This window comes from Phaenicophaeus curvirostris (assembly GCF_032191515.1).
Source record: "Phaenicophaeus curvirostris isolate KB17595 chromosome W unlocalized genomic scaffold, BPBGC_Pcur_1.0 scaffold_34, whole genome shotgun sequence".
Classification (NCBI taxonomy): domain Eukaryota; kingdom Metazoa; phylum Chordata; class Aves; order Cuculiformes; family Cuculidae; genus Phaenicophaeus; species Phaenicophaeus curvirostris.
The window spans coordinates 695,008-767,096 of NW_027206663.1; the positions used below are offsets into that span (position 1 = coordinate 695,008).

Sequence of the window (72,089 nt, forward strand, 5' to 3'; positions counted from 1 at the left end):
TTATGCACTTAGCCTTTCCTGTAATTCAAGAAAACGGATAAGGAAAGAGGGAGATAACAGCATCTCTCATGACCTCACATTCAATTAGAATTTTCCAACTGTATTAATATGTTGTAATATATTTTGTTTTCACATGTCCTTTTCCATAAATGTTGCAATCGGTGCCTTAAAGATCATCTTAAATTTGGTATATGCTGAAAAATGATTTGTTTTCATGTCCCAAAGGGATAGGCTCCAGAAGAATCTGGGAGTGGTCTCTCTTTTTTAGAAATTATTTTTGTTTAATTCTCTAGTTTAAAAGAGACAACCAACCCTTTAGCGACATGGCGTTAAAAACCTTAATAGACATGTTGGCAGCAAGAGGGCTTGTTATTGCACCTGACAAGGTACAAAGATCACGCCCCTGGAAATATTTGGGTTGGCATATCACCGATGCTCAAATTCGGCCTCAAAAGATAGAGCTCAAGACTTGTTTAAAAACAGTGAAAGATGTACAGACATTGCTAGGTGACATTCAGTGGGTACGTAACTGTGTGGGGATTTCAAACACTGAAATTGCCCCGCTGACTGCGTTATTACGCAGTGCGGATCCAGCTCATGAGATCGAACTTACTGCAGAACACCATAGCCTGTTGCAAAAAATTGTTTGCAAATAGCAAACTTCTTGGTCATCTCGGCGAATCGTAGATATACCTATTTCACTTATAGTGTGTAATGGTTTAGAGTCACCGTATGCCGTCATTTGTCAGTGGCAAAACAAAAAGGGGGAGACAGTCTCTACCTTACTGGATAGTGATGCCACTGACAAAGATGGGTTTGATGAATTTATCATCTTGGAATGGGTATTTCTAAGAGTGCAGCCAAAAACAAGCATCCAAACTCGACCTGATGCTGTAGCAGAATTGGTACGAAAGGGTAGATCTCGAATCATTGAGCTCACTGGACAAGAGCCTGCAGATATTAGCATCCCAGTTAATGCTGTAGACCTGGAGTGGTGGTTACGAAATGTAACGCCAATTCAGGAAGCCCTATTAGGATTTGTAGGGAAGATACATTCACAGCATCCACAAGGGAAAAGGTTTCAAATATTGTGCCGAAATCAGTGGTTGGAAAAAACAAAGGTCAGCACACAGCCACTGACAGACGGTCTTACTGTTTATACTGATGCCGGAAAACGATTGCATCGTGCTGTCTGTGTATGGCATGATGGCAACGCATGGCATAAACACGTTATAGAGGGACAACCTCAAGATTCTCTTCAGACTTTGGAGTTAACTGCCGTAGCTTGGGCCTTGTTAAATTGGTTGAATGTTCCTCTCAATGTTGTCACAGATTCGCTATATGTAGCAGGAGTAGTACCCAGGTTAGAAGATGCTCTTATAAGAGAAACAAACAATCCCAGACTAGGGACATTATTTATGCAGTTGCAGTCTACACTTCAACAACGTATTGAGCCTTGTTGTATTATTCATGTGCGTAGTCACCAACTTGACGTGGGGCTGGGAGAAGGAAATCAAATAGCTGATAGCTTGGTTAGTCCAGCTCAACATATGCCGCCCATGGATAAGTTTTGTCAAGCAAGGCAGAGCCATGAACACTTTCACCAGAATGCCAAAGGTTTAAAACGACAATATGATTTAACAGAAAATGAAGCCCGCAGTATTGTACAGGCTTGCCCAAAATGTGGGAATCACGGCCCGGGAATAGGGATAGGAGTTAACCCTAAGGGTTTAAAATCTTTAGAACTTTGGCAAACAGATGTTACACATATTGCAGAATTTGGAAGGTTGAAATATGTTCATGTAACAATTGATACCTTCTCAAAATTTGTCTGGGCGACTGCATTACCTGGGGAAAAGGCACAACATGTTTGTAAACATTTGTTATCTTGTTTTGCAGTTATGGGGGTGCCTGAGACTATAAAAACAGATAATGGACCTGCTTATGGTAGCCAAAAAACGAGGATCTTCTTGTCTAAATGGGGAGTTCGACACCTTACAGGGATTCCGCATTCCCCTACTGGACAAGCTTTAGTAGAGCGAACGCATCTAGTTTTGAAAGATTATTTGCGAAAGCAAAAAGGGGAAAACATGGATGCGCAAATGAGGTTAAGTAAAGCATTGTTTACGTTGAATTATTTGTGTTTAATGGGTAACAGAGAAGAGCCATCAGTGGTGATACACCATCAGAGCATAAAGTTAAGTGAAAAAACAACTATTCCTCGCTTTCAAGTGCTATATAGGGATCCGATAACTGGGGTATGGAAAGGACCTGTTACTGTTATATTCAATGGTCGAGGGTATATGTGTGTTTCCACAGAGGGTGGTCCAAAATGGATACCAGCTAGAAGCATTCGACCCTATCGAGAGTCATCTATGGCACACGACCAGTTGCCAACGCAAGAAGACAACGCGAGTGAATAAGCGATGAGATGAGAAGTTTGTTACCCTGATGTTTTGTGTACTTGTTATAGTTGGATTAATGTTGTTGATAATGGTTATTTAAGGGACAGCACTTTTAGCTGTGTAATGTTATATGTAAGAAAAATAATGTTGCACGTAATGTTGAAGCCTGGCTTGTTCAAAAACAAAAAGGGGGATTTGTGGAAGGGTGATTATATGATTTAATAGCAGTGAACAATCCAGGGCTCAACATTAAGGATTAAACCTGGCGTTCCCCTTTAAGCCTTCCTCGGTACGCTCACCGAGAGAAGCGCGTACCAAAAGCCTGGGACTCAGCGCAGGAAAGTCCCTGAACCGGTCGGACCGGCCCGGCCCGGTACCTTTCGCGCGCTCAAACCTTGTGAACCAATCCTGTAACTTTTAAGGCGTGGACAGTTTGAATGAACCAATTGTAAGTTGTTTCTTGGCGCATGCTCTGCTGGAAAGGTATATAAGGAGTGTTGTGTTTACGAATAAATGAGAACGACCATACTCATATTGAGAGTCATCGTTACTCGGGGTCCGGCTCCCACGCCCACACTGGGGAACCCCACTTGTCACTGGCCTCCAGCTGGAGTTAACGCCATTTCCTACCACTCTCTGGGCCCGGCCATCCAACCGGTTTTCCACCCAGGAGAGTGTGCGCCTGTCCAGCCCAGAGGCTGACAGTTTCTCAAGCAGAATGCTGTGAGAAACTGTGTCAAAGGCTTTACTGAAGTCCAGGAAGACCACATCCACAGCCTTTCCCTCATCCAATAGCCGAGTCACTTTATCATAGAAGGCAATCAGGTTAGTTTGGCAAGTTCTTGCCCAAGTTAGTTTGGTTAGTTCTTGCCCACTCCCAGCCTACTGGCCATCAGGGCAGTGTGAGATACAGAAAAGGCATTGATGTTGTGCAAGCAATGTTTAGCAATATCCAAAATCCTGGTGTGTTATCAGCACTTTTCTAGTTACAAATGTAAACCACAGCACATATAAACTGCTATGAAGAAATTTATCTCCATTACAGTCAGATCTAATAAAATGACATAAATACAGCTCTTGGGTAATTTACTACAAACTATATGTAACATGAGTAATATTACATAGGCATATCATGTAAAGACTGTAGAACCTAAAACATAGTAAAAGATAAATAAATAAAATTTATACCTCCTACACTTTCCAGAGCAGCAAAGCAGCTGTGATTCATAAGTGTCTCTTGAGCTCAGTGTATGTAAGTGAAAAATGGAAATATACATTCTCAGTATTTGGTTATTCATGCAGAATAACGTGTCCATGCAACCCCACTGTTCACTCTTGTTAGTCTTTTTTTGTCTTTGTTTTTTATTCTATCTCCTGAATTTGTCATTCTTTGCTAATACATTGCATGAATGAGCTGAAGTAATCTATGCCTGGTAAAAGTAATGCCCAGCAGAAAGGGGCTATTTGCTGCTGAATGATCTGTGTGTTATTACTAGTGTTTGCTGTTCCTTCCAATTTATTATCTGCAAATATCTTTATAATGCTTTCCTCCCTCCAGTAAACTTCTAACAAAATAGGCTAAATTAGTCCTGTACTACCATTAAAACCTCGGTTGGAAAAACAAGTTACTTTCTGCAAACATAGAATCATAGAATGGTTTGGGTTGGAAGGAACCTTAAAGATTATCTAGATCCAACCCCTGCCACGGGCAGGTACTAATAGATCAAGTTGCTCAAAGCCTCATGCAACCTGGCCTTGAATACCTCCAGGGATGGGGCATCCATGACTTCTCTGAGCAACTTGTTCCAGTGCCTCAAAACCCTCGTGGTGAAGTTTCTTCCTAGTCACAGGAACCATCTTACTGAAGGCAAGTTCCTTCATTATTTATGTTAAACAATAGCCATGTAATGACCTTACTTACCAGGGTGCAGGATGGGCTAGTGGCTACTTGGAGACTAAGAGCTACAAAGCCTGCCTGAGGCAGCAGCGCAGGGGCACATCTTGAAGCGAGGGCCCATCCCACCACTTCAGGCACAGAGCAGGGCAGACCAGGGGCATTTCCAGCCTTGGACATTGGGCGCCTTCCTGGAAATCATCGAATCACCAGGTTGGAAAGATCATTGAGATCTATGAGATCATTGAGTCCAACCATACCGATCTGCTACTAAACGATATCCTTAAGTACCTCATCTACCCGTCTTTTAAATACCTCCAGGGATGGTGACTCAACCACCTTCCTGGGCAGTCTCTGCCAGTGCCTCATGACCCTTTCAGTGAAAAATTTTTTCCTAACGTCCAACTGAACCTGCCCTGGTGCAACTTGGGGCCATTCCCTCTCATCCTATCCCCTGTCCCTTGGGAGAAGAGGCCAACACCCACCTCACTACAGCCTCCTTTCAGGTAGTTGTAGGCAGTGATAAGGTCTCCCTTTGGCCTCCTCTTCTGTAGGCTAAACAACCCCAGTGCCCTCAGCCGCTCTTCGTAAGACTTGTTCTCCAGGCCCTTCACCAGCTTTGGTGCCCTTCTCTGGAAACGCTCCAGCTTTCTGTAAATTTTTTATGGAAAGGGTCATTGGGCACTGGAACGGGCTGCCCAGGGAGGTGGTTGAATCACCTTCCCTGGAGGTGTTTAAAGGATGGGTGGATGAGGTGCTGAGGTACGTGGTTTAGTGCTTGGAATGGTTGGACTTGATGATCCTGTGGGTCTTTTCCAACCTTGTGATTCTGTGATTCTCAATGTCCTTCTTGTAGTGAGGGGCCCAAAACTGAACACAGGATTCAAGGCAGCTACAGGCCACGGCTGAACAGAGACATCGGAGCCTAGATGAGGGACAGGATCAACAGAGACTGGGCAGGCACAGCCGTGACTGTGGTGGAACCGCAGGCAGCTGCTCAGTGGGATTGCTCAGGCAGGTACTGATAGACTAATCCCACCCTGAAATCCATCCCCTGAGCCCACAGAGAGTGGCCCCAGGTGTGGCTGATCAGTGCAGTTTAGGCTGGTTAGTGCCCTCAGGAACTGGATGGACCTAATATAAACGTCCCCAGGTGGTTTGTTTTCCACACTGAATCCTTACAGCATTTCATTCTTGTATTAAGTTAGTGCTATGCAAGGTTCTCGTAACAATTTTTGTGCAATGTTTTGGAGTAACTCCATTTCCTAAACAGACCTCTGGATGGAACTTCAATTGCAGCTCTTGCTTGCTTTTTTTTTTTTTTTTAGTTTTTTTTTTTTCTTCTTCCTGAAGATCAAATGGGGTAATGGTAACATAATAACAGCTTGGCTTTAAAAAGAGCTAAAAGAGACAAGGTTTCTAGACTTTCTTCTTTGTGAATAGCTAGAGGTGTTACAAACTGGATTCAAAAGCTTATTGGCACAATGTTGCACTTCTGCTTGGATTAGTTCCTTTTGTAGCAGACTTCATGCAGGAAGAATTGAAAAAACTAATAACAAATAAAATAACTTCTACTAGTTGTAATGCTGGAAACATGTTGTGCTTCCTTCAGTTAGGAATAAGAGTGTTCTCTTTCTTTCAGAGCCCAGGAATGGGCTCTTGTTATTCTAGCGATTAGAAGAATGTGTTTTGCTTGATACACAGCAAGATGCCAAGCTTTCTGTATTGCTAGTAGGCACCATACGGTGACATACTTAAATGTGATTAGTTCTTTTTTTCCATGTTCAAGCACCAACAGCTTGTTAATAATCATCAGTAATGCTTCAGTGGAATTTCCTATATGGTTGAGAGGGTTTTTTGGCTCCTAATGAGATCATTGTGGAAGATTTCCTTGTGACGTGTCTGAGACTTAAATGAAATTCATGGAAGAGTATTAAGACAGTTTCTATCATAAGAATAATAATAATAGAAAATAATAATGGACAGACCTTTTCATAGTAAACCGAGTCTTAGCTGAATCAGTCTAGACATAGAGCTATAGTTATTTCTCAAAGTCTAGTTTGCAATATACTAACAAGGACCAAGTGCTGGTGGAGGATTGCCATGGAAGGGTGGACACTCTGGAAGTCATTTTCCTCAAATTTCCTTATCTCCTCTTTGTACCAGTCACTTCCATAAATGCAGGAGATCAGGCTTTGGCCCAGCAAGTTTGTGAAGTAAAAACATGCCTTTTCAGAATGGAGGCAGTCACAGACAAAGATGAAAAGTAAGGTTTTTCCAAAATGCCAGGTATATCTTTGGTACTTCAATCCAATATTCCAAAAAAAGAATGACCAAATTTTTAAGGAATGTGTTCATTCCTCTTGCCAGTACTGAAAATTGAGCAAGTGGAGGATCTAGATTATGTGAAAGCTAATGGAAGTTACATAGATAAGTTCTGAGATTCAGATATTTGAAGACTTACAGTATTTAAATACTTATAAATGGTATGATCTAGACTCTCTATTTTAGCATGGTGCCAAAGAGCTGTAGTGCCATACACCTGAGAGTACAATTTTAAAATGTTTCAAGTTTTGTAACCCTATTTGATGTCCCTGGAAATTATGTCTAAGTATTTTTTTTTTTGAATGCTTTCAGATATTTTGAGGAGTTTGACTATTTTAGGAAATCTAGATGTTCTTTGGAAAATAACTTGTAAAATAATTTATTTCTGAAATTAATTATCTAGGTTTGCTAAGTGTGCCAAAGGGATTGTGATGGTTTCACATTTAAATTTGTGCTTTACAAAAGTAAGGCTACTGCCTAGAACCACTTTGTCTTTTATTTTTTTCCCCCTGATTTTATTTCCTCAGTTGTAAAGAGCTAAGACAGTGCGGAATTTCAAGTTTAGGAAGTTTAGGTTAAGTATGTACTGTTACAAAGAGTCAAATGCTGTGATACATTTTTGTTTTCCTCCAAACCATGGAGAAGTGAAAGAGAACACGCAGCAAACCTTCTTGCACTCATACAAAGAAGGCTCATTCCATCCACTTGGAGAGGATAAATCTCTTTCCAAACAGAATATTGATATGATAATCCTTAGAAATTAATTTACATAAAGAATACAGTAATATAAATGTTGGGCTGATTAATTGAAAAGTGCTGGCTTCCTTTCTCTGTAGGATTTTTTTGACCAGCTGAAACATCTTCAAAGGCAGATTGCTATAGAATATATCGGCAGAATAATAATTTCACAGCAAGTTGTTATTGATGCTATGGCAATTTTTTAATGTTTAATTTCAAGAGAGCAACTGATCAAAAGCCAACTTATTTGTTGTTTATCATTTTAGCTAGAACATGTGGCTCTAATTTATGTGGACCAAGTGGGATTATTACATCACCAAACTATCCAGTTCAATATGAAGACAACACACTAAGTTTCTAAGTTATAAATAATTTTTTTTAATGAAATACAGAAAATCATATTCGGAGTCCCACACTGCTAAATGAACTGATAGTGTATATTTCAATTTGTATCTTAATACTTACTGCATCTTTGCATAAAAACCACACATTTAAGTACTTTGTCTGATCTTGTTAGGTGTTTTCTACCTACCTATCTTTTCTTATCAATCCACTATTTTACGATAATGATTCTAAATACATAACTATAAATAATTATGCATAAAATAGGAAGCGCGATCAAGTATTCTTATTAGAATGCAGTGTACTGAGATGCATTTTTACTTGTGTTTCTGTAAAATCAATTTACTCACTAAAGGACAGAGACAACCCCTACCTGTAGGAAAAAAAGATGAAATAAGAAAAATCTTTCAATTATTTTACTTTTCTGCAGGGAAATGCTGAATAAATTAGTTAGGGTAAGTTGAGGAACATACAATCTATATGTACTTTCGCAACTACATAATGTATTTCCTATGCAAGTTTTTGGAAGGCTGAATTCTTGACTTTTTTATTAAAGTTGAGGGAAAATATCTAACTTTATCTCACCATAAATTAATACAAATGCTTAGCAGCAGAAAAGATTGTTTTACTGCGTGCTTTCATAGCTTATTGTTGACATGTAAACATTTTCTTTGCAAAATCAAGTCCTCTTTGTTTTAAAGAGGATTCAGTGCCTCAGAAAATATATGTATTCAAGAAAAAAAAAAACCAGCAAAAGCACAAGGTTACTGCGTTCTCAAAGATTTCACTGAACAGAAAGGTCTTTATTTGGTTCCAAACTTGACTGTTATAATTTATTTAGTATAGAAATTAGAAGTGGCTATTTGTCAGTGAATGATCTTTGACTTAAAAGACATTAAATTTTATAGGAAGTATTAAATCACTTTGAATTTTTATGTTGAGATCTGCAGCTGGAACCTGTTGTGGGGTCATCGTGTGGGTATGAAGTTCTCCAGCATGGAGGCCGTGTGCTGGGACCACCCATCTACTTGCTAAGCCAGAGGGACCAGCTCTAGGGGTGAAAAGGTGACGCGGCGTCGGGCGTCCTCACCCCACAAGAGCTGGTAGCACCAGGAGCTTCTGTAGCGTGAGAGTATCTGCAGCTGAGGTGGCTTCTTTTGCCTCTCTCTGCCCAAATTGGGCAGATCTCATCCTTCAAGCAAATGCAGAAGGCTCCATACGCTCCCAGATCCCATAGAAAGTGAAGTTTGAGGATTCCCCAACTGCAGTAACCCCTGCTGCTGCCTGTGGGTTGTTGCGCTAAAGATACCCTTCGCGTAGGGAGGAGCCCTGTGGGAGATGGGTGATGCGCTGACGTAAACAGTGTCCCGTGGGTGGTGTGTCTCCTCGGAACCATGCAAAAGCCAACCTCCGCTTTCTCTTCCCCTCTAGAGCGGGCAGAGGATGGGCTGCAAGGCCGAGAAAACCGGAGTGAGGCAAGCAGCCAGCTAGACTCAGAGTAGGGAGAAACGCTGATGCCTGGTTAACAGGGGAGTTTCCACTGCTGAAACGGATGAGAACAGACGTCACAAGCGTCCTTCTGTTTGGAGCCAGCAAGGGGGCTAGAACCGTTTCTCTGGGGAAAATTTGCACACAGCTGAGAAGGTTCCCTCGTGGGAGGTGACTGAAACCCAATTTCCAATCCTGATTTCGTGAAGGAGAAGAAAGGGCTGTGAGACCTGAAGGCAGGGCTTTGCTTCGAGGCAGAGGTGAGTAAAATAAGCTTGAGTTTCTCATGCTTCTTCCTGCGTCCTCGGAGTCTGTCCTCTACTTCAAGTGTGGCTGAACCGGTGCCTTAGGAGGTCATCGGGCAGTCATCGGGTGAGAAAGAGCGGCTGCTAAAATATTTCTCCTGTTAGCTTAAGGGCTAAGATATCCCACGGCGGTGAACTCGGGGTCAGGAGATGGAAGCGCGGCCTTTCAGAGGCTGCGGTACCTGAGTGAACCACAGTACGCCCGCCTCTCTCAAGAAAAGCCTCCGTTCGGAAAAGTCGGTCGCTTGTCCTCCCTCTGATGGTCTCGGAGTGGCAAGAAGAGCTAGAGGAGCTCTGCCCAGTCCCATGGCAGACTCGGGCCAGTCTGGCACAGCTTAGAGCTCACCAGGTGCTGGTGTGTCACACGCAGGGGCAAGAGCTGTGGGGGCAGGGAGCGTTGGTTCATTTAAAGCACGGTTACTTGGAGTATTTTGCCATAACAACTCCTTCCTTTTGCTCTGTCAGCAGAGAGAATCTGTCAGAAGTATTGGTGATGAGAAAGCCCCTGCAGGATCCCGACCCCTCCCCCGGGAGAGGGGGAGAAGTGACGTGGCGGTGCCCTCCAGGCCAGCAGCGTTGGGGTACATGGCTTTCTTGGGACTCATCTTTGCTAATCACCGTCAATCGAGTTGACGGCGCAACCTGGAGCGTTCTCCACTTTGAGTTAGCGCATGATGGCATCGCATTTAGGGAATGCCAGATCGAGATGACAATACTAGGGTGCGATGTGCTTCGCCAGCCGAACCTGTGCGAAGGGAAGCATTGCTTTCAACGCGGGGAACAAAATCATTCCTTGTGCCAGCAACAAAAAGGGAGCTTCGAGGTAACACCAAGGGGTTATGCGAGAGCATACTAAATGAGGCAGTGTCACTGTTGAGCCGCCTTGAGACTGTGTTTTCGAGTTTCTCTGTTGCAAACTGACTGCTCATTAACATTACAACTGGTCTGAAAAAAGCCCCTAAACCCAACAAGCAAAACCACCCCTGCAAATGACAGAGGCAGCTCTGCCGAGATGGCGGGGTTTCAGAGCCGTACAAGCGTGGTCGTGGGAGCGGAACAATCTCTGTAAAATCCACAACCTCAAAGCATGCCTCGTGTCTTCCTGGTGGCTCACTCCGGTGCCCGAGGCAGCGAGCGGTCTTACAGACAGACGCCTGCCTGCTGCCTTTGCACCGATGATCCCCCACTGTGAGTTTCACCTTCGTCAAAACTGCAAGCGTTTGCTTCATTTTGGCTTTGATTGCTGTTTTCACAGGTTCACGAGGCAAACCCGGTGTGTAAATAAATACCGCAGCGTAGGAGTGAAGCCCGGCAACCGGCCACTGACTGTGCCGAAGTCTCCTGATGTCTTAGGTAGATGCCAGTGCGGATGGGCGTGCGTGTGATCATAGGAGGGAGGTCTCGTCCCTCTCCACTCTCTTGACAGGTGGAGAAGAGAGGGAGCGGTTGCTTTTGTGCAGCTGCTCAGTCTCCATCCTACGCTTGGTTCCGTTCTTGTTATGCTTGACATGCGGGCGGGGGTGAACTCTGTCTGTGGCATGGCACATGGGCAGTGCTGTGTGGGCTCTGTGGCCTCGCTTTGTGTCCAGGCATCTTGTCCTCTGGAGGCTAAACCAGGCTTTGTTCCTTCATACAAATAACGTGTCCCTGAACTAAGCCAAAATTCCTCTCCCGATTGCTGCCGGGCTGAATCCCTTTCCTGCAGAGGCTTTGGTGACAGGTGCTTGCTGAACGGGCGATGATGCGCGTGTCTGGAAGAGCTGCCTCGCTGTCGCACCTCTTGCTTTCACGTGCGTGTTCCTCAGGCCTGTAGTCTGCGCGAAGCTCGAGTTGCATGCAGTAATGTGGCTTCTTGGGCACTTAACACTGCTTCTTTGGCAGCACCCGGCAGCAGGACGGTGAGTTCTGTGGTGGGGTGGACTTCTTGAGGTGGTGGGAGCTTCCCGGAGCCGGGGAAAAACCAGGTGGGGGTGGGGGTCCTGACAGCCCCCACACGCTGGTCCCGCGTGGTGCCTGATGGGAGGGGGCGGTCCCGGCGGACACTGCGGGAGATTTAAACAGTCCCCCTGGGAGCACCGTGAAGAGGAGCGTGGCAAAGAGGTGTGGGGCAGTTCGAGCGGGCAGGGCGAGAAGGCAGGGTGCAGAGAGGACCTAGAGACTAGACAGAAGACACCAAGGACCATGGTGGCCACCCGGCAGAAGATTAAAGCTGCTCCGTGTGCTGCAGCAGGCAGGATGGATGCTGCCACTCAGACAGAGCCACAGTGGGTGCATGCAGCTACCCAGACCCTGGGCTGCAGGCAGTGCCCCCCTCCCACACCAGCTCGTGCCTCTGTTACTGGCTCCACTTGTGAAAGTTGCGCTCGAGTGGGCGAACTCCTTCACATGGTGGAGGAGTTAAGGGAGGAGGTAAAGAGGCTGAGGACCATCAGGGAGTGTGAGAGGGAGATAGACCAGTGGAGCAGGGCCCTCTCACTAACTCAGCAGCCTGCTGGAGCTGGTGTGTCCAAACACCATCCACCTGCCAGCTGCAAGGTTGGGGTTACAAGAGATGGGGAATGGCAGCAAGTTCCTGCCAGAGGAAGGAAACCTGCTCCCCTCACCCAGACACCAAAACCCCAGATCCCCTTGGTGAACAAGTACCAGGTGCTGCAGGTGGAATCCAGCCCTGAGGATGATGGCTCCCACAGCCTAGAATCCTTCCCTAGGCCGCACCATCCTCAGAAAAAGATAAAACCATCCTCCATCAAGAAGAAGAGGAGGGTGATTGTTGTAGGGGACTCCCTCCTAAAAGGAACGTAGGGACCCATTTGCAGACCGGACCCGCTCCACAGACAGGTCTGCTGCTTACTGGGCGCATCAGTGAAGGAGGTAGCTAGAAAACTTCCTTCCCTGGTCCACGAGACAGACTACTATCCTCTGATAGTAGTCCAAACTGGTAACGATGGCCTAGCAAACAAAAAGGCCAAAACCATCAAGAATGGCTTCAGGGCCATTGGGAAAATGATGGAGGGCTCTGTGGCACAAGTAGTATTCTGCTCCATCCCAATGCTAAATAGAGAGGAGTGGGAAGCCAGGAAGAAGGATTCAATTAATGCCTGGATCCGAGCCTGGTGTGAGGAGAGGGGCTTTGGCTTCTTTGATCATGGGGTGGCTCACGCACCCCCAGGCTTTCTTGCTAAGGATGGGACATGTGGGTCTCCTAGGGGGACTAAAGCCCTTGCTAGAAACCTAGCTAAGCTCATAAATCGAGCTTTAAACTAGATGTGAAGGGGGAGGGGGTTGAGACCAGGCTAGACAGGAACAAGCCTGGATGTGAGGCAATGGTGATTGGGAGAGGGTGTGCTGGTGAGGACCACCAGTACATCACCACACAGAAAGTGGGGGAGAACACACCTCGGGGGGCTAAGGGAGATGCAGGCACTCCGGCGCTAGCTACTCCAGTTACCAGGCAGTTGGGAAGGAACTCTGTTCCCTCTAAGAGGGCTGAAGGCTTGGCAGCACAGCTGAAGTGCATTTACACCAATGCATGCAGCATGGGGAATAAGAAGGAAGAGCTGGAAGCTGTCATAGGGCAAGGAGGCTATGATGTCGTTGCCGTCATGGAAATGTGGTGGGACGACTCGTATAACTGGAGTACGGCTATGGTGGGGTACAAACTCTTCAGGTGGGATAGGAAGGGCAGGAGAGGAGGTGGGGTAGCCCTCTTTGTAAGGGAGGACTTGGACACTGTTGAGATGGATTGTGGCGATGAGGAGGTTGAGTGCCTGTGGGTCAAAATCAGAGGAGCCCACCAGAAGGTAGATTTTGTGATGGGAGTCTGTTACAGACCACACAGCCAAGGAGAAGCAGCTGATGAGCTCTTCTATAAACAGCTGGGGTTAATCTCTACATCAATGCCTCTTGTCCTTGTGGGAGACTTCAATCTTCCAGATATCTGCTGGGAGTACAACAGAGCAGAAAGGAAGCAGTCTAGGAGGTTCCTGGAGTGCGTGGAAGACAACTTCCTTGCACAGCTGGTGAATGAACCAACAAGGGAGGGTGCCCTCCTGGACCTGCTGTTGGTGAACAGAGAAGGCCTTGTGGGGGATGTGGCAGTAGGTGGACGCCTAGGACAAAGTGATCATGAGATGATAGGGTTTTCTGTTCTAGGTGAAGTGAAGAGAGTGGTTAGTAGGACAGTAGCATTAAATTTCCAGAGGGCAGACTGAACTCTTCAGAAGGCTGGTTGGCAAAAGTCCCATGGGAGGCAGTCCTTAAGGGCAAGGGAGCCCACAAGGGCTGGGAGCTCTTCAAAAGGGTGGTCCTAGCAGCTCAGGAGAAAGCCATCCCCATGTTCTGGAAAAAAAGCCGGCAGGGGAGAAAGCCAGCTTGGTTGAACAGGGTGATCTTGAGAGATATAAAGAAGAGGAGAAATGTTTATGGGCTCTGGAAGAAGGGACAGGCCTCTTGGGTGGACTACAGGAGGGAAGTGAGATTGTGTAGAGAAAAAATCAGAAGGGCTAAGGCTCAGCTAAAAATCAGATTGGCAAAGTCTGTGAAAGATAACAAAAAATCCTTCTATAAATATAGTAACAGTAAAAGGAGGACTATGGTGACCATACAGTCCCTATTGGATGCAGAAGGAACAACAGTGACAGGGGATGAGGAAAAGGCTGAGGTACTTAATGCCTTCTTTGCCTCAGTCTTTAGCAGTAAAGAAAGTCGTTCCCTCTGTGTACAAACCCAGGAGCTAGAGGAGCAGAATGAGGCTCCCGTGATCCAAGAGGAGGTGGTCAGAGCCTTGCTAGCCCGACTAGACACCCACAAGTCTATGGGGCCGGATAGGATTCATCCAAGGGTATTGAAGGAGCTGGCGGATGTGCTGGCCAAACCTCCTTTCCGTCATGTTCCAACTGTCCTGGAAGACTGGGGAAGTCCCACTGGACTGGAGGCTGGCTGATGTGGTGCCCATCTACAAGAAGGGCCGCAGGGAGGACCCAGGAAACTACAGGCCTGTCAGTCTGACCTCAGTGCCAGGGAAAGTCATGGAGCAGGTGATCTTGAGTGCTATCATGAAGCACATGCAAGAGAACCAGGTGATCAGGCCCAGTCAACACTGGTTCACAAAAGGCAGGTCTTGCCAAACAAACCTGATGGCCTTCTATGACAAAGTGACTCAGCTGCTGGATGAGGGAAAAGCTGTGGATGTGGTCTTCCTGGACTTCAGTAAAGCCTTTGACACAGTTTCTCACAGCATTCTGCTTAGGAAACTGTCAGCCTCTGGCCTGGAGAGGCGCACACTCTCCTGGGTGGAAAACTGGTTGGAGGGCTGGGCCCAGAGAGTGGTGGGAAATGGAGTTAAATCCAGCTGGAGGCCAGTGACAAGTGGGGTTCCCCAGGGCTCAGTGCTGGGTCCAGCCCTGTTCAATGTCTTTATCAATGACCTGGATGAAGGCATTGAGTGCACCCTTAGCAAGTTTGCGGACGACACTAAGCTGGGTGGAAGTGTCGATCTGCTGGAGGGTCGGGAGGCTCTGCAAAGGGATCTGAACAGGCTGGACTGCTGGGCTGAGTCCAATGGCATGAGGTTTAACAAGGCCAAATGCCGGGTCCTGCACTTGGGGCACAACAACCCTATGCAGTGCTACAGACTAGGAGAAGTCTGGCTGGAAAGCTGCCTGGAGGAGAGGGACCTGGGGGTGTTGGTTGACAGCCGACTGAACATGAGCCAGCAGTGTGCCCTGGTGGCCAAGAAGGCCAATGGCATCTTGGCTTGTATCAGAAACGGCGTGACCAGCAGGTCCAGGGAGGTTATTCTCCCTCTGTACTCAGCACTGGTGAGACCACTCCTTGAATCCTGGGTTCGTTTCTGGGCCCCTCACCACAAGAAGGATGTTGAGGCTCTGGAGTGAGTCCAGAGAAGAGCAACAAAGCTGGTGAGGGGGCTGGAGAGCAGGCCTTATGAGGAGCGGCTGAGAGAGCTGGGGTTGTTTGGCCTGGAGAAGAGGAGGCTGAGGGGAGACCTCATTGCTCTCTACAACTACCTGAAAGGAGGTTGTGGAGAGGAGGGTGCTGGCCTCTTCTCCCAAGTGGCGGGGACAGGACAAGAGGGAATGGCCTCAAGCTCCACCAGGGGAGGTTTAGGCTGGACATTAGGAAATAATTCTTCACAGAAAGGGTCATTGGGAACTGGAACAGGCTGCCCAGGGAGGTGGTTGATTCACCTTCCCTGGAGGTGTTTGATGGACGGGTGGACGAGGTGCTAAGGGGCATGGTTTAGTGTTTGATAGGAATGGTTGGACTCGATGATCCGGTGGGTCTTTTCCAACCTGGTGATTCTATGATTCTGCCAGCTGGCGCATTGCAGGTCTGACCCCGGCAACAGAAGAGGCATTCCGGGGAGCCTTTTGTGCCTCAAAAGGAAGATAAAAAGCAGGGCGCCTGGGCTGCTTTTCTTTGCTGGCCTGTCACGTGGGTGTGATTTAGAACATCTTAGTGTAACGAGTTGACACTGGGTAAGGTTCAGTTTGGTTTCACTTGTCTTTTTTACCAAGTACGTCTGACAGAATAACTGTTAAAATGAATCACATTTTCTCTGGACATCTCCGAACCTTGGTCCGGTGACACTGCTTTCCATCTGGCGAGTCCTCCCGTTCCTTGCAGTTTCCTTTCAGGGGGACGAGTGAAAACTTTGGCCGTTATTTTGAAGGAGATTCTCTCCTCAGCTTTCTTTGGGTGGGCTATAGCATGGGGTCTGCAGGGGTTTGAAGGTCAGAGAAGGAAACATAACTACCTGAAAGGAGGTTGTAGAGAGGAGGGTGATGGTCTCTTCTCCCAAGTGACAGGGGATAGGACAAGAGGGAATGGCCCCAAGCTCTGCTAGGGGAGGTTTAGACTGGACACGAGGAAAAAGTTTTTCACGGAAAGGGTCATTGGGCACTGGAACAGGCTGCCCAGGGAGGTGGTTGATTCACCTTCCCTGGAGGTGTTTAAGGCACGGGTGGACGAGGTGCTGAGGGACATGGTTTAGTGTTTGATAGGAATGGTTGGACTCAATGATCCAGTGGGTCTCTTCCAACCTGGTGATTCTATGAGCAGAGGAGGAAAGCGCTTTTGTCTCAGGGCCGAGGGCCACCTCGTCTCATCACCTGGCTAACGTTCTTTTCTGTGTGTTCCTCTCACAGATCTCTCTCCTTGGCACCACGTGGGAAAGCGGATTCCTCTCCTTCTCCTGCCTGTGCCCAGGCCAAAGGCGCGGCCTCGCCAGGACCCTCTGTCCCAGTCTTTGCTGCGTGACTGGGAAGAGCGTGTCTGTCTCTGAGGACCCTTTGGCCTCTTCTGCCCAGGTGCAGGGAAGCCATAGGAACCGCATGTAAACCAGCGTTGTCTGCATTAAAGCTTTCGATTGGTTGCTGGATGCCATGTGTGGTTTGCTTTTTTGGTGTCTGAAGCAAAGAAAGAAGAAGGTGGCAGAGGCTGTTTGGGGCGTGTGGCGATGGTGTTGCAAGCCAGGGTTCGGCATGTGGAGCGCCGTGCCGTGCAGTGCAGGCTCTGAATTGGCAGCCTACTTTGCTGTACGGGCAGCTGAATGACTCGGATGGGTGTGCCAGGGGCGCGTGCTGGATTGTGATGGCATGCACATGTTTGGCAGGGGAATGTTCCTGCTGTTGATGCATCTGCCGCTTCAGAAGTCCCCTCGTGTCAGATTGGAATTCCATGTGTTTTCCTGCAGCGGGTCAGTTCTTCCTCTCGAGCCTGCCCATATTTCACAGCCAAAGTGCCTCCCGTTGGATCGGCTTCCGTCATCTGGAGATGGTGTGCGGGAGCGGGGGGAAGCTGCGGCCGTTCCTCTGGAAGTGCCACCTCTGTCTTTCAGCTTCTGCTTGGAGGGAGAGTGGTTAAGGTGAGTGAGGTTTCCTGACCACAGAGGGGTCTGAAAGCGTCCCCTCGGTGCAGGAAGAGCGGAGCCTGCGGCTGCAGCTGTAACCATTAGCGCAGCCCTGCTCGCCATGGGGCTGCCCATGCGCCACGGAATGGAGGGATTAAAGCATGGACTTCAATCTGATGGGTCAAAGACACTTTATTGAGTTAGCTGTTTGTTTATATATCCTTTTGGGTTACATAACAGGCTGTCCACGAGGCTATCTACAGCGTATTATTGGCTAAAGGTAGCTGTCCATAATGCTATTATTAACATATTATTGGTTAAACAACTGTGCATGCTAAAAAAACACGTTACACTAAAATTAACTCTGATATCTTTCTGCTTTTGTTTTTCTCTCAGTTGGTGTTTCTTCCCACCAAACTAGCTCTTGTTTTTGTCTCAGCTCTCTCTTTCAAGGTCTTGTCAGAGTTGCTCGATATCAACAAGGCCCACAGCATCGAGTCCTTCTTCCCTGTAAAATGTCTCCACAGCAGAACCGGAGCCAAGCGCCGGTGCCTCGCTGGGGGTCGGCCCGAGGGAAGGCACGCACGGACTGCGATGCTCCGGAGCCCGGCAGCGGGTGAGGGTTGTGCGGGCAGCGCCGTGGGAGCTGCTGCTCCGGCCGATTCGGCGCCTGTCGGGGTCGATCCCACAAGGGGAGAAAACGGTAAAAATGGGAATAGTGGCAAAAATAGCTTTGCCCGACTCGGTGCTGCCGCGTCGTGGCCACATAGCGGCACTGCAGCGAGGGTTTAAAGATCCCCCTGCCCCGTCGGCTTTCAAAAGCCGCGCCTACCCCCTACTTTCTTACCCCATTGGCTGAGCCGCATGTCACTCAGATCCCGGCAGCTAATCAGCGGCGGCAGAGCAGCCGGGGGGGCGGGACTGCAGCGAGTGCTCCCGTTGGCTGGGATCCCTGAGCTCGGGATGAATGGGGCGGGCACTCAGTGCTGCCGTGCCGTGGCCGCGGAGCGGGATTGCAGCCTGGAGCGGGGAGGGGGCGCATTGCGAACAGAAACCGGAAGTGTGTCCGTACATGAACAGGAAAGGTGGCCTGACACAGACACCGGAAGAGGAATGGAAAAAGAGAAAGGAAGGCAAGGCATTTGCAGGAACAGAAAAAGAACGAACGAACTCCAGGGACCAGGAGACTAAAATTGCGGGGGGAAAAAAAGAGACGAATGCAGATTGGGACAGAGTTGGTTTTTTTTTCTGCTGAGGTTGTCTCCTGGCCATCTGAAAGTCAAGTTGAGGGACCAGGGCCGGGGTGGGGCGTGGCAGAGGGGAGATGGCGGCGCCGCCTCCACTAGGTGGCAGCACCTGAGGAGGCACTAACGGGTCTGTGCAGGGGCCGGGAGCTGCCAGCACGTGAGAGGGTGTGCCAGAGCAGGAGCCCTTTCGCCAGGAAAGGGGGAGGTGGAGCAGGGAGCGGGGCATGGTCACAGGGGACTCGGGGCAGCTGGGTCCTAAACTCTGCCCGCCCACATCTCACTCATTCAAGGATGCCGCCGCCGCCCCCCCCCAATCCATTCCCCCCGCATTTGGCCCCATGAGCCCCTCCAAAGACCCCCTTATCTATGTTCCCCCCCCAATCTCTCCTATTTTTATCTATTAACCTCCCCAAAAAATCCTAAATCCTCCTAAATCCATGCCTGCCCTACTAAAAAAACCCCACCCCCTTGGCCCTGTAACCCCCCCCTGCACCCCCACAAACACAACCTGGAACACAGGGAGGGCTGTAATTTTTTTTTTTTGGGGGGGGGGTTGTTGCTGTAAGTGCAATGTCTGCAGAGAGACCCTGGGTACAATGCTGGGGGGGGGGGCCTGGACTCCCCTGTGTGGCGGGGGCAAAAAGGGGAGTGAAGGGGGGTAAAAAGGGTGGGGGTTCACAAAAAGTGAGGTATAAAAGAGGGCTGGGTGTTGAAAAAGTGATGGGGGGGTAAAAAAGAGTAAAAGGAGGGTGGGGATAAAAAAGGGGCAAAAAAGACAGGTGTGGTAAAAAGGGGGGTGATGGGAAAAAAAGGGGGGGTAAAATGGGGCTGGGGGGCAAAGAAAAGGGGGCAAATTGGAGTTGGGGGCCAAGAAAGGGGGGTGGGGGTAAAAACAAAAAGAGATTGGGTGGCTAAAAGGAGAGGGGGTAAGGAGGGGCAGGGGTCAAAAAAGGGGGGTAGGGGTAGAAAAAGGGGAGCGGGCCTTAAAAAAAGGGGGGGGTAAAAAGGTGGCTGGAGGCAAAAAAAATGCCAGGTGGGGGCTAAAAAGGGGAGTAAAAAAGGGGGGTGGCTTAAGTAAAGGGGGAAAAATGGGGAGTAGGGGTTAAAAAAAGGGATGGGGGCAAAAAAAGAGGTGTCAAAAGAGGGGTGGGGGGCAAAAAAAGAGGTGTCAAAAGAGGGGTGGGGGCCAAAAAGGGGGGTGAAAAGGGTATGGGGGTAGAAAAAGGGGGGTGACACTAAGAAATGAGCAGTAAAAAGGAGGATGATGGCAAAAAATGGAGGTAAAAAGGGTGTGGGCCAAAAAAAGGGGGGGAAAGAGATAGGTGGGGGCCAAATAAGGGGTTTAAAAAAAGGCGGGGGGGGAAGGGTTGGCCACCTCAGGGCAAACTTGCCTTTGGAAGGGGGCAGGGGGTTTTGGGGGCTCGGGGGGGGGTGGTCACTTCTTGGCAAAGGAGATCTTCATGGCATTGCTCTGGGTGATCTTGAAGCCCTGGAGGGCCTCGTGGGCTGCCCCTGCCTGCACCTCACCCTCAAACTCCACAAAAGTGATGTCATGGCACCCCAGGATGAGGCGAACCTCCCTGAAACCTGGGAATCTGAGGAAAAAAGGGGTGAAGGGGACCCCAAAATCCAACTAGCCCCCCCAAAACTGCTCAGCACCCCCAAACCATCCCACAGAGCCCCAAAACTCCCCCAAATCCACACAGAGCACCCCAAAAATCTTGTTGAACCCAAGGAATATGGAAACAAGGGGGGGGAAAAGGTGGGAAAAAGAAAAGGGCAGGAAAAAGGGGACCCCAAAATCCACCCTGGCCACCTCAAAACCCCCAGCCCCCCAAAACTCCCCCAAATACATACAGAGCAACCCAAAAACCCTCATTGAACCCTAGGAATGTGGAAAAGAGGGGGTGAAGGGGGCCCCAGAATCCAAACTAGACCCCCCCAAATACCCCCAGCCCCCCAAAAAGACTGCTCAGCCCCCTCTAAAACACCCCACAGAGTCCCAAAACTACTCCAAATCAACACACAGCACCCCACAAACACTCCTTGAACACCAGGAATGGGGGAAAAGGGGTGAAGGGGAACCCAAAAATCCACCTAGCCCCTCCAAACTGCTCACCCCCCCCAAACACCACACAGAGCCCCAAGATTCCCCCAAATCCATGCACCCCCCATAAAGCCCTTTAACCCCAGGAATGTGGAAAAAAGGGGAGGAAAGGGGTCAAGTGGACCCCCAAATCCAACCCAGCCTCCCCCCCAAACCCCTTGACATGCCCCATATCCACACAGAGGCCCCAAAACACCCATGAATCCCCCCAGAATCCTCACAGGTCCCCTCAAAATTGCAGAGGAGCCCTACAAATCTTAGCCAAGTCGCCCCATATTCCCCACAGGGACCCCAAAATCCCCATGAATCCCTGCAGATCTCCCCAAAATCCTTATGGATGTCCCCAAATCCCTCTGGATGCCCCCATAGCTGCTGAGGAGCCCCCCAAAATCCCTTCACAGCCCCCTGAAACCCCCCGAAACAAAGCTATGCCCTTGAAATCCCTACAGGGCCCCCCAAAACCCTCAAAATGCCCATGCATCTTTCCAAACCTCCCTGGATGCCCCCAAAACCCCCTGGACCCCTCTAAGCCAAGCCCTCCCAAATCCCTCCAGGGCCACCCAAAACCCTCAAAATCCCCATGAATCCCTCCAAACCTCACCTGGATGGCCCCAGAACCCACGTGCATCCCCCTAGAATCCTCACAGAGCACCCTTCTCCACTCACTAGTTGAAGAGCATGGAGAGCATCAGCTCGTTGGTCTCCTCCGGGAGGTTGGTGAGGAACAAGGTGTGGTTGGGGGGGTTTTCTGAGAGCTGGGGGGGGAGTGAAAAAGCAGCATCCTCTGAAATCAGCCCCCCCCCCCCCCCCCCCCCCCCGTAACCTCAAAAATTGGGGGCTTGGCTCATTTGGGGTGGGTTTTGGGTGTACTCACGGTCTGCAAAGCGGGGAGCTGGCCTGGCAGGACAGCGGTGGGGCCCATGCTGGGAGGTGGGATCATGCCCATGGGGGGAGGGGGGGGCAGAAAAAGGGGGTGGCCCCCCTATGTGGTGCAGCAACCTCAGTGCCATCACCATCCCCTGCGGGACAGGGATTGGAGGGTTTGGGGGGGGTCCTGTGGGGGGGTGCTGTGTGGGGTAAGGAGGTGTCTGGGGGGGGGCCCTACAGGAGTATAGGGGGTTGGAGGGGTCTTGTGTGGGGTAAGGAGGTGTTTGGGGGGGACCTATGGCAGTATAGGGGTTCTATAGGGGACTGGGGGGAATCTGGTGTGGAGTGTATGGAAGGGGTCCTATGTGGATATAGTGGTTCTATAGAGGCCTGGTGGGGGGTCCTATGTGGGGTAGAGGGTCCTATAGGGGTATAGGGATTCTGTAGGGGGCTGGGGGGTGTTTGGGGGGTCCTGTAGGGTTACAGGGGTTCTATAGGGTTTGGGAGGGTCTTAGGGGGATTGAAAGGGTCCTGGAGGAGGTCTTAGGAGGATTGAGAGGGTCCTGGGGGGGCTTGGGGGGGTCTCCCCAGTAACACTCAAAACAGGGGGGTATATAGGGCAGGTAGTTGCCCCCTTGTGGGAAACCTCAGCTGGTCTGAGGAGTTGGAGTGTGTGAACTTAAACATTGGCCTTGAATAGATGCCCGTGTATCCTTGGAGAAGCTGGAAGGCACCAAGAAGAGCCGAGTAAACAAGATTAGGAAGCTGCCAGGCCGCAGGTGGAATCACCCAATTATGAAGTTACAACTGAGAAGGAGTCGTCCAATTATGAACCGTCGGTCTTTAGCTAAACCAATCGTGCATGGACACGCAGCTTGGGAAGTGGTATAAAAAGTCTTGTAAAATCAATAAAGATGGTCTTTTGGCCCACAACTTCTATGTGTCGTGGATTGCCCTGACTGCAACACTCCCTCCCCATCCTTCCCCCCCGGTCAAAGAAGCAACAGAGCCGAGAGCTGGAAAACATGAACATTTTATGTACGAGAAACATGTTTTTTTCCACATCCTGGAAGGGAGGGAAAAAAAAAAATCTCTTTTTTTTCCTTGTTGGTTGGAGGTTTTGGTGTTGTTTTTGGACTTGATCCAGAAAAAAAAAGCCAAAAAACCCCAAACAAACAGCTGAGAGAAAGCCCTGGGACACCCCCCCATACCTGGTAAGTGCAATAAATAACATGAAGAGAACCAGAAACATCACACACACACCCCCACACACACACCCACACCCGACAGAGCCGATGGGAGACGCTGCCCCTACATTTGAAGCAGGGGGAGAAACTGAGGACTCTCCCCCGAGATGTTTGGAGGGTGGAGGGGCGGGGAGAAAACTGGGGACACTCCCTTGAAGGGTTTTGGGGGTAGAAAACTGGGGACACCCCCCCCGAGGGGGTTGGGAGGGGAAAAGGGGGGCAAAAAGGTTCCAGGGCAGGGAGTGAAGCCTCCAGCCCCCCCCCCCAAAAGTGATGGGAGGGTTAATGACTGGTGTCCCCCCCAAATCCACATTGGGAATGGAAAATGGGGGGGCCCATCACAAAAAAAAGGCACCCCCCTATCCAAGCATGGCTGGTGGGGGGGCTTTACCCCCCTCTCCTCAAAGCAGGAGCCCCCCCTCTATAAAGCCACTCCCCCTCCCCCCCCAAAATATATTGCCGGTGGCACTGCGAAGGGGGGTGTGTGTCATTAAAGAAGGGGGATTTGACCCAATTTGGAGCTGGGGGGGGACACAGGGACACACACACACACCACACCCCCCCTTGGCCAAACCAAGCCACCTTGGCCAAACCCAACCAGCGCTGGATCTGTGGGGTGTGGGAGGGCTCTGGCGAGGCAGGCGGACCTGGGGGGGTGAGAAAAAGAGAGAGAAAAGGGAGGTTTTGGCGGGGTCGAGGTGGCATCTCACTGGGTTCAGCAGGAGCCTGGGGCATCCTGCAGTTGGTGTACCTGCTGCAGCAAGGCAACGTTTTGCTGGACCCCCGAGGCCATGTTGTCCATGTCGAGCTCGCCTGTGGGGAGAAAACGGGACCTTCCATCCTCAGGATCCAAAAAAAAACCCCAGAAGATCCAAAATCTCCAGTCCCGAGATCCAAAACCTTCTCCAGGATCTCAACCTCTCCATCCTCAGGCTCCAACCCCTCTCCCTCATCCCAACAAAACCGATCTGGCGTCGCCGTACCTGACCCAATCTTGTCCAGGATGGCCCAGGCACATATGAGGAACGCCTCTTCCACGTTCTGCACTGTTGTGGCACTGGTTTCCAAGAACAAGAGCCCTGGGAAGCACAACCACCTTATTAATTCCCACCATCGTTAATTCTTAATTAAAGCCGACATTTCTCCCTTCCATCTCACCATTCTCCTATGCGAAGCCTGCAGCTTCCGAGAAGGTCACTTCCCGATGGGCATTTAAATCCTTCTTGTTCCCGCAGAGGGTGATGATGACGTTGGGGCTGGTGAGTGTACGGATGTCCGTCAACCAGTCAGTCAACGTGTTGTACGTCTCCTGGCTGGAATTGGGGAAAAAAAGGAGGGGTCGAGCCCTGATTTTTCCCAATTCCAAAGTTTTTTTGGGATTTATGTACCCACCTGGTGGTGTCATAGAGCAGCAACATGCTGACTGTGCCCCGGTAGTAGCTCCTGGTTACTGACCTGAGGAGGAAGAGGAGGAGGAAGTAATGGGTAGGAGAAGACCACCTGGAGGCTCTGGTTTGGGGACTCGGAGGCTCTGGTTTGGGATGCTGGGAATGATTCCTTCATGGGAAGGCTGGTGAAGCCCTGGCAGAGAGGTTCAAAAGCTGGGGAAATGAGGTGCTCAAAGATGGTTTAGTGGTGGACAGGGGTAGTTGTACTCGATGATCTCAAAGGTTTCTTCCAACCAAATGATTCTATGGAGATGCTGAGCGTAGTTGGAGAAGGTGGGAAGGGTCTGGAGACCAAATTCTAGGAGGAGCAGCTGAGGGAGCTGCACCAGGAGGGGCTCAGATGGGACATCAAGAATGATTCCTTTGTGGAAGGGCAGTGAAACCCTGGAAGAGGCTGCCCAGGGAGGCGATGGAGTCTCCATTCATGGAGGGGTTCAATAGCCGGGGAGATGAGATGCTCAGAGATGGTTTAGAGGTGGACAGGGATGGTTGGATTCAATCATCTCCAGGCTTTTTTCCAACCAAACCATTCCAGGTTTCCATAGGTTCCATTTTGAACAATAAGAGAAGCCCAAATGCCATCGGATGCCGCTGGGAAGGATTTGGTTTTCCCCTACCTGTATTGCTCTTCACCAAGCGTGTCCCAGATCTGGAGCTCCACCATCTTTTCACCAATGTTGACCAACTTAGAGCAAAATCCCATCCTGATCTTGGGGTTGCAATCCTGTTTGACTGCAGAAAAGATGAGATGGAGGAAGAAAGGATTGCAATATGCTTCCAAATTCCCTTAAACACCCCAAAAGTGCCTCAAAAATACCCCAAAACGATAAAAAAATACCACCAAACCACCCCAAATAGCCATCAAACACCTGAAAACACTCTCAAAACACCATAAAATTCCCTCAAACACCAAACATTCCCCCAAATGCCACAAATAACCCAAAAAGCTCCCCCAAAATGCCCCCAAATGCCCCCCAAACCATCAAAATGCCCCAAAATGCCCTGTTTACACTTGTTTCGGATGAATCTGTACAGCAGGCTGGATGTCACGTTGCCCGTGCCCCCCGATAATAATGAATTTGAAGAGGAAACCTGAGGAGAAAAAGGGGAAAAAAGAAGATGATTTGGGGCAATTCCTGCCATTTTCCCTTCCAACCCCACCTGGAAAAGCGCCAAAATCAGCATTTTTAGCCTCATTTTGGTGCCTGCCAGAAGCTAGAGGAGCCCAAAGGGTCTCCAAATCCCATGGGCCCATAGAGTCCCTATAGGACCCATACAGACCCCTCATAGGGTCCCTAGAACCCCTATACAACCACCAGAGACCCTACAGACCCCCTATAGAGTCATAGAATCATAGAATAACCAGGTTGGAAGAGACCCACTGGATCACCGAGTCCAACCATTCCTATCAAACACTAAACCATGCCCCTCAGCACCTCGTCCACCCGTGCCTTAAACACCTCCAGGGAAGGTGACTCAACCACCTCCCTGGGCAGCCTGTTCCAGTGCCCAATGACCCTTTCTGTGAAGAATTTTTTCCTAATGTCCAGCCTAAATCTCCCCTGGCAGAGCTTGAGGCCATTCCCTCTTGTCCTGTCCCCTGTCACTTGGGAGAAGAGGCCAGCACCCTCCTCTCCACAACCTCCTTTCAGGTAGTTGTAGAGAGCAATGAGGTCTCCCCTCAGCCTCCTCTTCTCCAGGCTAAACAACCCCAGCTCTCTCAGCCGCTCCTCATAAGGCCTGCTCTCCAGCCCCTTCCCCAGCTTTGTTGCTCTTCTCTGGACTCGCTCCAGAGCCTCAACATCCTTCTTGTGGTGAGGGGCCCAGAAATGAACACAGGATTCAAGGAGCGGTCTCAGCAGTGCTGAGTACAGAGGGAGAATAACCTCCCTGGACCTGCTGGTCACGCCGTTTCTGATAGAAGCCAAGATGCCATTGGCCTTCTTGGCCACCTGGGCACACTGCAGGCTCATGTTCAGTCGGCTTTCAACCAAGACACCCAGGTCCCTCTCCTCCAGGCAGCTTTCCAGCCAGACTTCTAGTCTATAGCACTGCATAGGGTTGTTGTGCCCCAAGTGCAGGACCCGGCATTTGGCCTTGTTAAACCTCATGCCATTGGACTCTGCCCAGCGGTCCAGCCTGTTCAGATCCCTTTGCAGAGCCTCCCGACCCTCCAGCAGATCGACACTTCCACCCAGCTTAGTGTCGTCCGCAAACTTGCTAAGGGTGCACTCGATGCCTTCTTCCAGGTCATTGATAAAGACATTGAACAGGGCTGGACCCAACACTGAGCCCTGGGGAACCCCACTTGTCACTGGCCTCCAGCTGGATTTCACACCATTTACCACCACTCTCTGGGCCCGGCCATCCAACCAGTTTTCCACCCAGGAGAATGTGCGCCTCTCCAGCCCAGAGGCTGACAGTTTCCGAAGCGGAATGCTGTGAGAAACTGTCAAAGGCTTTACTGAAGTCCAGGAAGACCACATCCACAGCCTTTCCCTCATCCAGCAGCCGAGTCACTTTGTCATAGAAGGTGAACAGGTTAGTTTGGCAAGACCTGCCTTTCACTTACAGGAAACAATAAAGGTGTGCAACACTGATGGAAAGCCGGAAAGTTCTATCAATCTTTTATGGTCTATTTGTAAGATTGACTTTCAAATTATGGTATTCATACTTCGTGTTGGCTTTCCATACAAAGGTGAATTCGCCAATGGAAAATACTAATAAAGAACTGCCACAATAATATTTTTGAGGCTACACGTGAAACAGGATGGTGAAAAGAAACCAGAGGCTAATATTTAGTTTATACCTTTAAATGGGCTACAACAAATAGGTTTGAGAAGTCCCTAATGGGAATGAGAATGAAAATTATACAGCTGGGGTTAAAATTAAGAAGAAAGATTAATCCCAAAGTTAAAAAGCCATATAATATCCCATTCTGAAAAGCACAGAGGAACATCTTGGCTCAAAAGAAAGAGGAAAAAAACCAAAACCTAACCAGAAAATGTCAGTTGGCTTGATAAAGCAAAGAGAAAAAAATACAAGGATTTGACTTTGGAACATCAGCAATAACCAAAGCAAAAATACACTTCACATTAATAGAGCCAGCAATTATAGCACAATGTGAGAAAAATGTATTTCAATACTGACAGCTGATGACTCAGAATTCATTCCTTTAACCAATGTTTCTTTTTGTTTCTTTAAAATTGTCTGAAATGGTCTTTGCTATATGTCCCAGCATCAAAAGCTCTACGGGACTTCAGTGTTCAGACCAATTACATTTCTGGGCTAGGGAATATAGATTACTTTGTAATAAACCTTTCTTTCAGAAATAAAAATAACCATACTAACGCAGTCAAGTGCCAGAATCCATGGTTGACACTCAATTTATTCTTTGATAGCCAAAAGAATATGATTTTGGACTTACCTTTTTCTTCTCCCTCTCCCTCCTCTTTAAAGGAAGAAAAATTTTACATAAAGATTTTTTTGTGGGAAAACAACTAAGATTATTCATATCTCTATCACTAATATCCAATATTAGTAAGCTAAAAGGAGAAATAAAATAAAGAGCACATTATTATTCAAAAGCTTCTTCAATATTTTAATTGTGTATTTTATGAGAACTAAAACTGAGGACAAATGAAACTACCTCTCCTGTTTCCAAAACCTATCTTAAACATTGGAAATTTTCATCCCTCCAAAAAACAGAGGTCATAGAAAAGTGAGTTGGACAAAAGAAAAAAGTGAAAGTTTTGTAAATATTATCATTCACCCTTATTTTTGCTTTTCTTCACTGAACATTTTGAAAAAACTAGGGACTATATAACTCTTGCATGTCTATGTGAAAAAGGTAAGCACTATTAACTTGGAACTTTTAATTGTAAGAATAAATAGAATTTTTTTTTAAGATTTGCATGCAGTCTGCTGGAAACCTAATTCAAAGCTTTTCATGATAGACGCCCAAAATACAATTAAGCTTCATATTGTTGTACTTGTAAAACTATTTTTTCACTACATTTACACGTTTCATAAACCCTCACAAGTCTCAAATTCTCTCAAGCCAGACTTATTTTGAGCTATCAGTACTGATTTGTGTCATTCCTACAAATAGCTCGTAAGATACAGCTAATCCAACCCAAACAAGCACATTAAAAAACTCCTGTTCTCCAGATAACATCGCCTGCATCTAAGAAAAGAGCAAAAAGAAGTTTCCAGTATATTGTTGCTTACGTGAAACCTTCAATGAACTTCAGAGAGTTCATTTAATGACTGAGCTAACTTTAAAACTTGTAACATACAATGTCATATGGAAAACTATTTCTGACATACACTTCACATCTGTAGTCGATATGGATGCAAAAAATTAGAAATTCTGGCAATTAGAAATTTAGAAATTTGGGCAATCTGTAAAGATTTTTAAAGTATTCCAAACAAACCAAAATTAAGACAGGTTTGGAAAACTCAGTTGAGCATGAAATACGAGTTAACTGATTTTGAACATTTATTTCTGTATTTTTCCTGTAAATTTTCCTCAGAGGTGCATTACAATGTCATTGTATAGTAAGCAAAAATTCAGTGTTCACTTGAGGATACTTCAGTGTCACTGCTTAAAAATACAACATACTTTATAACTTGGTGTGGCACTGCATAGTTGCAGTTCCATGAGATGCATGGGGGGGTTTCTTACTGCTTTTATTGTGCTTTACTGTGGAGAGTGTTATAGGTTGTATAATTGGCGATTTCATAGAATCATAGAATAACCAGGTTGGAAGAGACCCACCGGATCATCGAGTCCAACCATTTCTTTCCATATAAATAAAACCAAAGGTTTTACTCAATATATTTTGGGAAAATACTAATTTATAAGTGTTGTCTAAACACATGTTTTCAAGAGGACTATATAAACAAATTCTTAGTCTATTATGCTCAGAAAGCATCATCACATCTGTGCTATCTAGCATACTGATCTGTCTGGACAACAGCAACAGATAATATTCATCTAAGATAGATGAAGTGAAGATCTCCATTTGACAGATCTGTGCCTTCCAGCTTGAGTCTATCATCCTCCCCACACAGAGATATGCTAAGTTATATATTATTGTTTCATGACAGCTAGTGTGAAAATCAGAGCCTTTAATGCAAAACAATACACCAACTTGTCCCTCACCCTAACTCACTGAACTTACCATGCCTGGAAGCAAGACTTTCTCCTCCAGTCTTCAGTCAATCCCCCAAAGCTATGTCAGGATAATGGAACCTGACAGTTTTACAGTAACAAGGCCATTAACCACCCTAAAGGAGCCTTGTATCAACCAACAAGAAGCAATTACCTAGACTCTTGACTCACTACCACCAGTCAGTAGCAGAGTTTGGTCTACCTAGAGACACCAATTCACAGCTGTAAGAATGCAAATCAGTATTTCCCCCTTTAAAAACAAGACCCAGTGACTTATTCAAAACAATGTTCACAGATGACCACTTATTTGTCCAAATCTCTCCAGAGACATTACTTCTGTGTAAAAGTTTTTATTCTACTACAAAATTTTCTCATTTAGGAGTATATACATTGATGTTTCAGATAGTATGAAAAACAGAGAAATGTGAGGGGCTTTGTAAGAAGGTGGATGTTGATCTACATCATAAAACTATGCAAACAGTCTTATGATGTAAAAAGATTTTGAGGTAAGGGAGTTACGTAAAGCGAATAGCTGTTTGGTTCGGGTTTTTTTAATTCCTTATGTTACTGAAGGTAAGCAAGTGGAAAACAGTGAGAAGCAAATATACGTCATTAGATGTCTAAGGATAGTGACAAATGTAAGAGATAAGAATTCTACCTACAAGTATTTATAATCCACCTTTCACATTTTCCTATAACAGAAAAATAGATCAAAATGAAAGTTACTTGTCCCTTTCCTATTGGCAGGAGAGCTTTTCGAGATTTTGGGATGTCACCTAGCACTCGTAAGCATCCCTCAAGTTTCTGTATATCATTTTATGGCTAATTTCAGCTCATGTTATGTTATCCATGAACCCCAAACTACCTGACCTAGACAGCAGAAATTGTGGAAGGGATCCAATTACTTTTTACTTGAAGTGAAAGCTGGTTAAACTCTCTATTCCATTCTATTTGAACTATTCCTCATTACATTAACATATCTTTTACATCATAAGGAAACTGGTAACAAGAAAATTCTTCTTATCTTTGACATTAGGATTTATTTAACATTAGGAACTTTTACAACTTATTAACAGATTTTTTTCCCCTCCTCTGTCAAGAAAAACAGAAGGGGTCACCTAAACATAGCACGTCCTAAGTCGTTTAATCTGTTCTTTAAAGCATTTATCAAATACTTGTTGTGCACACCTAAATCTTCATTGGATGGGCTCAATTCAGGTTTCTTTTATGGGAAGGTGCTGACACAAAAGTTATGCAGGGTAGGTTAGGTTGGTGTACATGTAAGAACAAGCCAGAAATGCAGGGGGAGAGGATTACTGCATAAAATGAGTTTAGAAACAAAGCTATTATTAGGCCTAATTGCAATTATCAGACAAAAGCCTGAGTGAAAGGAAACCCATTAGCTTCTTAAAATATATTTTCTTTTCAATAACTTATTTTTAGAGTAAAGGACAAACTAAAACCGTTGTGTCATCTTGAAACCAACTGACTTCAGGTTTCTTGACCAAAAAGGCTTTTTTTCCCAAACAGAGCTTTACGGAATCGGCATCTGAAACTACACAACAGTATTAAGGACAACATTAACTAAACCACATAATAGGTAAGAAGCGTTACGTATTTGTGAGTAGTTTTAGACTCTGCGAGTTTTAGACTCTTTCAAAAGAAGTGAGCCTTTTTACTAACACCTGAACTTCCCTGTAGCTGAAGAACTTTCTAATCCAGACCTGCTGTGCTGCGCATTACTACTTCATCGTCAGAATAAACCCAACAGAATAAAAAATCCTAAATTGGAAGGTAGGTGTATCAAGATGTAGCAGAAATCTGCAATGGCCCTTCCAACCTCTACAAACGTATATCAAAGGAACTAAGTTTTACAATCAATGTCTATTTGTGAAGTTGGCCATATCTGCAAGAAGTATTTGTACATTTTCAAGGGACTGCTGAAATTCTTGTCACTTCCAATGGTAATTATCCACGTCTCAGTGGAAAAGACTAGGAGAGGTTTCACCCACGTGAAAAAAATGAAGCTATGTTATAACATTAAACAAACACACTGATATTCCAGCAGTAACAGAGAAAGGGAAAGGTGTTTCAGTCCTGACCTACTGCCCACTGCCACTGTAAATTTAGTAAAAAAATTACTCAGCATCATTCAAAAGACAGTCTGTCTGTCCTAGAAAACCTCCATCTTCTGAAGGGCAGCTAAAAGTTACCTTGGAGAGACAACATGTCCAACTCTCCATATTTATTAAATTACAGGCATAAGAGGATGACCTTAGGGCTTGACTGGAGTGCAACTCCTTCCTAAATCCATTTTTGAGCACCCTAAATCTATTACCTTCCCCATCTATGCTTGTACATGAAAGGAGAAAGAAGACATGGTACTGTTATGCAAATATATGAAACATAATCTATATGAGCTATTACAATAAGGATGGAAGGTAACCTGTCCTGCAAAGTTATGATGAATGAAATTCCTAGGCTAATTCACCTATGAAGAAAGAAAAAGAAGCCACCCTCCCATTCAAGCAGAAACTCCAAATCTTATTCTAAAGGAAAAAGGAAGGAAAAAAAATCCAACCCTCAAATGTTTTTTTATCATGCAACTTATTTTCACTTTTCCTATAAGCACTGACAAATCCAGGATTTAACAAAATCATTACTTCTCAGTTTTAGGTGGAATACCCAAGCACTTCTGTTATCTGGGATATCAACATGCATGCAACTGATTATTGCTTTTGTGTCCATTTTGAAATATCACTGACTGATAAGCCTTTCCCCAAAGGCAGGAAAGAAATACTGAGAAGTTATTGTTGTTTTCTTCTCAGGAAGTCAGGAATTTTCCTATCTGAATTATGTATTTTCCTGAGCACATCGAAGAGTATAAAATGAAAATTCCTGGCATCCTGAATAGCAATCTCTTTTATTCAGCCATATGCCTCTTACACAATTAATAGAAAGGATTGCTAATAAGAAAGAAATTACAAAGTGCAAAAGTACTTTGGTGCCAGTGGGTTACAATAAATTTACAAATAATTTTTCATAAGGGGAGAGGAATGAAGTTGGAATTTACCTCACCTCATTAGTGTCTGACTGCAATGTTTAGTAAGACCAGGCAATATTAATAAATGTATGTTTACATGTAGAAAAAGCTCTATCTTGGCATTTTTTTCACAGAAGGCAGATGTTGATAACAACCACCCCAGGCTTTCTGTGACCTATTTAAAGGACCAATATACCACTTCATTGTCCTCTCATGCTGCCGAAGCCTACATAGAAGAATCACCCACATTAATTCCAGTATGATTAGCAGTGAGATGCTCCCTCATTCAAACATGGTTTGAGAGTGCAAGTGAGGGTTGCTGCTTCAGCTTTCACTTAAAGAAATGGAAGCATGAAAAAGGACAGAAATAAGAGGTTTAGGCAGCTGATGCTTGGGACAGTGAAGGTGAGCTAGTAAACACCTGTGGATGTCCAGTGCGTCCTTCCTTTCTTCCCTGTGTACTCAGTACTGGGGTAACACTAAAGCACAAACAAGCTATAGGAAAGTTCTGTTTGTGCTTCCGTACTGATAGTGAATTTGACTACGAAATTTGTATCATTGCTTATGATATGATTATCAATAATGATTTTATTAATATGACTTTCTGGTTATGATTTAACTACAAATCTAGTCTCACTCTGTAATTTTGATTTAACTACCTTTCATTTTACATAAACCATACTTCCTTCCATTCTTGATTTTCACAGTGACATTAGTTACTTGATCCAGAACTACCACGAGGCTCAGAAATAACCCAGTTGCAAGAGCAGGCTTGAAGTCTGATGAAGATTTGTGATCTCCATCTTCCACGGGTCATGGAATTGATAAACTGCATCAGAAAGAAGGGAAACGCTTCTATTGAAAGACATCACAAGAGATGATTTACAGTAGCAAGAGGTAACTCTCCTCATCAGAGGCAAGACTGACGTGTTGTGAGACTGAGTAAGAATCTATTTTGTCAGGTTACAGAGGTATGAATTGACAGTTACAAAAAGATTATTATAGTATTCTAGAAGGAACGCACCAGCTGCTTCTGATGATAAGTAAATACAGGAAATTTGCTGTAATAGGTAAGACTAATCAAACTATAGCAGTAATATCAATTTAATTTCCCCCCAAACTGCAACAGATTAGAGCAACAACTTATTAGCACACAGGATTAGCTCACAGAAAAAAACCCACTCTGCTCTGTTAGAATAGAGTTACACTTTCACTCTGTCGAAGTCCACTGATAACTGGGTATTGTTGCACCTATGGAATATCTACTGTTTATGGTATACCTAGGTGACAAGAAATGCTAAGCAATCAATTAAAGGAATTTAATTTAAAACATGCGCTTATATGAATCCGTTTGGAACTATGCATGTGGCTTTCCGTTACAGTGCTCCAAGCTGGAATTCTATTCAAAACCTGCTCTGAAACAGCCCCCTTTTTTTCAACATCTAAGAGAACACAGAAATGCTTCACACTAAAATCTTCATAATCAAAGCAGAGGCCTGTGACACCTGTAAATGCTAACTGCATTAATCAGGTTATACTAAATATTAGCTTGCCTTGAACTCAAATACAAGCATACTGAAACAGTGTAATCAACAACAGCATGTAAGTATTTTTAACACTGCGGTGGTATTGCCAGACACAATGTACTTTTTACATCAGTATGTAAGCAATGTGAATGCCCTGAGGAGCTGAACAAAGACCTGTAAGCTTAGCTGCCTACCAGGGTTAAACCAGAACATCAGTATATGTAGATTTATCCTTAATCAGAAATCACAGCTTATTAACAATTTATTTCAATTTAAAATTTACTCTTGCATCCTGCTGTTTTAACATAATACTTCTCTTTATGAATGCCCGTCTCTCTTTTTCACTATCACTCTCAATTTATACTTTAAGTAATTACCTCAACTAGGACAAAATGATTCTTCTTTCACCTGACCATTTCCTTCCCTGAACTGCTTCATTATCTGTCTTACCTGCCCCTTTTGTCATCTCCTACTATCAGTGCTATGCTGTTTTTCTGCCCAGTCTGGTCTTGGAGCTATTTCTCATTCCAAATGTTTTTTATTTTTAAATCATATCTCCTTCCTAGCCTTGTTCATAGTAAACACTGTTCACCTCTTGCCATTCAAATCCTTAACGTCATCCTATCCATCGTCAGTTTTGGGCATCTTAGCACAGATACGCAATCTTTTATAATGCTATGCACAGCAATTTCTTTGGGTAACAGCAAGATGCCTTGCGTGACTGTTTCCCTGAAACCCTCTTTTCTATGAGGAAAAGTAAAAAAGAACCTCATGTAATGTTAAAGCATCGGTGCTTTTAAATAATTCAATATTTGCAAACTTTGACCAGAGCAACTCTTGGTCAGTTCCTGGTGCTATCACATTGGCTGGGTGGGAGATAGCTACAAATCGTTGCGACTCCTTTACTAAATAAGGAAACAAGAAGTACAGTTCAGAAGTGTCTTAGAACTTCTTCTCCACACAATTCCTAAGTAAGTCTTAAAAGAAGAAATGCAGAGGCTATTTTTAGAGCTCTTTTTAAGAGTTCCTGCATTCCAGGTGTCTGTGATTCACTGTCTGAAAAGTTTCAAAGTTGCAGTACCATCAGTCAGTTACATATAAAGTTATTTTCTATTGAGGTACATTTTGAGAAAACGCTGGCAGGCAAAAAATACCCAAATGCTAATTTGGGTGGTAGCTAAAGCACTCTCTTACATTAAATATATCAAATCACATGCAACAAAACTTCCAAGTAGTGCTGAACCCAAAACACAAGAACACCTTTTTTATGATGTTGTTTTTTTCTGTTTTAAAAGGATTTTTAGAAACAAGCAGGAGATTAAAATAATGTGAACATCTGTCATACAGTTAAAAGACTTTATTGTTAGTTATCTACTTTGCAAAGGAAATTGAATACAACAACTATATTAAACCTCTTTCCCAGACTTTGACTGGGGCACTAAATTAAGTGTAACAAAGTGGAGAAATGCTGTAACACATGAATGTTACCTTCCCGATGAGAACAAAGGCTGAAAAGAGTTGCTGAAAATGTGTTTTAAACCTACAGTGAGAAGTTCACTCTTTTCTAGAAATTGTTAGGGCAAAAATCTCTTTACCTTCTAGCAAAATAGGCCTGGCTACACACAGACAACAGGCACATTTTAGTTAAACTTTTTTTACGAAGTGCAATTTAACTGTTCTCTTCATTGCACAGCTTGTCAATTTCCTATTACTTAATCTCAAACGTAGAGCAACACATTTCACACTGTTGCCACACACATACTAAAGCGCCATCCTTTGGGCTTCTAGGAAATGACTTGTATATCTTATCATCTCCCACTCCTCTGCCATCCTCCAAGCATGTTGCCCTGCCCGTCATCTTCATATCTGGTGCTTCCAAAAATTCCTCACAACACTGCTAGCCTCGTCCTGTTCAGAAGGCAAAGCAGGTTCACGTGCTGGTGTTTCCCCACTTTTCTGTGTGCTGATTATAAAAGGAAGGAAAAGGTAAACACAGACCAGAAGACAGCAGAGCATAACCCTGAAACAGCACAGGATAACATGCGAGAAGAGTGTTTTGGGAGAAAAGGCAAGCATCACTACCCTTGGGCGCCTATTACCCTCTCACCTAGTATTTAAGTGCTATCCAGGAAAGAATTCTCAGGCACCACCACTGTTCCCTTCCTTTTTAATTTCCCTGTTCTTCTCCGGGGACAGATTGATCTTTGTATCTGCTATGTTCATTACCTGCTCACCAGACTCCTTCATTTCTACTGCTTTTTCATCCCTCTTTTTACATGATCAGTTTTGTTATTAACAGTGTTAAAACTACCAATGGATAACACCTGGACATTACTATTCCAAACACTGTGTGGCTGTCATAAAATTCCTTTTGGTTTTACAGATACTTTACAAGGTATGTGAAATTGCTGGTTTATTTAAAGGCCAAAAAGTACCTGACCAACAGGCATGCAAGAGAAAAATGCGATCAATCCATTTAGAAGATCTGTCTATAGGGCTGCGATTAACAAATAATTTTGGTTGTGGCAAATCTAGCGCAAGAATTCAGAACTTTCAGTCCATACCAGTGTGTGTTCACCCACAGCACCTACCTTTCCCTTATGTGGCAAAAGCCTTTTTTCATTGGCACTTTTCTTCATATTTCCCTTTTTTCCCCCCTAATTCAAAAACCGTTTTTTTGAAAGTTATTTGCACACCTGGCTCTCTGACAGATCACCTCATCTCACATCACATCTTTAGGCAAAACCTTATGCCCTACACTGCTTTCAGGACAGAGCTGTAGCTTGTATTTTAGATGATCTCCCACTAGTGTGATACAAATATGCTATCATTCTGCTGATCTGTTACATTCTGTTTCTGAATACACAGTCCAAAAATAAACTCAGAAAGCAAGACTGCTATTGTGGTTGAGCACTCAGTCCCAGGGACTCCTAATTTTGCTGATTTCCTTTTTTTTTTTTTCTTTTTTCCCTTTTCCTGGAATAACAGCACATTTCTCTCATGTATTAGTTTGCCACATTCTGTCTGTAGCCCTGACTTTTTTATTATTTTCTACTCCTACTGTTATTTATTTAATATGCTGTTATTCATTCCCCAGATACTCATTTAAAATAAAGCAGACTGCATCCTACTGGACACTTCTGGATAGCTGCCTAAAAAAAAAAAAATTACACACGTAGATCTGCCCGCTCTCTGTATAACCTAGGAATTTAAAAGTTTTAAAGAGCTTACTACAAAGACCTCAAACTTTACAGTAAGTTCTTCAAAGGTTTTAAATTCCTAAGCTACACTGAGAGAAGACAGACATATGTGGGTTGTTTGGGTTTTTTTTAGGTAGATAACCAGAACTATCCAGTGGGATGCAATTTTCTTAAAGAGATTTTTATGTCTTTTTATGTCTTTGTCACTAGTTCATATCCACACTGTCACAACTACTTCAGGTTGCAAGCAATTTAAAAGAGCTAAAATAAGGCAGCACCTTGTTTTTATTAAATTGCTACTAAGTACTGATATTGGTGAACGTTAGCTATCAAGTCACTTAGGAAATGCATGGGCTCCTATAGCCTATATTCTTCCAGCCAGTAATGAGGGTGTCAGACTGGCTGCTGAGCAGTTAAACTACCAAACGCTTCCCTGTTCCAAGGAAAGTAGACATTTTCAGCTTCTCACATAACCACCAGTTTTAGGCTAAGTTCCTTTCTTGGTCTGAACTCTCTGCTTAGTAAATTCAAATTAACGTTATCCTTTACTTATCAATCATACACTCTTACACACCATATGTTTGTACGTTATTCTTTTGTTCCCTAATTGAAGTACTCGTGCCGCTTGCTAGAAAGGGTAGAAGAAGCAAGAATATGAAATACCTGCCCTTACAAGGCCACTGGCGCTGCTATCCTTGCATTCATGCCTATCTTGGACTTTCTCCTGCCCAGACATTACGCCCACTCAAATACTGCAAAGCTGCTTTGACAACTGAACTCTTTCTCACTCTGGAACAGCTCATCACTATAGAGACAAGCATCACATCAGTTCCTGGGCTAAGCTCTACTGCTCAAATCCAGCAGTCATGCAAGAAGGAGACAAACAGTGCAAAATACGGTTGGACTTGGCACTGCCATGTTGGTGGCAATAAGAACACATATTTAATGGTCTAAGACAACTGTTAGCCAAAGTGTACAAACACTTCGAGTGCTGGAGGAGAGTTTATGAAGACATGCATGTTTCCTCATACTGTTACACAGACAGACATACGCGTATCAAACAGCTTTCCACAAAGTGAAGATACAATGCACTAGAATGCACTCACGGGTATAGACTAGCACTTCAAACCAGGTATCTGCAGTGTATCCTTGTCGTGGTACACAGCTTCATACTTCCAATGGGTTGATGAGGACTGGCAACAGTCATGGGGAGACAGTAACACAGACAGTAACACAGAAAAAGGGAAGAAACCCACCTTAAGGAGTTCGTAATATTGAATACCGTTCACACCAATGTCTGGATCGATGGCAGATGGGACAGAATAGCGAGAATTAATTGCTGTGTTTTAAGGGATAGAGATGTTAATAACTGCTGAGGGGAAGAGGGGGGCATTATCATTTATATCCTCTATTAGGAATCTGATCTTGACCAGTCTGAAAACTTCATCGGGCAAAACGGCAACCTCCACCTCATAAAAGCAGCGATTCTCACTAAAGATGCCAGAGCAGAGCTTTTCTTGGTCTATGTGGTTTGCAGTTGTGAATATCTCACCAGGGTTCTCCTCCACCTGTACTAATGGTACATCCTCAGTCTTACACACAAGCTTGAACTGTAGCGGTGAGGAAAGGGGCACATCTGGGTCCAGTGTTAGGTTAAGATCCTTGAGCAAATTGCCAATGAGGACATTTTCAGGCAGTTCTTCCCGCACGGTATAATAATTCTCCTGTGCGCCAGACTGAAATACAACACAGGCTAATAAGACTGCCAAGAGGTAGGTTCCAGACAGCAAGTCCATCTCCAGAATCACTAATGAGTATTCATGTAGAACACCAGGAGCAGCTGGAAAAAAGCAAAAGAAAGAGCGAGCATTTCTTAAATACTTGCAGGATATTGTCTTCTTAATAGTGATGGAGCTGTGAAAGGAGTACCTTTCCTACAGCAAATAACCTGAACTGTTTAAAAACCCTATTAGTAAAGTGATATTTGACTAAACGATCCTTCATAAAATGCGCAAAATGTCTTGCCCAATATTTTTCCTTAAAACTGTGTACTAAACACTGAGTTAAGACTCTTAGAAACAGATCGGAGTGAATGAACAAATAAATGTCCATCATGAGATTCTCCTTTGAACACACTGCCACACTGCCCTCAATTTTTTGTTTCCAAAGAAAAAAGTAGGTAAGAAGTTTGCAAGCAACCATCTGCTGAGATCTTTTGCTAAGAGATGGGAAACCAAGAACACTGGTCTTAATTTTACCCCAACTTCTGCACTGACAAAATTACATAATATTCGTTAACAGCAAAGAAATATGACTATTTTTTAACCACAGGAATTTAAATTGGCAAGAAAATGTTCTCTATCTAGAGTCTGGTGAACTTCAGCCAACAACAGGTGGAAATCTGTCTAACACGGGGACATCAATACAGCAGTCCCTCTCCTTAAGGTGACAAGATCTGATCTGATCTGATCTGATCTTTGGAAGTAAGCATAAATACTAGCATTCAGTTCATTGAAATTTGGATTATGTGTCTAAATCCAAAAGAGCAACAAATTCCAACACAGAAGAAGAACGGCAAAACATCAGAAGTTTTTGATGCGAACCCTAAGAAATTTTGTATAATTTCAAATCTGGTGACGTCTGCTTGTATATGAGCTAAGTACTCTGATACACCAAAACCTTTAAAATGAGATACAGAGTTGTTCTGGGCTGAAGAAAAGAAGTTTTTGTACTTTTCAACCTATTTTCTGAATAACAATATACTCTCCTCTTAAGATTATTAACAGCCTCGAGAAAGATAAAGTAGAATTGGATGACTTATACGTACATATAGTTGGGTATCTGTGTACCTAGAGCTGAGAACTAAAACACACTATTGAAGTCCATGTACAGAATATGCTGCTTTCCCTAATCTTCCTTTCCAGAATGTTCCTTTCCAGAATTTAGGATAATCTGGGATAGCATTTCTGTAATGTTGATGTATAAGAGTCCCATCTAAAATGATTCTTTTAGATAATTAAGTTTTAGCTCCTACCAGCTTAGCATCTGTTTCAAATATACTGTACTGACTCATCTACATTCTTTTCATTGTGCAATGTCATTTTTCCTGCCTTCTCTGATTTTACTCTCCCTGTCATAGCATAGATTGATTTACTCCTGCAGATAAGCTGCAGCAGTTGTAGAAATTACTGAAGCCAGTAATGGTCTTCACCTGTTAGTTACTGCCTTTCAGCAGTGCCACTTTTAGGGTAATTTAAATTAAAACACTAGACTTTGGATTGAAACACGTTAGGAATGCTTAATATTGCTATTCCGTTTGAACTCTGCAATCTTCTCTTGACTGGGAGTAAGTAAAAGATAAAGAACGTTCCAACTAGAATGTTGCGAGGTGTATCTTTCCACCTCAGCATGATCTGTAAAGCATTTTCTGGCTTTGTAATTACACAAAAGGAGCAACATGAAATAAAAATCCTATCCTGCAAGTCTTCGCTTATGAAAAAAGGCATTGATCACTGGAGTTATTTAATTAACTTGAATGAGACAGCTGACACAGGTGAGAACTGGATGTGCAGTTCACATGGAATAGTTACTGCATTACCTGTGGTATTTTAATCACTCGCTGACTTATTTGCAGTGCTTTGGTAACTCAATGGAAGGCAGAACACCAAGCAGCCATGAATCAGTCTACCATAAACAGTCATTTAATAAGTCTATTACAATATTAAACTCTAAATATGTAAATATGGAAGTCAACAGCAGATTCTGATTATCATTAATGGTAATACTATGATAGCAGCATGAGTTTAATGAAAGAACTGTGGTGATACTGTACAAGTATATTAGTTTCATTATTATGATTTTATTTATTGTCTTATACTTCTGTAAATAATCTCCAGCAATTGTCACCCCACTGAAATAATAGTCAAAGTGCATTCAACCTGCAGAAAGCTCTTATTTCAGGAAAAGACCTTTTTTTTATCCACTGCTATTAAAATAAATACATTTACATTGTTTTTATGCAAAACACCTATAAAAATGTATGGGTAACAATTTACATTTTACAAATTTAACAATTTACAATTTACATTTAACAATTCACATTTTACAAAGCAATTTAAGGATGAGTACACAAATTGAATTGTCTAAAGACTCCGTGAAAAACTTTCCCAAATCAATTCTGAAAGTTGCGATAGTACCAGTATATAACTTATATTAAAAATAACTGATAAGAATTCCTATAACTCCAGTTATAACTGCAATGTAGTTTCTAGGGATTATAAAATAATAACAGCGGGACTCAGAGAGGTTTTTCAGGAAACCTGGAGGGCAGAACTGCTTATTATTTCATTACTATGCATATTTTCATTTACTTTTTTTAAATGAAATGAAGTTTGAACCATTCTATTAAAAATGTTTCTGTGCCATATTAAAGAAAAGACATTAAAACATGAAAATAATAGAACATAATTGTTATAAACCATGTTAGATAAATGTTAACATGACTTTTTGTAACATCTTTTATTGCTGTAGGTTTTCCTGAACTACGAAAGGGTACACACACACAATAGGTAGCATTATGAGTTTTTACAGAAAATTCTTTGGTCTCGAAGCAGAAAAGCAACCAACAATGAATTACAATTATTGAATGTCTGCAGAATACACTATTTTTAAATGGTCTTCACCTGTCTTTCTAAACAATTCCAGGAGCTGTTTTGAACGTTTAAAAACTGTTCCAGAGCTGTAGACCTTTAAGGGCAAAAAAAACCCCAACACGTCTCAAATTTTCTGCTTAGATATACAGTGGAACATCTTATGCCATGGGGAAAGTGTTGTTCTTAAAGCATCCTATTTATATAGTCATAGTTGTATGTTGCCTGCCATTTACGAGGAGCATTTACGAGGAGCGGCTGAGAGAGCTGGGGTTGTTTAGCCTGGAGAAGAGGAGGCTGAGGGGAGACCTCATTGCTCTCTACAACTACCTGAAAGGAGGTTGTGGAGAGGAGGGTGCTGGCCTCTTCTCCCAAGTGACAGGGGACAGGACAAGAGGGAATGGCCTCAAGCTCCGCCAGGGCAGGTTTAGGCTGGACATTAGGAAAAAATTCTTCACAGAAAGGGTCATTGGGCACTGGAACAGGCTTCCCAGGGAGGTGGTTGAGTCACCTTCCCTGGAGGTGTTTAAGGCACGGGTGGACGAGGTGCTGAGGGGCATGGTTTAGTGTTTGATAGGAATGGTTGGACTCGATGATCCGGTGGGTCTCTTCCAACCTGGTTGTTCTATGATTCTATGATTCTATGATTTCTGCCATAGCACTGATAGGAATGCTATGGCAACAGCAATGCAAAGAAAAAGAGCATGAGGTACTTTCTAGCATCCAAGCATCATCCTGAAAGACATTTAGAAAATTGGAGTATTTCTAATGACATACAATATTTAATGAGTCTCTCATATTTGTCTACATATCATAAATACATACCACAAAATGGGAAACCAGTATAAATACAAATCCAAAAGCGAATGGAAAGGCTAAAGAAACACGAATGGAATCGGCAGTCAGTCAAAACAGGACATCAAGAGAAATCATCAAATGAGAGCATGTCAATGGTAACAGATGGTGGAAGAAGTTAAGATGAACTACAAGACACAGACAAGATAAAAAATAAAAAAGGAAAAAAGAAAGGAACCGGGAAGAAAGGCAGTAACAGTACAGTGTGTGGACACAGGCTTTACAGATGACCAGAGTTTAGAGGCAAAAAAAGAAAAAATCCTACAGAAAGCTAAATAGAGTAGCCCAACCCTAAAGGACCTTTCTTGAGCTCCAACACTAACACTTTTTAAATGGAAGAAAAAGAAGTAACAACAAATACACTTTTTAAAAAGAAAGTAACATCAAGCTTACAAAGTCCATCTTTTTCCATCTTTCAAATGAACGCATCAATGTCTGAATAATGTAAGGCAAATAGCCCAGACAGACAGGATGGAGGGGAGAAGGGGAAAAAGACCAATCTGAGTATCTCTTTCACCTGAGTATCTATGCACTGAAATGCTTTTTGTCCAATATAATAAATAGTAATGGCATAATTTAAATATTACCATTGTTCATTATTCTCTTAATTTCGCAGCTGTCAAATCATACCTTGAAAAGTAGACAGAATATAAAAACTTGTAACTACCTAATGGAGAATGACGTGAAGGTATAATCTAAATCTGTTCTTCATAGACAAGGCTCTACCTGGTCCCACTCGAGTCAGAACTCCTGTAGTTTATTACAGCATTCAACCCCTATTTCTTACTTAAGAGGATGACAGAAGAGGAGTACATGCAGTAAAGGGTACAGGTGTCCACTCCAGCTAAAAAAACAACACTATTTCTTGATACTTGGGTTCAGATTTGATTTACAGCAGCAATAAATAATCAGCGGCAACATTTTTTAACTGCTACATCAAATTTTAAGAAAAAAGTATCATAGACTATTTTAAAAATTTAGGAATATTACATTGAATATCCAAATATTGAAATCATAATAAAAGAAGAAATCCTGAAAATATCACTCCCATTATTAGCTTCATATTCCTAAACCTACTTTAACTACATGGACAGATTGATCTAGTCTACCACACTTTTTCAATATAATATGCCTTTCATTTGCAGCTAATCCACCGTAGACTCCTTAAATAGGAGCATTTAAATCCCTGTGTTAAAACAGTATTTCTCAAAGCAAAAGATCCTCATGACATGGGCTCTATTTGTCAGTCAACAGCATGATTATAATGTTTTTTAGCTAAGAAGTGACCTATTTGCAGCTAATCCAGTTCACAAAGCGTCCCTCTAAATTGGTCATTGATAATTAAGCATTCTATGCTATACGCCAGAGGTTTTGAATTTCTGAATCATGTTGATATGGATTTCAACTTCATCCTGCAGATATTCAGCTGCTGGGCTGTTAGGTAGGTTCTTTTCTGGTAAAGCGCACTTTTAACGTTGGGTGTTTTGGTTGAGTTTTTTTGCTCTAAGTCACTAACAGCTGAATGCAGCCATGTCTACCCTTGCCACCACCTTTACCATGTTTCATTTAAGAACTGGCTGGTTTAGATGGCAGTTAACATTTTTTTTAAGAAGTACAGACTTTACCAGTATTTCTTACCCTTTTTGATTACAATAAGAAATACTACAAAGCTCCTGCCTGACAGAAATCTCCCTTATTCTTTTTAAGGCCAAACACAAATGATAACAAACAACCTGAACTCATTTTCCCACTCTATAAAGTTTCAAACACAAACTATTTTGCAGCCATCAATATTTATGCACAGGATCCACTCCCTACATAGCATATTTCACAATCATATTCAAAGTAAAAGACTTATCTCAAAGAGAAACAGACGATTTGTTATATTATCAAGCTTTTAAATTCACTCCCTTGTATGATTTTACTCTAAATCCACTGAGGGACTGATTTATTCTTTGACCTATTTTTTATTAGCATGATGGTACTGACTTCAATCAGGTTTCTTTAATTTGATTTTTTTCCCAGAGATGAACAAAATGAAAATGGAAATTCTTATCACCAGGAAAAAACATCACCTCACACCCATTTAAGTCAACAAAAGAATTAAGTGTGAGCCGCAACTTGCTTACAGGTACACGCTCTCATGACTCAGTCTACCCTGCTTTAGAAACAAGGTATTTTTTATGGGTTTTTTTTCAGTTTTCCATAACAGGGGTTATGAAATACTCTTCACTAGAAGAACTAAAAAGTTGATGACAAAAAGACAGATTCCTGCAAGCACATGAAGCAGCAGTCAAGGTGTGGAAAACAAGAAATTGATACATTCTAACTGAAACAGAATTCTACATTCCTAATATTAATCTGCCCCTAATAGGAAGTGTGCTCATTAAAACTTCTATCAAGGTACGGGGAACAGAGAACAGAACTATAAATACACAACAGGTAGCGAGCATGCTTAATGGACAAACTGAACTCAATTACATTGATAAATGTTCTAAAGAGTAATTTCTTTTAATTGCTCCAAATTAGGTCCAGCAAAGCTGACGTCTCCTTTTTACAAAACTAGCAATGAAAATAAATTTTTAGGAAAATGCATCTAGCAACCACTCAGCAAATATTTTAAAATGTTCTTTAACTTATTTCAGAAAACTGTAATAATATGCAGCATCAAATTTATTTATATCCCAGTAACACTAGGAAATAGAAAGTCCTGCTATTATAGAATCATAGAATCATAGAATAACCAGGTTGGAAGAGACCCACCGGTTCATCGAGTCCAACCATTCCTATCAAACACTAAACCATGCCCCTTAGCACCTCGTCCACCCGTCCCTCAAACACCTCCAGGGAAGGTGAATCAACCACCTCCCTGGGCAGCCTGTTCCAGTGCCCAATGACCCTTTCTGTGAAAAATTTTTTCCTAATGTCCAGCCTAAACCTGCCCTGGCGGAGCTTGAGGCCATTCCCTCTTGTCCTGTCCCCCGTCACTTGGGAGAAGACGCCAGCACCCTCCTCTCCACAACCTCCTTTCAGGTAGTTGTAGAGAGCAATGAGGTCTCCCCTCAGCCTCCTCTTCTCCAGGCTAAACAACCCCAGCTCTCTCAGCCGCTCCTCATAAGACCTGCTCTCCAGCCCCCTCACCAGCTTTGTTGCTCTTCTCTGGACTCTCTCCAGAGCCTCAACATCCTTCTTGTGGTGAGGGGCCCAGAAACGAACCCAGGATTCAAGGAGTGGTCTCACCAGTGCTGAGTACAGAGGGAGAATAACCTCCCTGGACCTGCTGGTCACACCGTTTCTGATACAAGCCAAGATGCCATTGGCCTTCTTGGCCACCTGGGCACACTGCTGGCTCATGTTCAGTCGGTTGTCAACCAACACGCCCAGGTCCCTCTCCTCCAGGCAGCTTTCTAGACAGACTTCTCCTAGTCTGTAGCACTGCACAGGGTTGTTGTGCCCCAAGTGCAGGACCCGGCATTTGGCCTTGTTAAACCCCATGCCATTGGTCTCAGCCCATCATTCCGGCCTGTTCAGATCCCTTTGCAGAGCCTCCCTACCCTCCAGCAGATCGACACTTCCACCCAGCTTAGTGTTGTCTGCAAACTTGCTAAGGGTGCACTCGATGCCTTCATCCAGGTCATTGATAAAGACATTGAACAGGGCTGGACCCAACACTGAGCCCTGGGGAACCCCACTTGTCACTGGCCTCCAGCTGGATTTTGCACCATTTACCACCACTCTCTGGGCCCGGCCATCCAACCAGTTTTCCACCCAGGAGAGTGTGCGCCTGTCCAGGCCAGAGGGTGACAGTTTCTCAAGCAGAACGCTGTGAGAAACTGTGTCAAAGGCTTTGCTGAAGTCCAGGAAGACCACATCCACAGCCTTTCCCTCATCCAGCAGCCGAGTCACTTTGTCATAGAAAGCGATCAGGTTAGTTTGGCAAGACCTGCCTTTTGTGAACCCATGTTGACTGGGCCTGATCACCCAGTTCTCTTGCATGTGCTTCATGATAGCACTCAAGATCACCTGCTCCATGACTTTCCCTGGCACTGAGGTCAGACTGACAGGCCTGTAGTTCCCTGGATCCTCCCTGCGGCCCTTCTTGTAGATGGGCACAACATCAGCCAGCCTCCAGTCCAGTGGGACTTCCCCAGTCTTCCAGGACTGTTGGAAGATGATGGAAAGGGGTTTGGCCAGCACATCCGCCAGCTCCTTCAATACCCTAGGGTGAATCCCGCCTGGCCCCATAGACTTGTGGGTATCTAGTTGGGCTAGCAAGGCTCTGACCACCTCCTCTTGGATCACGGGAGCCTCATTTTGCTCCTCTAGCTCCTGGGTTAGTACACAGACGGAACGACCCTCCTTACAACTAAAGACTGAGGCAAAGAAGGCATTAAGCACCTCAGCCTTTTCCTCATCCCCTGTCACTGTTGTTCCTTCTGCATCCAATAGGGACTGAATGGTCTCCCTAGTCCTCCTTATATTATTTATATATTTGTAGAAAGATTTTTTGTTATCTTTCACAGACTTTGCCAATCTGATTTCTAGCTGAGCCTTAGCCCTTCTGATTTTTTCTCTACACAATCTCACTTCCCTCCTGTAGTCCACCCAAGAGGCCTGTCCCCTCTTCCAGAGCCCATAAACATTTCTCTTCTTCTTGATATCACTCAAGATCTCTCTGTTCAACCAAGCTGGCTTTCTCCCCTGCCGGCTTTTTTTCCGGAACACGGGGATGGCTTTCTCCTGAGCTGCTAGGATTTCCTTTTTGAAGAGCTCCCAGCCCTCATGGGCTCCCTTGCCCTTGAGTACCGTCTCCCATGAGACTTCGCCAACCAGCCTTCTGAAGAGTTCAAAGTCTGCCCTCTGGAAATTTAATGCCACCGCCCTACTAACAACCCTTTTCACTTGTCCTAGAACAGAAAACCCTATCATCTCATGGTCACTTAGTCCTAGGCGTCCACCTACTGCCACATCCCCTACAAGGCCTTCTCTGTTCACAAACAGCAGGTCCAGGAGGGCACCTTCCCTTGTGGGTTCACTCACCAACTGTGCAAGGAAGTTGTCTTCCACGCACTCCAGGAACCTCCTAGACTGCTTCCTTTCTGCTCTGTTGTACTCCCAGCAGATATCTGGAAGATTGAAGTCTCCCACAAGAACGAGAGGCATTGATCTAGAGATTAACCCCAGCTGTTTATAGAAGAGCTCATTTATAGAAGAGCTATTTATCAAATAAATAGTTTTGCACCAGAGCTACAGAGAAAGTTAAAGGTTGAGAACAGAAATCCTGGAAAAAAAGATGATCTCCCTGATAAGCATGGCTATTTCCATTTTCTTAAAAGGAAACACTGAGACACCTGAACAAATTGAGAGAAAAAAACAAAGTCCCACAACACACAAACCCTCTATAAAGCTGGTGAAGGCTACAACTCCCAAGCTAATGCAAATTCGCTCTGCCAATTCAAATATATAATCACTAAAATTCAGACACTAACTTTCAAAAACAATACAAAAAATCAAGCTATTAATGTTATGATTCATAATTTATTTTTCTTTTAGTATTTTATTTGTGTGTGAAAATTGCTCTAGTTTTGTTCCTTGGAAATCTGTTCATGCCTCAAATTAAATCTCTGCTAAAGAAAACAAAAGAAAAGTCAGCCATGAACCGCTGGCAAAAGAATGCAATATCACAATAAGAAGTTACATGAAACCACATATGTGATCACTGGATGTATTTCAACTTAAACCACATTTTTATTCATTTAAAAATGAAAGTAAATATGATTTTAGTCTCTTATGTCAAATCCTTTGAAATGGCAATTGTCAAGATCACCTGTTTCATACATAATGCATTTTGCTTTACTGCCTCACTGTCAGTTAATAACTTTCAGTACTTAATTATTTGCGAATAAGGATAGGAATATTGCTCATGGCTGAATGCTATATTGTCTATTACTTACTTCTACTAAATACAATTCTGCCTAGAGTCCACTTATATACATAACATTCTAGAGTAGCAGAAATCAGCTGCCTTTGTCCACCCCCTACTTCGGTGTAACTACACTTACACTTCTCATTTAACCAAAAGTTCCATTAGTGAGAACACTGTTCCCAAAAATCACAGGAAAAAAACACCCCTATATATATTGCCATTTTTTCTTTTTAAAACACTCTTGAGGTTGTTTTTTTAAAAAAATAAAAATCTTTTATTTACGTTCTGTAGTTCTTGTTAAAGCCAGGCTATATGGAATGTTGCACTAGTTGCATCAAAGTCCTGAGCGGAAGAGTTCTGGGTCCCAGGATTCATGTATTAGACTTTAAATGATTCCAGTACCTTACTTGTTCTTAATATTTCTTTTTCAATCAGTTAACCTTTTATATTTCCATCACTTTCTCTCTGCCTCAGCATAACATATTCAGAGAACGCCAAACGTCCTGTGAAATTACTCTCACAGATTTTTGTAACAAGTTCTTGCAGTATTCCAAGGCTGAAAGGAAAAAAGCAGCCAAACTTTCATCATAATCCCTGCTCAGCAAATTATCAGTGTGCCTATGCAAAACAGAACCAGGAGATTACAGCAACAAATTATGTATAAAACATATTTTAGTGTTTGTTTATTCTGACCTCCCATCAGGCTGTTTGGAAGTGGACACTGTTCCATTTCTGCTGCAGAAAGGCTTGTGGAGGATCGTGTTACAACACTTATGTGTTCCTTAGCTAATGTATTTCATTACTTATTATTGTAATTCATAACTAGCTAAGAATCAAATAACTTATTTTCTCCTTCCTCAGTAAAACAGTAAGAAAATAGTTCAGATAATTTTACATTCATCCTGGTGAACACTTCACAGAAGCAAAATGCTTCCTAGTCAATCTATTTCCTTCAAGCAAAAGTTTATACAGCACAGTAAAAAAGTCCCCATGGAAGCCTTTAGATAAGACAGTCTGTTTTTCTTCCACTGGAAGCGTAGCTCCTCATTTTCATATGGATTTTTTTTTGTTCTTCTTAAAGATAGCTTAAAAGTAAATGAGATTCAAACTCAAAGGTACTGGTCGAGAGTTTAATCTACAAAATACATCATAAATAAAAGAAGTTTGCTGTACCTTAGCACATATCTTGCCAATTAACAGACTAATCACCACAGAATCATAGAATGGTTTGGGTTGGAAGCTCATCCAGTTCCACCCCCTGCCATGGGCAGGGACACCTCCCACGGGATCAGGTTGCTCAAAGCCCCATCCAACCTAACCTTGAACAACACCTCCAGGGATGGGGCAGCCACCGCTGCCCTGGGCAACCTGGCCCCACCCTCACAGTAAAAAATTTCTTCCTAGTATCTAATCTAAATCTCCCTTCTTTCAACTCAAAACCATTCCACCTCATCCTATCCCTGCACTGCCTGCTAAAGAGCCCTTCCCCAGCTTTCCTGCAGGACTCCTTTAAGTACTGGAAGGCTGCTATAAGGACCACATTTGTCCAAAGTTGACACATGTAAGATATGGATACAATATGTAAGAATACGTATTTATAAATTTTAAACTCAACTCCTTAATGGCATCATGAACATGGAACTAATGGCACATGTTGAAAGGAATTTTCTTGTAATTTATGTATGGCTCAAACAGCAGGGAAGCAATCGCATTTCTGAGCTAACTGACCCTACCTAAACACACTGTATGAATAAAACATTGCAGTATGTAATACAAGAGTCTCCTGATACAACATGATTTGATAGCATGGCTTTTCCAAGGGCAAAACAAAACCACCTGAAGATCAGTTATATTAGAATGCAAACCAAAAAATACAGTCCTTCTATGGGGGGGAAAAAAACCACACTCAACACCCCCCCCCCCCCCAGAAACCCAAACAACAGACTGAGGGAAAAAACCAGAAAACCAAGGTTATCCATAAATGCCTCCCCACTTGCTGTCCTGGCAAGCCGGTTCCTCCCAGACAGACTTGCCCTTGAGGACATGACCCTCCCGCTGCCTCCTCATCCTTCCCCAGAGCAGGAGCTGCTGCCGGCTTCCTCTCAGTCGGTGGCTGACGGAGACCAGCTCACAGGGACGTCTTAGAGAGACTAGACGGACTACTGCTCTGGTGGCAAGTAGCAATTCTTTATTCCTCAACCAGAGTTTTTATACTCTCCTGGGAGAGCTTGTCAGTTTCTACCAAGCCTGAGTGCACTGTTTACATTACTGCTATTCTTACCGTGAGAATACAAGTTCTGCAAGTTCTACAAGTGAGGGACTACGTGTCTGTTCAAGGATTCACACATTATTCTGTTTGTGCTGGTCTTATCTTAGACCTGCAGGTGTTCTTGAAATATATTTAACTTGGGCCCTGGAATGATGAGAAACTAAGCGTGTTGCCAAGAGCCCTGATAGTCCACATCCTCCCTGTCAGGAGGAGCAGCTTTTGTTGCTGGCATGATATTCTGTTCCTGACCCTTTCAGGCCAGACAGAATATTGCTCTCCAGGCTTTTGGCTTTCACAATTCTGTTTTTGACCCTTTCAGGCCCTCAGAATGTTTAATAGTTCTCCTCATTCCACCCTTTCTTATTTGTTAAATTGAAAGTGGTATTGGCTTGTCCTTAATATGTTCCAATTTAATTTTTCTCAAATCTACTATTACTTGTCGGAATTGTTTTATGATAAGTCTTAGTACATATGGACAGACAAGTAGTCCCAACAAGATTACAACAGCAATTATTATCAGGCCGAAAATTCCTTGTTTGAAAGATTCAAAAGACGGAAAAGCAGATTTTAAAGCATTGACAAAAGTTTCTGTCTGTTCAGCTACAGATAGATCTATCTTATGAGAATTTAACATATCTTGAATATGTTGCCTCAATTCGTCCAGGTTCAAAGAAGTATTGGCATTATCCCAAATGCCTTGTAAGTGACTTTGGATTTTCTGCCATGAGAATACAGTGCAATTATATTTCACTGGAGTTACACAAATAGTACGATACTCTGCATGGCACAAAAGGGATTCTCGAGTTGCTAAGATCTGCAATTGTCTCCCCATAATATCAACAGTATCTTTAAGCGAATTCAAACGTAGTTCAATTTTCTCATCCCAGTTGACTTGATTTTGGAATGCCTTTGATATGTTTATTGATAGCTCATTGACATTGGCTGTTTGAATACTTGTGGCCAAAGAAATGGAGGCTACTGTTGTTACAGTAATAGCAGTAATTAAGGCTGCAATTCCTGCTATTATTAGTCCAATCATTCTTTTATGCCCGTGTACGAGTTGCTGCGTTGCCTTTTCTAATATTTCTGATCCTCTATCCGCATACCAGTTTTGTGATAGATTGACAGGTAAATATACATAATCAGGCTGTTTTACCAATAAAAAGGAATCACTAGTGCTGTTTATGCAATTGGAAATTTGACAGTTGGTACAATTAACTGTATTATTAATAATGGTCAACATTCCACTTAAGAACGCATAAGGTTCTGGAACACAAGCCCGCATATAAAACTCAGTGACATTTTGTGTCTCTCTCATTGCCCATACCGATCCTATTTGAGTCCATGTAATATTTAGGTTTTTTGCCTTAACTTTTCCCATGGCGGCAACAGCCTTCCATAAATTAGAATAGAATGTACGATTATTTTTTGTCCATATTCCAGAAACTAAATTTATTGGCCGCAATTGTTTATTAATTATATTCCAGTCACATAGAGATGTATTTGAACATGTTGTTTCATTAGCGTGACACACTCTCCAAGATGGTGCAAAATCCATCTTTGGAGGAGGTAAATTTTGACATGGGAACGGTTGGACTCGATGATCCAGTGGGTCTCTTCCAACCTGGTTATTCTGTGATTCTGTGATGGGGGAATATGCGGTGGGGGTACTCCAGAACCTTTACTTCCATTCGTAAGATTTGGATAATAAAAATCTAAAGCCCAATGAATCCCTGCCGACACATTAGTATCCCAATCATGCTGAACAATCACTTCTTCACACAATAATTCAGTATGATTAGTCTGAAAACACATTGGATTTCCATCTATTTTTCCAGAAAAGTTAAAGTTTGCTGAAAAGGCCATAATATGTTTATCAGAATATTGTCCCATAAATATAGTCTGATTATTGTATACAGGTATGTCCACTGGTTCTTCCCATGTGACTGGATGGATAACAGGAGGATTGGGGACAAATGCCCAATAGGTTTCTGCCTTACATCCGTGTTGTATCAGCCATAGGGTGCTCAGCAACATTGCTAACAGCCGGATCCCCGTCTCCCAGTCTCTGCTCAACGACAGTCTTTGCATTCGTCTCCGCAGCTTTCCCATTTTTGTTTTTGGCATGTCAGACGCACCGTTCCGGAATCCACCGGGGTGAGGTTTCATCTGTTGGGAAAACACAAACATACCCTCTGCCCCAGATTAGTACCGGATCAGGACCACGTATTTTTCCATCCATTGGATCTTTCCAATATATTTCAGGCTTATTGTTATTTTTATAATCCCAATGTCTGTCAGCAGCAGACTGACCATCTTCATCCAATGTTAAAAAATTCAGAACAAATAAGGCATGTGATAATAAGGAAAATGAGGTATCCTTTATTCCCCATGTCCCCCTTTTTAGTTTATTAATTTGAGTTTTTAAAAGGTGATTGTATTTCTCAACTATACCTTGTCCTTGCGGGTTATACGGAATGCCTGTCTTGTGTTGAATAGAAAATTGTTGACAAAAGGTTTTGAATCCTTGACTAATGTAGGCAGGGCCGTTGTCAGTTTTTATCGTTTTCAGAATCCCCATAACACTAAAGCAATGAAGTAAATGTGTACATACGTGCGATAATTTCTCCCCTGACAGAGCAGATGCAACGGAAAAATGTGAAAAAGTGTCTATGGTGACATGAACATACGAAAGTTTCCCAAAAGCTGGAATATGAGTAACGTCCATTTGCCATAAATCATTAGGCAACAAGCCTCTAGGGTTAACGCCGTAGTGAGGGGCAGGCAGTAATGGAGCACAAGAGGAGCAATCTTTAACAATCAATCGTGCTTGTTCTCGTGTAATATTACACATTTTTCTTAAGGTACGGGCAGATAAGTGATGTAATTCATGGAGTTGTTTAGCCTTACATATATTATATACTTGCGGTTTCGTCAGATCATCAGCTAATTGATTGCCTTGTGCCATAGGACCAGGCAGATTAGAATGACTACGAATGTGCCCCACAAAAACCGGGCAGTCCCTTTGCAGCAACAGGGACTGTATAAGACTTAAATGCTGTTGAATGAAAGTTACCTTAGAATGTATCATCGGTACTGTTTCAAGCAGATACAGAGCCTGTACAATATACAAACTATCAGTAATAATGTTCAAAGGTTGCGCATATTTTAATAATGCCTGGTAAACAGCATATAGTTCAGCCATTTGTGCAGAAACATCCTGTAAAATCCAAACAAAATGATCAGGCGGTGCTAATAGTACAGCACGACCATTTGAAGATCCGTCGGTATATACAGTCAAAGCATCCTGTAAAGGTGCCTGTTTTACAATTTTGGGAAAAACAATGGAGTGATATGTTGCAAAACTGAGTAATTTGTTTAATGGGTACTTGTTAGATATTTCTCCTGGAAAATTTGCAAGGGATAAGGCAAAGTCATCCATCATATTGAGCAACCATGTAATTTGATCAGGTTTATAAGGCAAGATTATTTTTACTGGCTCTTTTCCAAGATAAGTTATACTTAGTTTTCGACCTTGTTGTACACACTCTGCAACTTTATGGGGGTACGATTTTAAGACAACATTCTGACCATGACGGCCATGAATCCAACAGAGGATTTCATCCTGATACAATACTCCTGTAGGAGATAATTTAGTGGGAAGAATAATTAATTCCCAAGGCTTATTTATGTCAGCATAATTTAATCTCGCATCTGTCATGGCCTTTTCTACTTTTGTCAAGGCTTGAGAAGCTTCCTCAGTCAAGCCACGAGGGGAATTAGGGTCAGGGTTTCCTTCCAATAACTTAAATAAAGGGCTGAGGTCTGAAGTGGTGAGTTTCAGAAACGGCCGTGTCCAATTAATGTCACCTAAAAGTTTTTGGAAATCATTCAAGGTTGTTAGATGTCGTACTGAAAGAGCAATTTTCTGTGGTGCAAAATACTTAGGATACAATTGAAATCCTAGGTATTTGAAGGGAAAGGTTCGCTGTATTTTATCTTGGGCTATCTTCAGCCCATTTCGCTCTAATTGTTGTTCCATGTGAGAATAGGCTGCTGTCAGTAATTCCACAGATTCAGCAGCCAGCAAAATATCATCCATAATGCAAATTAATGTTGGAAAACACAATCTAGTTTGTTCAAGGCTTTTGTTTACAAATTTCTGACATAAAATGGGACTATTAGCCATACCTTGAGGTAAAACTTTCCATTGATATCGGTCCATAGGTTCACTGTAATTAATAGAAGGAACACTAAAAGCAATTCTTTGGCAGTCATCAGGATCTAGCAATATGGTATAAAAACAGTCCTTCAAGTCAATTATTATTTTTTGATAATCTGCTGGTATTGCCACAGGGCTAGGTAGTCCAGGTTGCAAAGCTCCCATAGGGTGCATAGTCTTATTTACTGCCCGAAGATCCTGTAACAATTTCCATTTCCCTATTTTCTTTTTCACTACAAATATAGGAGAATTCCATGGAGAAGTAGATGGTTCAATAATGCCATGACTTGGTAAATGGATGTCAATACTTTCTGGATAATCTATTAGATCTACTTATAAATTCAAAATATTTGCTATGCAGCACTTAGCATATTCATTTGTCATTGGGATATAAATGATTGTTGAGCCTTAGCCTAATAACTGAACACTTCTTTTTCTTCCCTCGGTGATTATCATTGTAATCATTTCAAATTTAGTGAGTATGGTTTTTGGGGTTAATGTGGTAAACTATCCACTCAATAATTTGTAATGAAGCTTTTGAATTTTCGTCTATTATTGTCTCAATTATCCCTAAAGGTTGTCTGCACTAGGACCCAGCAATTGCTGACGAGCAACATCGGAATGCAGAGTGTTCTCACAACATTTTCCTGGAAAGATAACACTGTTAACTCCTTTAGACTGCTGCAAAGCTGAAAGAAAGAAAAAAAAATTTAGAAAGGAAGGAGAAGGGTGGGGGGGGACACTCACACACATACAGCTGCATGTTTTGCTAGGCATTTTAAAACTTTTCCTTTTACTAGGTATTTTAAAACTTTTCCTTCTGAAGCCTTTCATTCCAAAGATCCCCAGGTAAATTTACCTGTTTGCCGGCTTAGTGGACATTTGAGATTGAAAGGTCCCAGAGATATATTTTCAAGGTTAATCAAAACCAATTTTTAAGTCTTACAAACGTTTGAAGCGCTTCAAACACACACACTCACACGACCACTCATTTCTCAGCTAGCCGAACACATTCATACAATGTTGGTTATTACTATTGGATCCAAAATTTTTCCATGTTACGGATATTTAAATTACACACGGTACCGGGAATATACAACACTTAAAATACGTAGATGCATTATCTAATAAGGCTTATATCGATTGACTAACAAATATTTCACTTATGGTAATCTTTTGTAGTTTCTGTATTGATAGAATCACGGACTGGTCAGTTGAACCACAGCCTCTGTCTCTTCATGGGGTACAACTGCTGAAAAACAAATCAGTTGAATGATTCTAGTGCCCTTTGATATAAAGTCAGGAGGCATAGGCATTCCAGCTATTACTTGCATCGCTCTCATAAAGTCGGCATCAGTCAATTCTGGTAAAACAAGCAATCTTTGTAACAGGTGATGATGCAATTAACAATGCACTAAGTCCATCTTTGCATTCTTTTAGGCTGATCGTTTAAGCAACACTTATCTAGCGGTGATATTGTCTGCTTGCTTATCTAGGGTCTCTTGTAGTTTGTCTAGAAAAGTCATGTAATAAATGCCATTTTCTAGATTTCTTTTTTATCACAAATATGGGTATGTTCCAAGGACTATTAAATGGGACTGTATGCCCGTGATCTATTTGCTCTTCCACTAAATTTTGAAATGTACCCAATTTTTCACTCGTTCATGATTCCAATGTCTATTCCCATTGCATTTAACACATCTCTCCCCCACAAGATTAGTGGAACATGCACAACTAAGGGTTACACTACATTTCAACATAAGAGGCTGAGTTTATAGGGACTAAGCCAAATGTATTCCAGGGATTCTAATGGACTCAAATCTTTGTGAGTCATGCTCTACAGAGTCAGCTTGGAACACAATTGCTTTGAATAAAATTAAATACACTATTCGGCTATCTGTTGGTATTAATACTAGTGGAAATGGTGTTCATAACACTAGTGGAGACAGCATCCATATCCTTGCTTAAATCGTTCCAGTACAGCCTGCATTAATGACCCCAGGTAAAACAAAGATTCCCAATCGAATTATTGACAATCATTCTAATTACAAGTTAGTAAAGCCACCCTCCAATGGTCCTTTTACGTTCCGTGGTATTGTGTGAAGTGCAGACGATTGCAGCACTACTGCGATGGTGGTGATCACGTCTATCTCGGTGGTGCCTCTGGTTCTTGCTCTGAGGTGAGAGCTACTGCTTGCTGCGGAGGCATTTGTGTCGGTACGCGCCTCCGAACCATGCTTTGCTCCTGGTTTTCTGACAATACTGTCCTGTTCTTATCCCATTTTGATTTACACCAACTGGTAAAATGTTTGCCCTTTCTACACCGAGGGCAGATTTTAGGCCCTCTCTCCTGGCGTTGCGTGTGGCAGTCTCTTTTAAAATGTGTCTGTTTGCCGCGTCTCTGACAGAACGTATTTCTGCCCCAGATTACAGTCAGGGCAGCAGCTACCAGCTGTGCTTGACAGGTAAATGATCCCAGCTGTTGTTGTAGGTAATTGAGCCACTTCTTATCGTATCTGTTAACAGGCCCTTCTGTAACGCTGAAACTGCTTGGTTTCGTGGCGGCAGTGGTGGTGGCGAGCAGCTGGAGCAGAGCTCTGGGACCCCGGGGGGGTGGGGTGGGGGGCGGCGGGGGGCGAAGAAGGAAAAGCATCCAGAGACTTAGAACGGGGAAGCGAAGGATACAGTCGTTTAATGAAGGAGCGCGTTTCTCTTACCCACTTTTCATCACCTGTGTCTCCTCTTAAACATTCTTTAACCAGAGACCACAAGGTGAAGGCATCAATAGGGACCTTTTCAGGCCCATGAATAGTATAATAGCTTTGAATCTTATCTCCTACCTTATTCCAAGTTTCAATATTAATTGTACCGTCTTTAGGAAACCATGGACAAACTTCTTGTACGAAATCTAAAAAATGATCAACTTGTTTTCTTGTAACTTTTATCCCCCTAGCACAAAGTAGGGACTTTAACATACTTGCAAAAATATTATGTTCATTACTCAAAGCAATTCCCATTTTTGTCGTCTGCCTCAAAATCCCTTGTCCTCGCCCTCGTTTTCAACTCACCAACCGCGGCTCGTGAAGGCGAGCGACGTCCTGTCCTTTAGCAACCGAGTATCCCGGGTTTCGGCACCAAATGACGGAGACCAGCTCACAGGGACGTCTTAGAGAGACTAGATGGACTACTGCTCTGGTGGCAAGTAGCAATTCTTTATTCCTCAACCAGAGTTTTTATACTCTCCTGTGAGAGCTTGTCAGTTTCTACCAAGCTTGAGTGCACTGTTTACATTACTGCTATTCTTACCGTGAGAATACAAGTTCTGCAAGTTCTACAAGTGAGGGACTACGTGTCTGTTCAAGGATTCACACATTCTTCTGTTTGTGCTGGTCTTATCTTAGACCTGCAGGTGTTCTTGAAATATATTTAACTTGGGCCCTGGAATGATGAGAAACTAAGCGTGTTGCCAAGAGCCCTGATAGTCCACATCCTCCCTTTCAGGAGGAGCAGCTTTTGTTGTTGGCATGATATTCTGTTCCTGACCCTTTCAGGCCAGACAGAATATTGCTCTCCAGGCTTTTGGCTTTCACTATTCTGTTTTTGACCCTTTCAGGCCCTCAGAATGTTTAATAGTTCTCCTCAGGTGGCCAGTCTTCCATATGTTCGGGGGAAGGTTATTTCATGCTCCCTTTCCCAAAGTGACTTCAGTGCAACACTGCTGGTACAGACTTCCAGCAGCACGTGGAAAAAAACCTCCTTGTATTAAGAGTCTACAAAGCACATTGGGAATCACTCAAAGGGAAAGGTGCTGTATACGTAAAAGGTGTTGGCAACAGTGCCTGTAGCATCGTGTGGCTGTAGAAAACTGTCCTCTGAGGAAGAAGTGAGCAACCCTTTTTTCTCTACTAACGACAAGAAATAAATATATATAAAAGAGAGGAAAAAGCATTTTGATAAAAGATTTCTTGTGATTTACTACGTGGGAGACCAAAAGCATCTGAGTATGATCCCAGCTGGTTATAGTTAAAAGGACTAAGATCAAGCCTTTCTAATTCATAACTTACAATATCAAGGGCATGAATTTATCTCTAAAGCTATTATAATAAAGATATAGTAAATATATGTTTAAAATTCAAAGTCAGTAATTTCACATAATTATTTCCTTGTGACACAAGTCTGTCTTTAATTACCTGTTGTTCTTCCAATCCTCCTAAGGAGCAATTCTCTCCTTACTACATTTGCAGCTTGAAATGACCTTTGTTTCAATATGTTGATACACTGCAAGTAATTAAAGATAGTAATAACAATTATTTTATACTTTGCTTTCTGCATTTTCTTCACATTATTTGATGTAACTTTCAAACAAAAGATGTACAGCAAATCACGTGCAGGAATCACAACAAAATTTAACTTAATCCTTTATGTACTAATGGAGTAGGACTGAGCTTCTATTAACTCAGTAGTAGCATATGCATGACTATTGAAGTTATACCAACTTTGGAAAGGTGAAATCATGTGAATTTTTAAGACATTTACCAGTAAAAACTACCATGCGTTATTGGTATATAAGAAAAATACTACTTTAAGCTTATAGAGACAAAAATGTAAAGTATTTTTTGCTCTTATTTTAAAACAGCAAAACAACACTGGAACCATCTAACTGCTCTGGTAAAACACTTTCTAGCGCATCGCACCTCTCATCCTGACAGATCCCCAAAGTGCTGTAGAGATTGCAAACACATGGATTGCTTCTCAAAGCACTAAAATTCTGTGCCAGGAGCACTACACTGAAGTGATTCTGGAAAGGGGATTGAAAACTAAATTATCCAGTGGAAATGATGGAGCGTAGCTGTTTGGACTCAGGAGAAAGCAACTAACAAAATTCAGTCGGACTTCTTGTACAGAAAATACTCAGTAAAAAGAGTCACAGAATTGGATGAAAGAATGGTAAGGATACATGTTACAATAATGTTAATTGTAAGCATTAAAGCATGATGCATAGGGCGATTCTGCATTTTAAATTTTGTTTTACCTGTAAAGTAAATAAGGTTTAAAAAGTGGAAGATCTGGTTAATATTTTTCTATTAAATTGACTCAAAATCCACTGAAAACAGTATCATCATCTACAGGGTTTACAATATTTGCCAGAATTATAGCTCTGGAAATCAAATGCCTTAACTTAAGCATAAAGTGAGAGTGCCTACATAGCATCATGGGTCCATGATGTCTTTTATCGTTCCCGGTAAACTGCACAGAACACTTTTGAAGAAAATAGAATTTAGTTCTTGAAAGTAGGAATTAAATGAGGAAAAATCTTAAAGGAATAACGTGAACAACGATTAAAGTTTCAAATAGATGTATTTTCTTCTTTCTCTATTTTATATAAAAGTCATGTCCCTACTCCAGAAACCCAAGTGAAAAAACTAATTTTGCATATAAATGGAGTGACTTCATCACTTGATAACAGCTTATTATTTAAATGTAGCAAAGATGGAAAAGAGCATAAAAAATACCACAAAACACATACCAGCCTATTAGCTGAAGTAATCACAACACAGAGAACCTTTTAATAGCATGAGATTGTATTAAATACTGTGTCCTTTGTAAGTTTTATCATGCTTCACCATTTTGGTGACTTTGCCTGTTTTAGTCAACTAGAAATTACCAAAGGCTTTCTGGTTATTTCTGGAAATTAGACGTTTGTATTAGGGTTGTAATAGAAAAGCCATGAAAACACATCAGATAGCTCCTTACTTTATATCAGCTAATTATTCCTCCAAATCTAGGCCCTACCAAGACAATGGATGTTTTTCTTCACATGCAGAAGTTGTTTTGAATCGCTTAAGCAAGATCAACACAAGTGACACAAGGACATAATTATATGTTGCTTCACAAGAGAGAACAACAACAGTGATACGATTAACTGCTCCATCAATTACTCATACCACAAGTAAAAATACTGATCTGTGACTAAACAAATAGAGAAAATAAAAACATTTAAAATCTTTAACTTCCAACAGTGTACCTGTCAGTCAAAACTCCTAATGATTTCCAGTAAAAAACATGCCCAGAACTTATAAAATTAAAACCCTGAGTGTTCAGTAAAGAAAACTAAAATCTATCAGAATTCCAGTGTTGTGCTATATATGGTATGTATTAATTGTGCTAAAGCACATTTCCCAAAGAAGGTGTTCTATTCTGGTGTAGGAACTGGAAGTATTAAAGTATCGCAGTACTGAAAAGTAGCCACAACTTCTGTTGCAACATAATCATTAGGAAGCAAAACATCAGAAGGTTTAAAAGGCTTACTGGAATACTCTCCTGAAACTTAATGACCTTAGTCCCACATATACTGTAAAGTATTAGGAGGTATTTTGATTTTTTTCAAACATGCCAGTAGATAAAGAGTGTGATGGTGTCTTAAGTTTGCAGGTCTATTTGCCTAATAAAATTCCACCATATTTTATGTGATGCCGTACATTCCAATTATTTTCTGATATCCAAAGACAATGACTTCCTAGAGGCCAGCTGATGTCTCACAGTGACACTTTGCTATGTGTCAGCAGAAGTGTGTATATCGTCCCTAGTATGTTCAGTACTGCTACTGTCAGCATTAGTGATGGGTTGGTTTGGGGTTTGTTTGGGGTTTTTTTATTGTGTGCACAGATTCGTTTTTCTTTTTTTAACAGAGTTTGAGGAGCCATATTATTCCTCAGTGCCCAGTGTGGATGGATGCTGCATTGTTTTAAATGGAGAATTGTTCTCCAGAACCTGAGGGAAACTGCCAAGTCTGATTTCTCTAAGATCGATTCAAGAGACTCATGCTCAGACTTGGCTGGGATACGGAGGCATAGACTTTTTTATCAAATCACAAAAATAAAAGTTCTTGTAGTTCCTCTTCTGTTGGGATGCAAAGTTTTCTTGTAGGAAAAAAAACCCAACAAAACCCAGAGCATTAGAAGTTTTCATGGAACAGGCTATATTCTGCCATATATTTGCTAGTGTTTTCTATTCTTATTCAGAATAAAGCATACAAATATCAGTCCAAAGGATCTTTTCTGTCCTACAAAAACACGATCAGTCATCTGAATCCATTGCTTAAGTTCATATGATTCCAGGAGAAAACGAAACAAGTAATTACACCAGCCACACAATGCTCTTACTTATACAATTAGAAATCAGTGCAATGGAGCTTTCTGTTGTTTTTTTTTCATTTGTTCATTTTATAACAGAGACATGAGGGGAATTTAGTTGAAAAATATCTGCAAGATGAATTTCCAAGCTGATGACCAAAATAGTGTTGTCTGGAATGAAGATTATGATCCATTCCTTGGTTCAGATACATACTTCTCACATGGTCTCTGCAGAAGAGCAAAAGCTTTACACTCTCCTGGACTGCTAATACTTTAGAATTCTATCAATGATAGATAAAATAGTCATTAGGATTTCAGGCATCTCATTAGTCTTGCATATGACCTGAAATTAAGAAGGTGAATAATCATATTGAAATAAATCTGTGGTTAATTATTTAGCTATTCAATTGAACAGTAAAACTAGTTTTTAATGAAGGTTTATTATTGCAATGATCATTTCATTACATTTTAAATAAATAAAATCTATACTTGGTTTTTTTTAAATCAATGTCCAAAAGCACAAACTGAATGCCACCTCAAGCCACTACATAGCTCCTTCTACTTAACACTAACAACAAACACAGACCACAAAAAGAAAACACCAAAATTGCTGAAAAAAGTAGTTTCTTATGTTTTGTTAGAGCACAGGACTCAGGCTGCAATACTCAAAGATCATATGTCATATGTAGGCTTCACTTACTAAGAACCAAACCAGAACAGGAGAAAAAAAAACCCAAAAACCAAAAAAAACAAACGGAGCAAGGCATTACTTTGCTTACTTTTCTTAATTATTTTTTTCTACAGATTGCTATCTGAGATCAAGTTGAGTGTACGTGTGCAACTAACTGCTGAAACATTACCTGTTACATTTTCTCCTTAGAAACAATAAATAATACTCAGCCTTTTCATGTTTCTAAGCATAATACAACAACCCATTCGATTTCTAAAACAAATGCTACTACTACGTTTTTAACTTCCCTCAAGAGAACAAAGAGCTTATGACTTAAGAGAATACACAGGTTACTATCCTGTCTTTTGGTGGGAAACTTTGATCTTTTATGGTAGTAGGAGGGAAACAAGAAACGTATAGCAAGACAGTTTTTGATGCAAGCTCTCTTAAGACATTGCAGGGTAAGAGAAGAAAGTTTTCATTGTAAGTCTAAATGAACTGCCGGTCTTCCCTAAGCAAACATACAGAGAGGAACTAAAGAACAAAATAATTTTGTGTTAAGCTGGTTTTAGGTAGGTTCTACTGCTTGTAGATCATCATACATTTTTACATCAGATAGATTAAATGCATAATCTTCTATTAGAAAATAAAGATGACTTTTTATTTAGTTATTTTTCAGTCGGTGCTTTTGCAAATTGTCTTTGTGTAAGTCTTCATTACTATGTTTTAGCAAGCAGGCCACCTAGTGCCTAACAATAACAAGTACTCTATAATGACCTGAAGTGTTCTGCACTTAGTTAACTGGATATCAAAATGACGTTATGAATCTGCAAAAATAGTATAGAATTAAGTTACCCCCAGCCCACGTCAAAGTAGGATTGTAAAAAGATGTTTAAATCTGGAATAGATGCACATCTTTTTCTTGTCAAGAATGATAAAATTATTTTCTTTAAAACCTCATTTTTTAAGTAAGCAAGCTCCTTGTAAGATTTCAATTATTTCAATCTGTTACTGGAAAAATAAATGCCAGTCTTTCATATAAGTAAGACTTGCCATTATTCTTGGACACATAATTTCTAACATAATCTAATAAGATGAAGAATAGTGTAGGATTTTAATAGTGTGAATGACACATCTGGTAATATCTTTGCAAGGCATATTTCCTGCTGATTTCATTTGTGTCAGTATTTTAGAGGCCAATTCAGCTTCTTTAAAGATTGTTGGCAAACTTTCCATAAACATCAAGAGACAGTACCTACTAAGCTTTCTGTTTCATCTTGGCAATATACTGCTTCCTTGTACACTGGAATGAAAATTGAATAATCTCAAGCAGCAGCCAATAGTCCCTCAAAGTAAAAAAGGACTACTTCGTTCTTTACTCAATTTTAAATTACCTTTAGTGCATTCCTTGCAATAGTGAGATTTTAAGCCTGTGGAAAGGCTCTGTTCAAAGTTATCAGAACATACAGAAAATATTTTCTTATTCACATTCTGCAGACTAATAATTTTCAAATATCCTAATTTGACATGTCTCCATGAAAGTAAGTCACATCACAAAAAGTTTAGTCAGAACCAATGCTTTAGCTCTCCTGAACTTCAGTGGAATTTAGGTTCTCACAGCCCTGGGAAATGTATGTGATGCTGCATATCTCATTCAGAGCTTTCAAAGTTCAAGTTAAATATTTTTTCAAAACTCTGTTTACTCTGGAAAGCATAACGCCCTGAATCTTCCGGTTCAATTTATAAACTCATTTAGGACTTGTGTGTGTGTATATATATACACTGCTTTTATGGAAAAGAAATAATGAAAAGCATTCAGTGAAATAATCTTCTTTTGAGCATTAAGGTAAAATTTCCGAGAACATGCCCACTACCTACAAATCTACCTCAAGGAAATAGTTAGAGATTTCCTTGTCCCAAGATACCGAACATTTTGTAGGTGATAGCGATTGTGTAACTGTCCGATGCTATCCAATACCATTTAGACTGCACTGCATTTACTATTGGTGGACTTTACTTTGATGGGCATTTATATTTACAAAAAAACCTCAACACTCCAAGGTGTTGAACCTGCCTAGAACAGGAAGCAAATTCTGAATGTGTTTGAAATGAAAGAATCTTTCCTTCTGTGGTAAATAAAAGCTCCCATTTGCCAAATATTGAACCTAAAATTTATCTGTACAACAATAGAACTCCCCTGTTGCATTCATGGAGTTTCACGGAGCGAAGGAATGATCCTTTCTGAAACACTATAGTTGTATTACCCATCTCATCATATACACTACTCATGTATCAGAAGGATAAAGGGCAGCCATCCATACCTGCTTGATTGATTACTTCTGCTTTCATGATGTGAAAGGCATCACCCCACCCAGACATCAATAACAGAAAAAAACCCAAACTGAACCATTACTTACCCCCTACGCCAAAGAATCTAGGGACTGTATGATAAAGCCAGTAATCTCCGGAATAATTAAAAATAGAGCACGTGAACCAGATTACGACATGACCGTGAATCCATGCCATGATGAATTTGCAGTTGAACATGAATGTCACAATATATCAAATTAAAATTTATCGAAACAATACAATCTAATACCAACATGCTGGCATGAGATAGCATTCCCACGGGCTATATCAGTCTAATGGGGATACACTGAACAATATCACAATATAAGGATTAATTTTCTGGTTTGCTGGGGCTCCTGAAGCTGAAAGAATTTACACTTTTTCCAGTGCTGAGGAATCAATTATGAAGCAGGATTTAAAAAGTGAAAACATCAATACCGGCCGCAAGAATGGTTGCACTATCAGTGCTGCTTGTCCTTTGCTGCTTAGCAGCTTTCCCTCTTTCAGAGCAACAACTGTAAAAGAACTTAATCTAACTACATGTTTAGGGTAGAGGACCTGTGACTGGTTGTTGCCATCAATGTGTAACATCCCTTGGCTGACAGGTTCTCTCATTCATCTGAGTGCTCGTGCATACTGACAAGGATGCTGCCTGCCAAAAATGACAATACTGTACAGTATTTCTTTAGCTGTACCTCAGCTTCTAGACTGCTGCATGCCACAGGATAGTCAGCTAACCCAGACTCTCTTTCACAAGCAGATCCTATACCAACTGCATTCTTTCAAGTCCGTAAGAACCAGGGTCCTTCCCTGGAAAACTAATTATTTCTTTTTCTGGTACTTCAAGGCAGTGAAGTCACGTACAGCGAGGCCTGGCCTATTGTAAGGCTAACCTATAAGGCTCTGTCTTTATTCTTTCTATCCTCAGCATAAGACCAGATTAGAAATAGCAACGAAAGTTTTTGGTTTCCTGACGGACTAAAGTAGGTTGGAGAGACCATGGCGTTGGCTGCTGCAATTTTAACACTGGCATCTATCTAAGCCCAAACATTGTACGCTGCTGCAAGCGGTGTAAAAGTGACAGCATATCTACGTATCAAATCTGGTCCTACAGCAGAAACACTGGCATTATTCACAAAGTGGTTAATCATTTATAATTCTTCTATTTGGGGAAATGGCCAATAGTATTATCCATGCAAGCCTCTGTAGGCTAATGTAATTAGTCTTACGCATTTTAAGATCAGATAGAATGGTATTAGAGAGAATGGAAGGCTATTTTATTTGGATGATGGCAAAATCCCTCTAAGCACTATGGCTGTCTCCTGTGTTCAAAATCCTTTAAAAAGTTCACAGATTCCAATTGTTTTCTGCAGTAACAGTATTTCTATCTAAATTATATTAAATGTGTCAGCTCCTTTCCAGAGTAAAAATGATAAAAGCACATTCAACTTCTGCAAAGCCGATCACTTTAAAGAAGTATATAAGATAATTAAATGCTGTTACAACTGACAATACAACACTGCAGCTTCAAAATTCTCCCCTAATTACAGCTGCTAATTTTTAATAGCAACTGTAACAGTGAGTCAGATTTGACATTACAATAGCATCCTAACCTCTGCTATGGGAGAAAGGCTCTTGGGGAAACAGTTACAAGGTGAGCATATCCATCGAAGACTACTGGAAGTTTTGAAAACCCTGTCATTAATTTCATTTTCATTCTTGTTGAGAAATCTACATTAGTTCCCCCTTGTCGGAATGCAGTTTGTTTGACAAGTTCAAATGTAACCAGGTGGAGCCGATTCCCTGAAAACATTAAGCGGCCTTAAAGGGAATGGGCACCGCTCCTTGGAAAGACCAACTTCTATAGGCAATTGCCGAGCTAAGCTGATATATATATATATATATAGCTTCATACCATTCCTGTTCTTGTAAAGTATTTGCATGACAGGACAGAGGAAAGGTGTCTGAAGCATACTGTACTTCTTGGTCTGGTACTAATTAAACTCTTCTTAGTTTGGTATTAATGTGTTATAGAAGGCAGAGAAATTCTGAAACTGCCGTAGCTTTAAAACAGTGGATGATTTTGCTCTCCGAGACTATAGCTTCTCCATTATGTTTACCAGCGATTCAAGGAGGGATGAAAATGAAAATTAGAACCATTTAGGTTTTTCTGTCAGCTGTACAGCAAGAACTGTTGAACCCTGGTCTCTCGGTCAGCCTGACTGAAGACTGGGCCAGCATGCGTCTCCTTCAAGCTTCTGCAATTGGCTTTTCTTTCTGCGAAAGAATGATACAAAAGTGGAAAGGCCTAAATTCCTTATCAGCACATACCGAGAAAATTCCCATGATGAACATTTTGCGCAGAGCATGGGAAGATGTTACAGGTCTGGTGCTTTATATATTGCACACAGGTTTAAAGTCTTATGGCTACACATCTCTGTCCTCTAAGGACACTTACTACCCCTCAAGTGAATTTAGGTGTATGCATCTAACAACCTTTAGACCAAAGTCCTTTTCAAACCAAATCAGTTTCAGTGACTTTTATCCATCACTGAGAATTTGCTTATAGGAAGTAGTTCCATCAGACGGTATTAGTGATTCAGGGCACAGAGACATTGCAAAACATCTTATGAAAAATTCAAAACACAAAATTTAATCACTGGTCTACTGCACCAAAATGAATGCCAAAATCAATCTAAGATCAATACAGAGTTAGAATAAAAACTGAATCAAATTCTTTTCTCAGATAGTCAGTGGTTTCGGTTTGTCACATTAATGGGCAATTCTTTGTAGACTTCATGGTTTATCCTGTGTGTTTCTCACATTAAGTAGAATTACTACTAAATATTTTTTTCTGAGGAAAATTTTAGGCCCAAAGCTAATGCAAACATTCAGGCATGGAAGATTTATTGCTGTAGAGTTTGACCTGCTACACATCCAAACAGAAGGAAGAGCAGAGGAACGTAATGCTCTTCTGTGTCTAAAGGATCTTCTGATTTGTAGTACTGCATAATTCCCAGAGTGATACAAATCCATATTTCTGTCCCTGAATACCTACTAAGAACTGTGCCCAGGACAGAGTTCTGAAGGAGCCACCATCCTATTCCCACAATAGGACATCAAGACATCAGTTAGATATTCTGTATCACAAGGCTCTGATCCAAGGTTTCTCAACAAGCCAGTTTCTATTCAGCCACCTTGTGACATTTCTGGTTGCAGTACAATTACTTTAAAATATGTGGCCAGCATGGAGTGAACTACGTACAACAGTTAACACGGACCCGTACATTGTTGTCATCTGTTACGAAAATTTCATAGGACTTAAATGTGAGCGTTGGGCAACGCTTTCAAGGCTACTCTTGGTCTGACATACTCTTAATAGAACTCGCTTTCCTGCTTCATCGGGTAGTTATAAGCTATCCTGAACTTATGACGTTCATCCCAAATGATCATGGGGAGAAAAAAACATTGTCAATTTTTATTCAGCCTTCACCTGGTTTTAAAAGTAATTGAAGAGAAACATTTTGTTCCATTAAAAGTATCCCAAGAGTAGAAGTGGAGAAGAACTGCTAAGAGCAAATGAGAAAGGTTCTAAAAGAAAAATACCCAAGGGATTGTAACTCAGACACAAATATTTTTTTAAATTACAGGTGCTCATAATTACTTGTAAGGGAGAAAACTAATTACAGCAGTCTTCGGGTGACGGAAGAAACGGGACAACACACAACGATCAATGTGATGATCCAAGTGAAGCCGCTTTATTTGGGTTCGTTCTGCTTTTATAGAATTGTTTAACCTTAGCCCACCTTCAACAGCCAACTTCCTAATTTGCATAACAAAACAGAGTCGTTATAACCTTTTATAACCTTGAGGACCCTGGCTATGGCTTCCCAACTCCTCCCAGCAACAGTGCTTGGGCTGCTCATTGTATGCTGCCACCCAACAATTCCCCCGTTTTCTTTTTGAGCGACCCAAGCACCATTAAAAGTATCAAAACACTTAAAACTACAATAATGGCAATCAAGATAAACAATCCTTGCTTTAAGGCTCCAACAAGACATTTTCTTGACTTGTGACACAGCTTCAATTGTGACACAGCTTCAAGAGCTGCAACTCCTGGGGCTAATAAACCGCGAAAAAATTTTTCCTCAAAACTCCAAAAACGTATTGTATACTTGGTGTAAACAACATTAACTTTCCCAAATAACAAGGTCCACCAACTGGATTGCTGGGTATTCCGCCCCATGCTCTGTCACCACAGATTAGAAAATATCCGGAAGAGCCTTTTCAGAACCGTTATTCCAAATTCCCTTTTCTGTCAAAAGACCACCCCAGTTTCTTCTTCCGATGTGAGGTCCTCTTGCTCCGTCATCTTCCTTTCTTTCCAGGGCTTGATCCACTTTTGTGGCACCCAGCGAGGTCCAGTATCTGTTAGGACACAAGCATAACCTCTTCCTGTCATTTTTTGTTCAACAGGTCCTTTCCATTCACCTGAGTCCCAGTCTTTGTATTGTACCTTGATACCTTGCTGGTCCTGGTTATTCAATCCTGATTCCAGTGATCGATGATGAATTACGATTGGAGGGCTATTCCTAGTTCCAGTGAGGCGCAAAAAATTTAACACATAAGTCGCTTTTGCAATTCTTTCACTAGGGGGTAATACATCTCCTCCCCCTTTTTGTTTTTGCAAAAGGGACTTCAAGGTTGCATGAGAACGCTCAATGATTGCCTGACCCGTTGGAGAATGTGGGATACCCGTATTATGACGGATTCCCCATTGAACACAAAAATGTTTAAATTTTTGAGAGACATAAGCTGGCCCATTATCTGTTTTTATCATTTGAGGTATCCCTAATGCCATTATAGCAGCATACATGTGTTTAATTACGTGTTTTGCCGATTCCCCGGTCTGTGCCGTGGCCCATATGGCCATAGAAAAAGCATCTACTGAGACATGCACATATTTCAATCGCCCAAACTCTGGAATATGGGTCACATCCATTTGCCATAATTGTAAGGCTTGAAGCCCTCTGGGGTTTATTCCAAATCCTAATCCCATACCTTGTTTTTGACAATCTGGACAAGAATTGATTATACCTTGTGCATCAGACAGAGGAATATTAAATTGTCGTTTAAGTACTTTAGCACTTTGGTGAAAAAATTCATGTGAGGCTTTGGCTTGTAAAAAGAGATTTGTTCGAGGATCATTCCAAACTGCAGCAACAAGGCGATCGGCACGATTATTCCCAATTGCCAGGCCAAAATCAGGTTGATGGCTTCGTATATGAGTAATAAAATACTTATGCTCTCGTTGCTCCAACAGGTACAGCAATTGTAACAATAAGGCATACAAAACTGCATTTTTAACTTCTTTTATCATAGCCCATTCTATTCTACAAACAGTACCTACAACATATAATGAATCAGAAACTAGATTAATAGGCTGTGATGTATATTGTTGAAATACCCAAACCACTGCTCGTAGCTCCATAGTTTGTAATCAATCACCTGGCTGTGTAAATATTAACTTCTGGTTCCATTGCCCTCGCTTTTGCCAGGTAATAGCAGCCCTACCAGATTTCTTTCCTGCATCTGTAAAAAATGTAATGCCTTTCACTGGCGTTTCAGATCGCATCGGTATGTGTTCAAAGGTTTGGTTTTGTATCAAAGGAATCAATTTGCTAATCGGATACGTGTTGCTAATTTCTCCCATAAAATCTGCTAATGCAATCCCAGTAGGTTCTGAATGTTCCATAAGCCAATCCAAATATCCTTTATTAATTGGCAGGTAAATTCGTGAAGGTTCAGTCCCAGACAATTCTCAACATCTTTTCCTGCCTTTCATTATTAATTGACCAAAAAGTTTTGTGGCCTCAGTATTTTTCGGCTGATACGGTAAAAATATCCATTCTATGATTTGAAATTTCTTAAGTGTCTGTCCTAAAAGACCTAATGGGTGTTTCCGTTCCTGGCCAGAATTAACCAATACTAGCTCCAAGGGCTTATCTGCCACATAATGAGTTACATTAGCTTTTAAAATTTTTTTTTTCTATGATTTTGTCCAGCTGCCCATCAGTGGTCGCTCCCCAAAATTTGATACCAATTGTGTCCCCATTTGAGACAACACGTCTTGTCCTAATAATGCTACCAATCCACCGTGTATTTATTTTGTAGTCCTTTTCATGGGCATCGGTGGCTACCCATGCATATAGATTAAGTGGGGTTTTTTTTTGTTTCGTTTTTGTTTGGGTTTTTTTTGGTTTTATTTTTTTTTTTTAAAGTAAGGGATGCGTCTCTGAATTTGGGAGGCTCCCCTGGACAGGCTGTCCTGGGCAGTATCTTGATTTGCTGAGGGAGAAAGTAGCCAATAAATCCCCTTGTTTGTTTTTTGTGAGCAGTGCAAAGTAAGCCCAGTGGCTGCTTTTTGGCTAGGCTAACGATAGCTCCACTAGTTTAGGAGCTATAGTAGCGGCTATTAGTCCCTTTGTCAAAGCGGCTGCAGGCATTTTCTTTTCTCAAAGGGCGGGGGGGGGGGGGCAGCTTTTGTCTGGGGGCTGCCACTTTTTTGCGGACCAATGTAGGTCAGATAGGGGCAGGTCAGGCATTAAATATCGGGGAAAACCTTCTCCTATTCCAGGAATAGGGATTTCAATCTCATCATTCTGCTCCCAAAATCTATTTCCTCTACCCCAGCAGAATACTGCTTGAATCACAAAGCATAGTGCTCCCTCAAGCTCCTGCAATCCAGCCAGCTCCCTTAGGGCACATGCATTTGCTTTCCCTACAGT

The 72,089-nt window shown here is 42.5% G+C and overlaps 1 pseudogene; it reads right to left on the minus strand.

Moving 5' to 3' along the window:
* Positions 1-18,252: 18,252 nt before the first annotated feature.
* LOC138733801 (ras-related protein Rab-4B-like) lies at positions 18,253-53,054 on the minus strand (annotated as a pseudogene).
* Positions 53,055-72,089: the final 19,035 nt, after the last annotated feature.